Source organism: Equus quagga, chromosome 17 (assembly GCF_021613505.1).
Source record: "Equus quagga isolate Etosha38 chromosome 17, UCLA_HA_Equagga_1.0, whole genome shotgun sequence".
In the NCBI taxonomy this organism is placed as follows: domain Eukaryota; kingdom Metazoa; phylum Chordata; class Mammalia; order Perissodactyla; family Equidae; genus Equus; species Equus quagga.
In genome coordinates this window covers 12,400,721-12,472,809 of record NC_060283.1, presented here as the reverse complement: position 1 = coordinate 12,472,809, position 72,089 = coordinate 12,400,721, and the positions used below count along the sequence as shown (strand labels likewise).

Sequence of the window (72,089 nt, the reverse complement as noted above, 5' to 3'; positions counted from 1 at the left end):
AGCCCGCAGGTGTAGTGGTTTAAGTTTGTGTGCTCCACTTCACTTGTCGGGGGTTCATGGATTCAGTTCTACATACCACTTGTTAGCCATGCTGTGGTGGAAGCCCACATACAAAAATAGAGGAAGACTGGCACAGATGTTAGCTCAAGGTCAATCTTCCTCACCAAAAAAAAAAAAAAAAAAAAGAAAAAAGAAAAAGGAAAGAAATTTATCCTACCAGTGTGAGTGGTGGCCCCAAATTCTTGCTGGCATTAAAGTGCTTTTTTAATTTGATAGGTAAAAAAATATTTTTGATTACCAGTGGTGGTGTACTTATTCACTTGCACTTTCTTTTGTGAAAATTATTATTCCTAAGTCTGTTACCTATTACTTTTCAGGGTCTTCTTGTTCTTATACAAGGAAATTATACACATTGATGTTTGTTTTTAATTCTGTGCCATATGGTTGTAAATCACTGTAGTGCATCACCTAATTTGATTATTCCTGAGCTAACAACTGTTGCCAATCTTTTTTTTTTCCTCCCCAAATCCTCCCAGTACATAGTTGCATATTTCAGTTGTGGCTCCTTCCAGTTGTGGCATGTGGGACGCTGCCTCAGCATGGCCTGATGAGTGGAGCTGTGTCTGCACCCAGGATCCAAACCGGTGAAATCCTGGGTCGCTGAAGTGGAATGTGTGAACTTAACCACTCGGCCACGGGGCCGGCCCCTGCTCTGAGTCTTAAAAATGACTTTTTAAGCACCTAGAACAGTTTCTGGTATATACTACATGACTCAAGATGCAGTTGGTAGTTATTGTAAGCTATTGTTACATTCACAAAGTAGAAGCATTCACTTCTTAAACTCAGTCCTTTTCTCGTGAAAACATACTACTTACATTGTCTGGACTAGGACTAGTATTTCTCAAACTGTGGAGGAGAATTATAACCTAGACAAGCAGAGCGCATACAAACCCATTCCTTTCTTGGCCTTACCACCAGCTGTGGTACTTAGGCAAGTCACTGCCCTCTCAGAGCTTCAGACCCCTCACAACTTAGATGCGAGTGCTGGACCACTTCTGACATTCTGAACCTAGTCTTCTGGGAGTGTCAGGGCACCCCGGAGGCCAGTTCCACTCTAACAAGGCAGAGCTACCTAACGAGACCTTACGTTCTTTCACGTAAGAGGTCAGAATAAATCTTTTAGCAGAAGGTAGTTTTATCCTCTCATAGCAATAACATCCTGTATGAGTCCCTTGTTCTGCTGCTCTCTAGCATCACTTGTCACCTTGGACAAGCTATTTAACCTCCAGAAGCCTGTCCACTCACCAGGAAAAAATAAGCTTTATGTAAGGAGGCAGCCAACAATGTTAAATTATCTCCCTGTCTCTATCATTTTTAACTTTTCTTATTACCGGTTTTCATCTGAATGCACCGGGGAATGAGACATTCTGCTCCTGTTTCTTGGCCAAGAATCACCTGATCCTGAAGGTCTTGTGAGAAAACATGGGGAGGAAGAGTCAACCACATACACCACAATGGCAGAGAAAGAGACAGAGCCGACTCTTTTGAGAATTTTAGAGTAAAAATGACACTCAAGTCTGAAATAATTAACATGAATTTACTATGAAGAATGACCAACTTTTTCCCCTCTCCTTTGAAGAGATAAATTGTGAGATATAAGTCAGAGCTAAGGAAATACCAACCATGAGGGCAGCTTAAGGCCAAACTGGGCTATACGAAGTCTCTTAAAAAAGTCACATATGCCTAGAGATAGCTGGGATAGAGAAGATACACTGTAGTGTTTCTACTAAAACTTGTAATTCTTTTTTGTGGTTAAAATGGGGGTGGCTGAAAGGACCTTCGGTTTTTAAAGGAAGGTTACCATGTAACCTAAGATCTTATTGGTCTCCCTTATAACAAAATAAAAAAGTAAAAACATTAAGTAATAATATCCTTACCAATCTCCAACACCAAGAGGTTTGCCTGTCTATCTAAATATGCTAGAAACACACTAAAAATCATGTTCAGAAGTAACAAGAAAGTAGAAATGTAGGCATACACTTTTTCAAGTATACAATTTGTTTTTATTTACAATGCCCTATAAAAATGTAAATTTAGAAACTTTAATTTTTATTAATTAGAACCAAACAAAAAAGATAAAGCACAGAAAGGAAGAAATAATAATCAAGTATTCACTTGATCAGTTGTGAAGGGAAGGTAAGGAAGGCGCATGGTGGAAAAAGTCAGTAGGTAATGGCAGAGGGAAGCTAGGTAATGTCACTGGGGAACAGCTGGTGGAGCCTGGAGCTACAGAACAGGAAGAAATGGAGATGGAGAACAAGGACAGCTGGTTATAATGGAGGATTTTACTGTTGTACAATACATGTATGTGCAAAATGTTTATTCCGTTTAAATATTATAACCTGTCCCCCCCACTACATTCGAAAGGGTGAGAACAGTAAAGAGAGTGTCAGGACAGTCATGTAAAATTAATCCAGATTTAATTTTCTTGAGGGCTATAATCACCAGGGATCCAAACCCCGTATCCTGCTTGAATGCTGCATGGGAGAAGGATAAGTGAAAAGGATCACGGTGGGCCGTCCCTGCTAGGATTCAAACCCAGGTCCCAGGCTGCCTGGGAATGGGACTTGGGTCAGAGGAAGTAGCAAGGACAGCAGTTCTGCCCATGGTGTGGAGCAGACTGAAGAGCCAAGCAAACCAAACTTAGCTTCCATGGTTACATTTGGAGGTTTCTACCCAGGACACCAAACGAAAAGAGGGGAGAGAAGGAAAAGCATGGCTTACTGAAGTAGTCTCAGGAAGACAGAGCGAGTGTGCAAAGGCTACACTGTGGAAGCAGGCTCTAAGTTAGGATCGTCTTGAACAACCTTCCATGCACTTGAGGGGAAGGCTCAAGTACACTCTGGCTGTAGCACAGGAAAAGTTTTAACTGTGTGCTGTTTCCATTGAGGACAGAAACAAAGGAAATATGGGGAGGAGAGAAAGGACTTCTCAGCCTAGAGTTGGGCATCAGCCAATTAAGAGTTCTGATTTTATTAAATGTGCTGCATACCCTCTATTTATATTAAAATAAGTCGAACCCACCAAGTTAATTACAAGATGGACTAGAAACAGATTAAAAATACATCAGCTGGTTTGTGTTTAGAGGAAGGATGTGTCAACTAAATACTTCTCAATCTAAAACTCATTCTTTACGGATCCTCTGGAGACCACATCAACATATGTAGAGCGGTGTGTGTGCAGGCATACATGTATATTCGTTTCTACTTAATTGGCTCTCCTATAGTCATATTAATATGGGGCAATGAAAAAAGACTTCAATAGGATGAGGGAAGGAATCCTTTGGCAGACTACAATCTACTCTGAACTGGAATAGTGGTGGTGGGATAAAGGGAGAGATTATATTTGTGTCTCTAGGGCAAAGAAAATGCAAAATTGAGAATTGAGTAAAAGTAGGACATGCAGAATTGTAACACAGAAGGTAAGAAGAAACCAGCAGAAGTATCACCCAGCCAAATTTCACAGAGCAGTGGGGAAATACCTGGCATTTAGAGACAACCCCTGTGAACAGGAATCGGTCCCACAAGATGCTTTGGGGAATAAGCTACCTTCCCTCCCTCATTAAAAACACTCCATTGGTGATGGCAGCAGTGCAGGTGGCAGCCAAAAGTAGGTACAGGACACAATTGGAGATCTTTTATCGTATCCCCTGAACTAGCCTATGGGTATAAAGAAAGAGAGAAAGGAAACTTGTTTGTATAAATGAGTTAAAACAGAAGGCAATCTTTTGCATTAAAGTTACATTCTTGTAAGAATTCTCAGAACAAAACAATTACGATATGTCTACCCTTAGCATTTAGTCAACAATGAGGGCGCCACAGCAACCAGGACAGTGTTTTATATCTGGTAGATACTCATATATTTGATAGAAGTCTCTAATTTTTCCCACCAAAAACAGTTTTAAGCCCCCCGACCTCTTCCTCATAACTTGTAAAGTGCCAACTTCAGTGAGATGTGGAACTCTCCTGTTTTAAACTTACTGCAGTTTTGTCTCCAGCAAGTTCAGTTTCTGTCGGTCAACATAGCGAGAAAAGAGGGATACTAGGTTTGTGGGTATAGAGATTGGCTTGGCCAGGGCTGCCTGGGGGATGCGCAGAAGTTCTTGGGTTGCTGTGAACATCACCTCCGTCCTGACAGGGAAAACCAATAATAACAATATAAGGAAAGAATGAAAAGATTACCTAAAAGAACTTAAAATAAAAGAAGAAACACAGCCGAGACTGACCACTGGTTGTTTTGCGTTGATTCTGCAGCAGGGTCTGAACTCTGTAGGTCTTCCCCACGGCTCAGGACGACGAGGAGCAGTGACAGGCCAAACTACGAGAGGAGACAGAGGGAAGCAACTCAACACTGCACAGAATCCTCCTCCCCCACCGCTGAGGGGTCCCAGTGTTAGACGGGGAGCGGCACCAAATCAGAATGACCCCACTGCTGTGCTCTTCTGTGAAACTGAGCAAAGATGAAACCACCACGAGCTGGGAGGCTGTGCCTTTCTCCTGGCACAGCAGCAACAAGCATAATCAATGGCAACGGAAAGTGCCAGCGCCCAACAGTCCTCTCTGATCTCCACTCTACCCTGAGATGAAAAGCTAATTTTTCCCTGCCTTAGATAATGTGGGATTTAGCTTTTGTCCTATTTACTAGAACAGAAATGGATTAGAAAGGGAAGTTAAATGTAGATAAATTTTGATACAGAAAATTAAAGTTCATGGAGAAAATAAAACACATTAAACAGAGTAAGATACTTTGAATTAAGAAAAAAGGTCTTAAGACCTGTGGGAAAATGTACAAAGAAAGGTAACTGGAATGATCAGGGTATGAAGAGAAAATTTCCTTAACAAAGGATACACCTATCTGGAAATAGAAAGGCTGAGAGAGGATGTTAATAAGAGTCTACAAAATAAAAAGAAACGATAAACAGATATATTCACCATATCTAGGATTATACATCTTTTAGAAATTGAAATACGTAAAGATTTGTCTTATTAGATTTGTTTTATGCAGTGGGTAGTAAAAGCAGAAAACATGTAGTCTAAAGGGGCACAGAAAGCAAATACAAATAAGGATAAAAAGCACTCAGTTAAATGTATGAATCATAGCTTTAAAGGACCATAAAGGGAAGCTGGGGATAGTCTGGGATTCCCTGAGACTCCTTTCTCCCTCTATTATACCACATGGCCCTTCATGAGTGCCCACTATGTACCAAGCATTATGCTGAACCATCCACAGCTGTTCTCTCATCTGAGCAACAGGACAACTCGGAAGCCTACACCATCACCTCCACTTACATAGCAGCAAACTGCTCAGCAAAGTGAAGTAATCTGTTCAGGGTCACAAACCTAGAAAGCAGCAGGCAAGGAGTGGAAACCGGCTCTCTCTGGAAGCTCATGTTCTTTTTTCTATAGTACATTTCCCCTGAGTCTCTGGATCTTTAACCTGATGTAAATGAAATATGAAATGGGATGTTCTACTGTTTATAGTCTTACGACAGAGACCACTAATTACCTATCTAATATGCTTTCCTTTGCATATTAGCATTCTGATTTTATTTGTGGTGACAATGGCGTGAACTAAAGGATGTGTTCCAGCCTTCCCTGAAGTTAGGTGTGACGTAGACCTGGCCATGGAGATGAAGTAGAAGCTGCTGGTTAGAACTCCTGGAAAAGGTTCAAATAAGGAAGACAGACAGCTGATCCACACCTTTTGGCCCTCTTCGTGCACCTCTCTCCCTGATGCAAAGTGGAGCCTTGAATTCCACAACCATCATGGACCCTGAGAGGTCATGAGAATGGCAGCCACTGGTAAGGACGGCAGAGAAGGCAGAATGAGGAGCCTGCATCCCTGACGACACTGTGGAGCCACTGTACCAGATTTATTCCATATGAGATACATAAAATTCTACTTTGTGGAAACCACTGTTATTTCTAGCTTGCTACCAGGAGCTTTATGTAACCCCTGAATGAAAGAAGCCTTTTTTTTTTAACAAGTTGCCACAGCCACAGCAGCCATTATTTTTATCTAAAATGCAAGTTTAGGAGCCTTGCAAAGCTCAGGGACAAGCCCACCTTGTTCTGGAGCACAGCAGTGAGGTGGGGATTAGAGGGTGCTGGTGCAGCTGCGCTCTGAGGTAGGTTCATCAGCTGTTGCAGAAGGCTGGTGACAGTCACTGATGGAAGATGATAGACGAGGAGAGAGAAGGGACTCAGTAAGCATGGCAGCACCTACAAAAAATAAACAAAAGCATTACATTCTGGCAACTGTTACGTCAGTCACCCTCCATCAGTGGGTATGGACGGAAGGATGCTCAGCTGTATACTCAACTGCCTGAGGCAAGATTTAACAAAAAAGGGTGGACAAGTCCAGAAGGTACTATTAGAGTCCTAACAACAGATTTAAGGTATCTACCGAGAACTTTTTCAACTTAATTTGCATGGGAAACATCATGACTTGTGTGAACCATGGGTGTAAAAGCACTTCTCAAATACAGAGCAAGAGTCATGATAAAACATCAGTATTTTAATTCATTCCACCAATATTTAAATGCCTACAATGTGCCAGACACAGTGGGCTAAAAACAAATATAAACAGGACACAGAGCCCCAGGGATCTGAGGCACACTGGGGAAGACGTGAGTAAACTGGCAATTTCAATATACTGTGAGAAACACTCTAAGACAGGTAAATTCTGAGTGCTCCAGAATTACCGAGAAGTATTTTCAGACTTACTTGTATCTTGTTTTATTTTTATAAAAGCTCAGTGAGGGAATAGAGAAATGATAACCCAATTTTTATGGATTACTAGAGAAGCTCGGTTCAGAGTTATAACGCTCTAGCAGCTAGAACCAGAATCCAAGGCTGCTGAATTGTAGCCTGCCGGTCAACTCTTTCCTTTTGGCCATAGGGCCTAGACTGGGAAGTTAAAACACAGAGCTGCCAATGTAACTGGGTCTTACCACATGAGAGGAAAGCACGAGTGCTTCCAGGCACTCAGTGCCCACGGGTGAAAAGTGAGGGCTGGTTTTACTTGAAATTGCATCTGAGGAGGAGAGTAGACTACTTTTTGTGATCTATTTCTCTAAATAAACAAAGCTCTAAAAATTAAAGCATTTTAAAACATATACCAAAGTACAAAGAACAGTGCAATGAAGTCCATGCACTCATCACCTAACATCAACAATTAAATCATCAATATTTTGCCAGTCTTATTAAATCTTTGTCTCTCCTATATCCTATCATTCCATTCATAAATACTTCAGTTTGTATCTCTAACAAAATCTCTCAAATTACTGCATCTAGCAAAATTAACAGTAATTCCTTAGTATCATCTAATGTCTACTTCAAATTCAAATTTCTCCAATTGTCTCACAAATGTCTTTTAGCAGCTGATTTATTCTAATCATGATTCAAACAAGATCCACACATTGCATTTGGCTGGTAAGGCTTAATCTGTTAATAGGTCCTTTGTCACTGCTCATCTCCTTTTCTCATGCCATTTGTTGAAGAAACTGGGTCATTTGTCCCATTGTTTGGATCTGGCTAATTGTACCTCTGTGGTGTGACTTAACAGGCTGCACTAGCCTCTGTTTTTTCCATAAAAACTGATAGTTAGAATTTGATGTTTGATTAGATTCCAGTTCAATGGGGCAGGGTGGGGGAGGGGAACAAGAAAACGTCAAGGATAGAGCTGTGTGCTTTCGATGCATCGCGTCAAGCAGCACAGAGAGTCTGGTTGTTGTCCCCTTCTTAGTGAGGTTAAAAGTGATCAGTGGGTTCAGGCGTTGTCAGCCTGCTCCAACCATTAAGTTCCCCCATCCACCTTATACCTAATGCTTTTAGCACCAGTAATGAGTGCTGTCCAGACTGACTCACTGATTGCTTTTCCATTAGGGATTGTAAAGTTGTGATTTTTCTAATTTTATCATTTCTTTTACATTTATTAGCTGAAATTCTTCTATGACGAATTTTCTATTATCAACTCTCTGGTTCCCATGACATTTGGTTGTAATGGAAAGGCAGAATAAATGCTTGATTCTTTCCATTATTTACTAATTTCCAGAATAATGAGTTGATAGCCTAGCAATCTCTGAAGGTGATTAATGTATTTTTTGGTATCATTATGAACTCATTAAATATATCTGATACATTTTAATCCACTGTGTAATTTTTCTTTCTGATACAAATTATCCTATTTTTGACCAAAAGGAGCCCTTCAAGTTGGTTTGCACATCTTTTACACGGGACCCTAGTAATCTTTCAGACTCCTTGCCTTCTGGCACAAGATATTCCAGGATTATCACGTATGTTTTATGCCTCAGACTTGGAATCAGCTATTACTTCAAGGCATGGTAAGTAGAGATGTGGTCTATTACTCTTTAATGCATATAGGTAAAAACGCAGCCTCTATATATAACCAAGTTTTCCTCACTACTAGGGAAGTTCCACTAAGGCAGGCATCTTCGAATTCCTAGCTCCTAGCACCTATATCCAGGACCTAAAAGAGTGCCTGGTACAAAAGAGTCCCATAAATATTTGCTGAATGAGTAAGCTCTCCCAAACTTATTTCCACTGGTGAGTTCCTCTGAGACTGTGATGAGTGAGTGCCTGCCTCATTACCTACAACAATTTATATGCTGTAAAATAGCTGTTAAGTCTTGTCTTCTACTTTCCAGGATGACATCAGCTCTTTAAGCTTTCCTTCAACCCATTTTTCATTCTTGAAATGAATGAATACTTTAAAGTACACTTTAAAAAGTGTACTTGTCTCACCCCACTTCACTTTTTCCAATGATGAGACCTAAACTTCACATTCATTTCTTCTGCAGACACTAAAATTTTAAGAAGGAATTTTTTCAACTCATTACTTCAGAAGGAACAATTTCCAACTCTTTTGTGTCATATTACTTTAATTTCAGCATGACTTGTTTTCTGGGAACTATTATCAGATGGTTATTATTCAACTTGTAGTCTACTATATCAGGTTCACTCTCATGAATTCTTTTTTTTTTTGAGGAAGATTAGCCCTGAGCTAACATCTTCCGCCAATCCTCCTCTTTTTGCTGAGGGAGACTGGCCCTGAGCTGAACATCTGTGCCCATCTTTCTCTACTTTATATGTGGGACACCTACCACAACATGGCTGCTGAGCGGTGCCATGTCTGCACCCAGGATCTGAACTGGCGAACCCCGGGCTGCGGAAGCGGAACGTGCGCACTTAACCACTGAGCCACTGGGCTGGCCCCACTCTCATGAATTCTATTATCTGATTCTCACACTTAAAAATACTGGTCATTTGTTCTAGCCTTATCAATTTCTTGCTTTCAACTTCTAAGACTATTCTAAATTCTGCTAATCTTTCAAGCATTTTTTTGACAGGGATAAGCGGAGAGTAACTCTTACCAAGAGTTAATTTGTAAACTTGATAATCATGTTTCAAATTCTAGCCTTGTTTAGATGATGGTAAAAGTTATTTAAAAGCACTGGCCCAGTTCCTGTGGGACACCATTCAACTAAGTCTACAGGCAAATGTTAAGTTACTGGTAACAATCCAATTAGTGATACTTTATATCCAGTAAAGTAGCCAAGACCATAAATTTGCAAACTTTACTGAGCATCAGATTCAGGTGGGGACATTGTTACAGATTTCTGATCTTTCCTCTGTAAATTCTGATTCAGCATGTTTGGGGTAGGGCTGAATTATCTGCTTCCCAAGTAATTCTGATACAGAACACAGCTTCACAATTATGTCAAATAAGATGAAAATACTGCTTTTCTCATGTTTGGGAACATGGTCTGTTGTACCAAAAATGGGATTAAAAATATAGGCCCGAAGTAGTTAGAGTTTTGCTTTAAATAATCAAGTCATACTGCCAAGGGGTAGACAAAACAACACAGAAGGGAAGAGGGGAGGAAAAGAAATTCGGATTCTAGACTTTTCTCAACTATGAAGACCCAAAGGAGAGCCGTCCCACATGGTGGATCACCTCATCTTGTGCATCCTTCTTGATGAGAAAAGGGAGGCTCCTAGCTGTTGTCATGAGAATGTCAGCTGCTTGCTCTGTGGAGAGGAAAGGAAGAATGCGGGCAACCATTCTCTTCCCTTTTCGGATACACATGATCTGTACAAAGTGGTCATCACTTGGCCTGCAGGGGAAGAAAAATGCTAACTTCAGTCAGCAAGAACAATGTAAAAAATCCTTTTTTTCCCGCTTACGTGTTACTGAATGAATATACTGCATTCATTTTCACTCTACAATTATCTGTACTACAAAATAGTGAGAATTACTTCTCCAACTCTCAACCAAATAACAAAAAGTAATTTTTCAAGTTTCACAAATGTAGAAAACCATCATTTCACAAATTTTGCATTAAAAAAACCTGGTCAAACTCTATACATTAACTTCTTTTATTAAGTAACTACACAAATAACATGGTTAATACAGCAAAGTTTGAAAATACATATAAGCAAAAAGAAAAACAATAATCTCAGAGTTAATTGTATTAGTGTTAATGTTTTGAAGAACCCTTTTGCTGTATATTATATATTTTTTCTTTCATAAAACAAAACAGGCATGAAGAATTTATATGGTTTTGTTACTTGACTTTTTTCATTCAATAACTTCTTGTGAACACTTTTCCATGTCAAAATACTTGAACTATATACAGTTTATTGGCTGCATAACTTTCCAATCTATGGATAAACCCACATTTGATTCAACCAGTTGCCTGTCAGCCCAACTCCAGAAAAGGTGTGATGAAGGTGCTTACTCTTATGCTCTGTTTTGTGTATGTCCTGACTTAGAAGAACTGATTCCTTGAATGGGGAGAGAGAGTTACTAAGGGATAGAATCCTCTTCCATTCATCAAATAAATATTTGGGATTTATAGAACATTTACCATTAGCAAGATTCTGTTCCAGATAGTGGGTGGGAAACAGAGAGAGAGAAATACAGAGTAGAAGATATATTAAGCAGCTTAGCCTCCAGTGGAAGACTGCTTTCCATAGTGAGTATTCTACAGAAATTCCAAGGAAGTATAAATGTTTATACTTTCCATCTTACTAGGAAAGAGAATACATAAACATTACAATGTTGAACTCGCTGGTAAGCACAAACAGGTACACTCCATGAGCTCAAAAAGAGAAACCAAATAATATTACCACTGTATCTCCAGCACCTAGCCCACTGCCTACTAGAGACTGAACAGGCATTTGCTGAATAAATGAATTTAGGATAATGAGGTTTTTTCCTTGGCTGAGAAGGATTACGAAACGTTTTATATAAAATGACATTTGGGTTAGGACAGAAGCATAGACTCTGAGCTTGCTGAAATGGTAAGCAAGGGTATCCAAAACACAGAGTTGTGTAAACCTCAGTTTAGCAGAGGGAAGCCTGCTAGTCTCATGTTTTCCTCAAAATGCATAATTCTTACCTCTCTTGACCGGGCAATTTCCCCCTTAAGTTGTCATACATGCTGCAAATTTTGTGTTTTCTTTCTTCCATCAGGGCTGGTCGCTCTTCTTCTAGACTTAGGAGATACCGCCTTTCATAATCCTCCACATCCAGGAGTAAACTATAGGTCTAAGGGAGACACAGAGCAGGCCCCATCATGCTAGGTCAGGATCAGAGCATCAGACAAACAACTTTACAGTTCAGGACTACCAGATAAAGGCAAAACAGTGAAAACTCACTGTAATAAGAACGAGGGGGGGAAAAGTTGCTCTTTTAAATCCAGAAAAACACCATGAAATTACTTAAAAAATTCTTCAAACACCATTCTCTGACCCTCTTTGACCTCTAATCCAGAAGGCAATGATGGTGAAATGAGTACACACTTCTCAAATTTTCCAGCAGCAACAATAGCACTGTAATATAATGTGCCACTGCTCCAAATGATGCCTGATATTTATAAAAATGGTAATAGTTAATTTTACCACTGGGCGCCAGGCACTGTTCTAAGCACCTTGTATCATTCACTGAATGCTTGCCACAGCCCAGTGGGAAGGACACTATTATCACCTCCATTTTTAGACGAAGAAATTGAGGACAGCACAGAAGGGATCAATAACTGGCTTCAAGTCGCAGACTCAGTTAGAAATGGAAAAGGCCTGGTTCCAGAGTCTGTGCTCCTAACCACTACACTCTGGGGCCTTGCAAGATGGTATTTATGCTTTACAAATTAATTGCCTATCGGATATCTCATTTTTCTTAGCACCCAGCAGAGCGCCTAGCACCCAGGGAGTGCCCAATAAATATATGTGAACAGATTCACTGCATAGGCAGAATAATGTAACTTTTATTCTTATTCTCTTAGAAAGGTAACCTGCCCGCAAACACTTGGCTGTTAACTGAAAAAGCTCAGACAAAAACCTGGAACTTCTAACTGTAATTGCAGTATTCTTTCCATGAGGTCATAGGTGAGGTACCACATTCCTTTCTAGTATGCTCTCATGCATAAGAGGCACTTGACAAGAATATATTCATTAACTAAAAAATCACAGAACACTGATTGATTGCTTATTTTTCCACTTCTTGGGTACACACATATTTGACAGTTCCTTATTTGAAACTATAGCAACAAATTCTAAAACTTACTTTCTCAATTATGACAAGGGTTTTTCGTCTCTTGTCCCGAACCTGTTTTTCCTTTGTCTCCTAAAAAAAGAGACAAGACTATTCAAGTGAACTCTTTACTTCTGTTAAAAATAATTTACTAAGTGTGCATATGTAGTTGCATCGTGACAAATACTTGGAGATGAGAATCTTGACTCTCTGAAAGTTAATAATCTAAAACAATACTAATGTAGACGAAGGTCACAGAATTGATTTAATCAACCCACACACAAACAACTAAACTGAACTCAAAGATGGGCACAAGGTAATTGCAGAATACAGTACAAGATGAAGTTGGCAAAGGAAGATCTTAAAATACATAGAAAATGGCAATCTCCAAAACTGGAGTAAACAGCTGATGCTTTTTGCAGCCAGAGTTACCCAGTGCAAAGACTCCTGTCACCCCAGGTCCTGCGTGGCTGCCTTAGAGGCAAAAGTGTTAATATCTCAGCATATCTGCAGAAAACCAGAATGCCATGACACGCCAGCTGGGAGGCTCCAGATTAGACTACGAACAACTCCATCACACCTGATTCCATTCCACGGTGACCCCAAGAGCAGTAGTGATGACCCAGACGTTCTTAAACATACAGTTTTGTTGACACTTACATCATCTTCACTCCGAGATGTCACAACAGCATCAATCATTTTTCGGGGATTATTCACACTGGAGACAGTCAGCTTTCCCAAAGAGCCCTCAAACTGCACTGCAAGGCCAGAAAGTTTCCAATAAATAAAAACTCAGCAAGGCAGGGAGGCAGCTTTCAAAGAAGATCTTTACATTCTCTATTCTTTACTCACAGTCTAACAACTTACTATAAAAATCTATGTATTATCTAAAGCAATCTCTAAATCTATCCTTTCCCATTTTTTGTTGTTGCAAGAATAATCAAATAAAAAAATCTGAAGTATTTTCCTCTTATCTATTGTAGGGATACTAGAAATTACAACAGGTTTTAAAAAGTTATGGAGGGGGCTGCCCCGTGGCCAAGTGGTTAAGTTCATGTGCTCCGCTTCAGTGGCCCAGGGTTCACCAGTTCAGATCCTGGGCATGGACCTAGCACCGCTCATCGAGCCATGCTGTAGTGGTGTCCCACACAGAAGAATTAGAATGACTTCACAATTAGGACATATAACTATGCACTGGGGCTTTGGGGAGAGCAAAAAAGAGGAAGATTGGCAATAGAAGTTAGCTCAGGGCCAATCTTTAGAAAAGGATCTAAAAGGTCATCTGTCAAACCATTCACTTCATGCCTGAATAAAGTCTGACCTCTGCATTTATTAAGGACAATGGTACTTTATCAGTTTCAAACATCTCTATCCAATTATCTGTAAAGTTATTTATGTCTTATCCTATCAGCAGCATGTCAAGCTTCTCTTCTTATGGGCCTGGGGTTAAGGACCTTACCTGGCTTATAGGTGTGCTCCAGTTTGGCCACCTGAGGGGTAATGAGCTTGGTGCGCTCCTTTTTAGGGCCATCACCTTGCACTTCTTCAGCAGCTGACAGTTTCTCCAGTTTTTCAAAGTAATTCTACCACATGAAAAGATGATTTCAGTTGTAATACAAGCACAGAATACGGCTGCTCTTTATCATTAAATAATTTACACTAGTGGCAGTAACACAACTTAAACTCTACAAACTTTTGTTGGACTGCTATAAATTTACTTTACCAAAAGTCCAAGCTTTCAAAAAAGCTAATCACCAATGGAAATATCTTTAAAGTTAGACTGCCAATATTCTTAATCGAAAGAACCAGATTATTGATGCCAAACGGATTTGAAAACATTGGTCCGAGAGCCTCTATGTGTAAGAAATAAAAGACACATATGCAAACAGTGTGAGAGGTTCTCCCGCTTGAAAAGAGGACAGAATTTGCTGAGTCAATTCTTATCCACTTGACTACCTCAAAAGAAAAGTCTATCCATATTTAATTCTACCAATATTTAAATGAGTGCCTTCACCAGAGTAAGGGACTAACCTGTCATCCTCAAAACTAGCGACTATTTACCTGATAATAAAAATCATCCAGGTAGGGATCAGTGCTTTGCAGCTGCATCATCTGGATTTTAGAGACCCAATCCTTTTCTCGCTGCAACATGAGATTGGCATATGGATCCTTCCGGAGATGATCGTGATGACTGCTCCGGTGACTTCCTCTATCTCCCGCACCATTGAGGTTCCGATGCTGACTGAAAAACAAACAGGTGCCACATTCACTCTAGGGGGTACATTCTCTATGCTTGACACAATGTGACAATAAACCAGGCCAATTAAAAGAAAAAAGATTCTCTTTGCTTTCGTTCAAAGAGGAGTGAAAAAGAATTGAATCTTAACAGAATTTGAGAGGGAAGAGCTACGCAATACATAGTTAAGGAGATAAAACTGAGATCTGAGTGCCTTCTGAAGTGCTTTCACCTACGGACTTTTGTAAAGGCCTACAGTAACCCTATGAGGAAGGCAGTTTTATTTTCTCCACTTAAGACAACAAACTGAGGCTAAAAGAGAGCAAGTAATTTGTCCAAAGCTGTACACCTGGTGGAGAGCAGGAGCGTTGAACTTGGGCCAATTTGACTCAGTCCATATACTTTTTTTAACTTGTTGAAAAATCACAAAATACTTCAAATATAGAGAAAAGCCCAGCAAATTCTGTAACTAACATCCATTTACCCACCACCTAGACTTAATGAAAAAATTTTATTTGGCTAAATTTGCCTCAGATGTTTACAAAGTAACATTAAAGTAAAGCACCGTTACAGTCATAGCTGCAGGCCCTCTTACCCTCTGGATCCCAGTTTCCACCTTCCCTTAACTCCTAGAGGAACTACTATCCTGCCTTTGGCATGTGCTGTCCCTGAAATGTTCTTATACTTTTACTGCTTGTGTGTCCACCTTTAAATATTATACAGTATTAGTCTATGTGCCTTTAAGTTTAACATAAATGGCACTAGACATATAATTCTTTTCCTTGCTTCTTATTCAACATTACGTTCTTCATATTTATCGGTGTTGATAATACACCCCGGTATAGACCAAAAAGTAGAATTGCTAGGATGTGGTGTATCCACATTTTCAACCTTATCATTTACTGCCAAATTCTCTCTCAAGAAGCTGTATACACCATTCTTGCCAACAATGACAGTGTTCAGACACTTGAAGTTTTGCCTGTCTGATGATGTAAAATGGTGATCTAATTTTAATCCGCAATTCTCAGTTTATGAGTGAGCCTGAAAATCTTTTCATTTTTATGGGCCATGTAAGTTTTCTCTGCTGAGAATTGCATGTTTGCGTGTATCTTTTTTCTGTATAGAAGGTTAGTATATTTAAAAAAATTTTCTTAAACATGTTTTTAATAGCTTTATTGAGGTATAAATGATATACAAAGAACTGCCCCTATTTAATGTGTACAATTTGTTAAGTCTGGACATATGCAAACACTTGTAATACCATCACCACAAATAACAGACATATCCAACACCTGCCTGAGCTTCCCTGTATCATAAGAATACTTAACTTGAGGATCCACCTTCTTAACAAATTCTGAAGTACACACCACCATATTGTTAACCATAGGCACTGGAAGTTTCATATTTTAACACCATCAAATGTATTAATCTTTTCCTTTATGGTTTGTACTTTTTTTTTTGAGGAAGATTCACCCTGAGCTAACATCTGTTGCCAATTTTCCTCTTTTTTTTCCTCCCCAAAGGCCAAGTACACAGTCGTATATTCTAGTTGTAAGTAACTCTAGTTCTTCTATGTGGGACACCGCCACAGCATGGCTTGATGAGCAGTGTGTAGGTCCGTGCCCATGATCCGAACCAGCAAACCGCTGGCCGCCAATGCAGAGAGCACAAACTTAACCACTCAGCTGCAAGACTGGCCCCCTGTACTTTTTTGTGTCTTGTTTTAAGAGCCCATATATGTTTTTTCCCTGCAAAAAATATTCTAGAACTTCTTTGAAAGTGAGAAGAAATTACACACACAGAACCATAAAACTGAAGGTTGAAGGAACCTCAAAGTTCTGTTTTTCTTATTTTATTTATATATGAATGATATCAGCTCCATGAAGGCAGGGGTTTAACGTGTCTTATTCCTCTTTTACCCAAAACCTACCACAGTGCCTATTTCACAGCTGGGGCCACACATATAAATATATATATTTGTTGAACGATGATTAAATAATTAGAGGCAAAAATAAAGAGTGACTGTCGGCTTTACATAGAACCCAAATACAAGGCTAGCCAACATATTTCAAACAAAATATTGAAAAAAAAAATATTTAAAAAAAAATGTTGGTAAACAAAAGGTAGGTAGGCGTATGGTAAGAACTTGGTAAGGAGCATAAAATGCTGACCAAAAAAAGGAAGAAAAAAATCAGATGTAAACTGTATGTGTGATTTATGATCAACAGAATTTTAATTAACTTGGAAATTGATAAAATCTTGTCATTTAAAGCCTGTGTAACAAAAACGTGGCCAGCCTTGGTGTTCTAGTGTTTAAGGTTTGGTGCTTTTACTGCCACAGCCTGGGTTCATTTCCGGTCAGGGAACCACAGCACCAGTCTGTCAATTGTCAGACTGCAGGTGACTGCATGTTGCTGTGATGCTGAAAGCTGTACCACTGGTATTTCAAATACCATCAGGGTCACCCATGGTGGACGGGTTTCAGCAGAGCTTCCAGACTAAGACATATGTAGAAAGGAGGACCTGGCCACCCACTTCTGAAAAAACTGGCCATAAAAACCCTAAGAACAGCAGCAGAGCATTGTCTGATAGAGTGCCAGAAGGCGAGAGGGTGGCGCAGAAAGACCAGGCAGAGTTCCACTCTGTTGTACACAGGGGCGCTAGGAGTCAGAATCCACTCCACGGACCTAACACATATCAAAAACTTAACACCAACAATATCATATCAATAACAAATCAAAACAGCATAGATGATCTGACTTTACCAGTAAAATAAGCTCAATACTAATTATATTTACTAAAAAAGTAAACTAAATTAGTAGCACCTTGTTACACTATCAAAATTAAACGCTGAATTAAGAAACCACAAAGGAGTAGGATGGTACTTACTTTCTGTTCTGCTGTTGTCTCTGATGCAAGAGTCGACGGTGCTGTGGATGAAGGTGAGTTGTGTCTGGTCTAAACATTGGGGCCTGAGATCTAAGAAAAACAGGAAAAAGTTTTCACTTTTGCTGTCCTGATGATTTGAAGTTTTAAAGAATGCTGTCAGTAAAGGATAATTTCATACAGGTTCACCCATGGCAACGCTAAAGTGCATTCTAAGGAGATCTCTCAGAAGGAAAAGACATGCATATTTTTATGTGTCCCAAAGGGCAATTCTCAAATCCTAAGAGGAAGATCATAAAATTGGAATGAATTAACAGTAAAGCAACATAATTCTTTTCCTTTTTTGCTCCTAACTGTTAAACATAAGTCTCTAAACAAATTTAATATACTTAGTTTCAACTCTTGGGAATGACACTGAAAATACATATGTGATGGTTACTTTTATGTCAACTTGGCTAGGCTACAGTACCCAGTTGTTTGGTCAAATATTATTCTAGATGTTGCTGTGAAGTTATTTTGTAGATGTGATTAACTTTTACAATTGGTTGACTTTAAGAAAAAAGCCACGACCCTCAATAAGGTGGGTGGGCCTCACCCAATCAGTTGAAGGCCTTAAGAGCAAAAACAGGTTTCCAAGAGAAGGAATTTCGCCTCAAGACTGTAACATAAAAGCCCTGCCTGAGTTTCTAGCCTGCAGGCCTCCTCTATGGATTTCAGACTTGCCAGCCCGCACAACCACGTGAGCCAATTCTTTAATACAAATCTCTACTTACATATATATCCTATTGGTTCTGTTTGTCTGGAGAACCCTGACTGATACAATATGATATGTAATAAAACACAATTTTGCTGAAGCAGGAAATCGAACCTCCCTGTTATAAAACCAGGGTAGAAGCAAGCACTGAGATTAGCTGGCTACTCAGCATCTATATCTCTGTTCCTTGGCATATGGAAATTCTTGTCAACAGATAGGCACTCAGTGTATATGTGAGTAGATATGTGTTTGTAAAATGGATAGAAAGTGAGACACAGGAAACTTTAGAAAAAATAAAAGAGGTGATTAACTAGCGGTGTGCAAATGTACACAGGAAACACGTGACTCGAGGGAACTGTGATTCATAAGAAAGCCTGGAGACCATCAAATATTTCTCTGTTTGGCAACTTGAGGATCCAACAATATCTCAAAATAGCTCCCCTGCAACCCTCGAGAGACATAGTATAACACTAACCCTCAATGATCCAGAGACCGGGCTGACATTGAATACACAGTGGCGTCTGTTTGTGTACCTTAGGTTTTGCAGGTGAGGTCCTGGGCCAGGGGGGTGCTGCTGTGGAGGAGGTGGGGTAGCGGGGGGTGGAGCACTAAAGAAGGCACGGAAGCCTGGTGCGGGGGGAAGCATCTGCCCAACTCGCCCTTGCAGCAATTTGGGATTCATGGCAGCAGCAAGTGGACTGCCAACAAATCCAGGGACCCGTGCAAACTGGCTGGGAGACATCCGTCCAGGCTGCAGCTATAAAGAGGGACAAGATTTTAGATTTAGTTATCAGCAAGTCCCCCTGCTTTTATCCACAGAAAAGTGAATACTGATTCCATCAATAATTTTGTTTGAAAAACTAAAGGAAAAAATAAGGGGCAGTAGAGACTGCTTAACAGCAAAAAAAAAAGGGGGGTGGGTATCATCTAACAACTCTTCAGAAAGTGCGTGAGCTCTTCATAGGTCGGGCTTATCACAGGCTTACCTGTGCTCCTCCAAGAAGCTGTGCTCTCTGGAGGGGGCTGAGAACAGGAGGAACACTAGGAGGGAAAGGGTGACCCAGTAGGGAAGAGTTCTAAGGGAAAAAAAGAAAAAATTGTACTATGAAACAAATTAATATAGTAAGGGAATTCACTAGAAAGGCAGAATAAATTTGGATATAAAAACTCTCAAATCGTACAGTGAAGCTGTCCACTGAATCTAAAGAGAGTAATGCTAGAAATTATGAAGCACTATGATCATGTAACATGAAAAAGAAAGCACTAGAATGAGGGACTGAAATAGCAGGAAACCAGACGATGACACCAAGTTTAGATTTTTAAAGATAAGAAAAGAGTTGAGGTGAGAAACAACTAAACATGATGAACCACGTCTTCTGATCTGGGGACCAGAAGATCCAGAAATTCAAGTATGGAGATTATAAAATATGTATAAATCAGGAGATGTCTGCATACTTGCAGCGATCAGCAAAGACAATGCACATCTTCATTAGGTAGTAAAGTGACGCACCGGGACACTGCAGAGCTGGTTTGGAGACATCCTCTCACCATAGGGAGCAGGATAACGCGGTGGCATTGGGGGCCGAACATGGACAGGTTTCGGGCACAGAATCTATCAGGACAAACATATACACAACTACACTCAGTGAAGCCAGTTTTTCCTCTACCTACACTGCCTCCCCTCAAGTACTGGTAGAGACACTGAACTCAATGCAAAGCCCTACTTCTAAGCAAACGGCTACAGCTATGGGTTCACATCGAGCCTTTGGTCACTCCTCTCACAACAACGTGCCACCTTTAACTGACGAAGATTTAGCTAATTCTCCAGTTATCCCCACCCTTCCATGCTATCTGAGGGAGGTAGCAGTAGATATTCTGACTTGCGAATTCTCTCCAAAAGGATGTATTTTGGTAGCAGTGAGGGAGAAGGAATGATAAGAAAGCTGGAGGATTAACTAAGTCCTATTCTGAAGCCCCTGTGATATGGCCGCCATGCTCAGCTCTTTCGTGATACATTGTGACTCCACCATTTCGTAGGATGTTGAGCCTAACTAGGCCATACCAACACCACCCTCCCCCCATACCTTCCAAATTGGCCTTCCTTTGCAGCTGCTGGTTTCAGGTGGAGGAAAGTCTATGGAACAGGACTGCACAGGCTCTAGGGAAAGCAGGGATATCTTAAAGGTAAAAAGGGACGTGCACAATGCTGTGTGTTCCCACTCCCCCCAGCTTTCAGTTACCTCTCTGCCAAGGTTTTGGGCAGCCAGCAAAGCATTTTAAAAAGGATAAATACACTAAATGTGGTTAACTACCCTTTTTCTCCCCCAATTAAAAGGCAGCAGCAACAGGAGCAGCACCAGCAAAGGGCATTAGGGAATGTGTCTCTTATTTGTACTAACTTCTCCTCTAATTGGCTCTTTTTCTTTCTAATCTAATGCCTACCCGAAACTTCCACCCTCCTCCCAGCATCACCAATTTCCCAAGTAATTTTGCCCAGATTCCCAATATCCTGGGCTGAGTGCCTGTTAATGAAAGGTACCTGCTGGGTGAAGCTGGGTACAGCCATCTGCTTGGGTGGGGTGCCTATGGGGACAGCTCTAACAGGAGGACTCCCAATGACAGGTGACGTTGACCGCCGTGGTAATGCACGCTCAGAAAGGTCCCGATCGTCTTCGGGGGCCTGTGGGGTCCTCTGAGGCAAGGCATATTCTAATACAGACACTGCAGGCATTTCCTAATTGAGGAAGTAGTAAAAAAAAAAAAAAAAAAAAAAAAAGAGGAAAAAATTAGCTAACTTGTAATGTTTTAATAATCTCTACAGATGCCAAACTATCTTGAGAAATTATTTTTTATATTTTTATTTCATATCCAGTAGTATTTACCCTCTTTGGTATAGTTCTACGAGTTTTGATAAATGCATAGACCCATGGATCGACCACCACAATGGAGATACAGAACAGTTTCATCATTTCTCAAACTTCCTTTGTATTGTCCCTTTGGAGTTAAACCCCCCCCACCCCAAACACTGGCAAACATTGATCTGTTTTCTGTCCCTACAGTTTCGCCTAGAAATCACTTTTTAAGTAATTCAAATCGTAAGCTGACAAATCTGAGTTCCAATGGCTCCCTTTCAACCTTTTCAACATAAAGCACAGTCAAGTGAACAATATCCTGGAGGCTGAGGAAGTGTACAAACAACAGCTACAGCTTTGAGTGTGGGATGGAGTAATCAACATAATACTGGCAAATGAGAGACATCAACACACTGTTTCAGTAAGGAAAGGACAACAACAGGAACCAACATGAAATTTTTAGATACTAGGAATTTTTTATAAGGAGGGAAAGTTTAATACCTGAGCAAGCAGCGGTCCTCGGATTCGCCTCAGAACTTCAGATCCATCCCAGATGCTGGAATTGAGACTTCCTGGTTGGGGCTAAGGAAAAAGGAAAACACACACAGAAAGTCTGCAACAGTGTGGGGTCTCTGAGCGACTTATCTGCTTTTGGTAAACAAGGCTTTAAAAAGAGCCTCAAGTGCTCGAGAATAAGAAACGTAGTGTTCCAGAACATACATTATTCCCCAACTTCATCTCTAAAATTGCTATCATCAGGAATTTTATTAACAATTTTCTATGGCATATGTAATTCTCTCAGGATAGTAGATGAAATAAAGTGGCAAAGCTCAACACTTCACTTTAATGGTTTTATTTTTCCTTTTTCTCCCCCAATCCCCCAGGTACATAGCTGTGTATTTTTAGTTGTGGGTCCTTCTAGTTGTGGCATGTGGGATGCTGCCTCAGCATGGCTTGATGAGCGGTGCCATGTGCACGCCCAGGATCCGCACTGATGAAACGCTGCGCCATTGCAGGGGAGCACGTGAACTTAACCACTCGGTGACGGGGCCGGCCCTGACACTTCACTTTAATCATTAGTCTGCCATAGCTCTCAAATCAGAGTAACTTACTTGCAAAACTGGCCTGGTCTGCACAGCCGTCATGATAGCTGGATCTTCTAGTTCATTTTCAATCACCATCTTACTGAGCCTTTCTGCCAGATTCTCCTCATGGTCACCCAACAAGTCCATCTCATCCCTTTCTCCATTGCCTGTTTGTTCATTAACGGCCGCTGGGAGCTTCTCTTCCAGTTCAGCCAGGCGCTCATGTGCTTCCTGCCAATCATCATCTATCATAAAAGGAAATCATACAAAAAGAAATATGGCTCACATTGGAACTAAAAGGTTTTATAAAACTCTTCTGTTAACTAAATGAACAACTCCAATTCCAGAAAATAAGTGGAAAGTTAAATTTCCACTTGGAGATGAGATAAGAGGGATATTAAGTGGGCTTTTCACTATTGAGAACAAATAACATCACACCAGGAATAAAATTCAAGCATTTAGAGTAACAGCTTAATACATTACCAATGGTGTCCAAACTATATTCCGAAACCGATTTCTAAACTGGTGATAGAGATGTCCACTCCAACCTACTGGTTTTGAGATTCTGTGACATTTCACGCAAAAACGTAAAAGGAAACTTAAAACTCACTGCACTAGCAGACAACTTTCTCTTAGCTCATAATTGCCATCTTCTTTACAAGTCTTTAAATCCTTTCATTTCATTCAATTAATATTTGTTGAGCAACTGGTAGGTGATCAGCACTATTTTAGGTGCACGGGATACAAGAGTGTATAAAACAGACAAGGATCCTAGCCCTCCTGCAGCTTTCCTTTAAGCAGAGAAGAGACAGACAATAAACAATAAACATAATGAATAAGAAAATTAGGTACTATATTAAAAAATGAAATGCTACAAGAATATGGAGGGAGAGAGGCAAATTGACAAGTTTAAATAGGATGGTCAGAGGTATGTCTCACTGGGAGAGCGACATTTGAGCCAAGAGTCAGGAGTAAGTTAGCCACGTGGCTATCTGGGAGAAGCATGTTCCAGGCAGAGGGACAGTCAGTGGAAAGGCCTTAAGATGAGAGACAGACAATTTTCAGAAACAGCAAGGACTGTGTTTGGATTGGAATGATCAAGGGGGGAGAGCAGAAGAAAATGAGGTCAAAGTAGTAGGTAGGAGGGAGCTCGTTCAGGACCTTTAGAGCCACTCTGATTGAAGGGGGGGGCCACTGGAGGTTCTGATGTGGCTTGACTTTTTGAAAGAAATCTCTCTGCCTGCTGTGTTGAAACAGATTTGGGGAGAAGAAGGGGCAGCAAAACTGGAAGCATGGAGACCTGCCAGGCAGCTACTGCAATGTGCCAGGGCAAAGGTGACAGTGACTTGGACCCAGGTCACTTCCTCTTCTATTTTAACTATGTCTTTGCTATTCCCGCACCCTACTGTATAGTCTGTGGCACTGGCACGAGGTTGTTGGCTCGTTTTTTATGCTGACACAGCACTGTTTTTGAGTCCCGCTATAGCAGACGCAAGTCTTCAGGACCCTTTATCAGCTTCTCTAGAACTAGACCTTACTCCCATCACATCTCTCATTCTAGCGCTCTCCAATCTCTCCATTCCACTCTGCTTCCACCACAAAAGCTCTACTCATTACTTTGCTCCTTTTCATTCAAATTCAGACACCCTTCCCTCCTCACTGAAGCTTCCCCTAATAACCTTTTCATTTTAATTCAACCTTCACCTCATCTAACCATGTGCTACTTTTGAATCACCTGAAAAAACCTACGTACTTTTTTGTATACGTTATATATTTTACTCTTACTTTAGTTTTGTTTTCTATGTCCTATAAAATTCAACAGAGAGTGATAACAGGTAATTCCCATTATAACTAACATAGAAACACAGAATTCTGAAAACGTGTCCTCAATGACAATCCTCCTCATATAATTTTTCTATATATCTCATTAAAACAAAGAAGATGGAAGAACAGGAAGTACCAAGACAAGAAAAAAAAAAAAGCGCCTGTTACATAATAAGGTATAAAAAATGGTAGCCACTTAAAAAAAAAGTTTCAATTATTGACAATTTTCTGAGGGGCTCATGTGCAACTTGTTAAAATTATCTTTATTCTTTTTTCTGCTTACAAAGAAAATACAGATTTGTTAAAAAACTTAAACATCACAAAAATATGTAACTCAGAAAGTGAAAGTTTCTCATAATCCCACAGTTATGTTAAGTTTTTTAAAACACAAACTGTAACATTTAACTTCTTTTTATTTAAGCAATACGTCTCGGACATCTTTTCTTGCACAAACACAAACATATAACTACTGATAATATTATCTCATTCTTTTTAATACCTATGTAAGATTCTATTCTATTGAGAAACTAATTCAATCCATCCTTTACTGATGGAAATTTGGATTATCTGCAAATTTTCAATGTAACGATTAATAATGTAATGAATATGATATGTATCTTAACATCTTAAGCAAATATTTAAATAGGCTAAGTCTTTTAGGGTCAAATTATAAACAGTTAAAATTTGCTATTTTTATTATATAACATTGTGTCACATAACAGTAGAGATCCAAAAAGCAAGGAAAGTGGGACTCTAAAATTTATAATTTGGTATGATCAGAACCACTGTCTTGTCTTTGGGCACTGTGGTAGATCTGAATGTACTACTGCGGTAAAAGAAAAAATCCACTTTAGATGAAAATTACACTATTTATCAGTTATCTGAAAAAATAGTCTTAAAGAATAGTGTAATTAAAAATGAATTGTGACATTGATATTTGCATCATCTTTGCTAAGAAAGAGTAAGCTGAGCAAGTTTTTAAAGGACAAATCATTTTTTGCCATTTTACTAACTCAGCAATGCCAAAAAATGAGTCTACAATCCTGAATTAAGGGGTTGCTTTTACATTTATTTCCCCAGTTTAGGAAGTTAATTTGCTGATAGATCAATTCTAATGCAGCAGAGTTCCAACTTGTGTTGTTTTCATTCACCACTTCCTGTACTCATGTTTACTAACTTTACCAGATCCTACCACAGATGAACAGTCTATTTGTCCTTAATAATACATTTTAAAAAAAACACTGGTTAAACAGCCATATCCTGTGTGTATGGCTCTTTTGTGAATTGTTACTTTTTCAAACATGTAAGCAAAGGAATCTATGCCATGGAACACCACTATCATTTTAGATTTTTCTTGCGCTTGTGAAAAATCACCTGAAGCAGTATGTCAGAGATGGCATGCCCTTACTGTAAGAGGGTACTTCACTCTGTATCTTGTTCAAATGATATAAAAATACAGTTACTTAGATATGCCAACGCTTGACCTCAATCCACACTGGCCAAAATGATAAAGGGTAGGGAAAAGAATAACAGAGAAATGGAGGGAAAGAGCTAGCTGTTTCTTTCAACTAATTAATCTACACCCTGATGTGGGTTACTGAATACCTGGCTGCTCTTATAAACTTATACTTGTAGTAATTCCTCTGAAGTCTGTCTCAAGGATATTTCTGAATAAAAACAAAATGAAAAGGAAGTAGAGGTGATTTAGTTTTAAGGCAATTTCAGTCCCTAAAGATTATAGCAACTATTAATAAAAGGGAGTATCAAGAATGGGGAGCCCTTTCAAGTGGAGGCAGGAGATTCCCAAAGATTCCCCAAAGTCTGTTTAAACGTAACTGGTAGTCTATACTGATTGTATTTATAGTTACTTAACCTAGCTGGCACTTTCCTTCTTCATCTGTTACAATGAGGATAATAATAGTATCTACCTCACAAGCTTGCTGTGAAGACTAATAGTATATGTAAAACATTTAGAATAATAAGCACCTTGTAAGTGTCAGCTTTTATTTTTAGAGAATAAGTTGAGGTTACTATGGCCCATTTATTGTTCTAAGATGATACAAACACTTTTCCATGCAGAAGAACTAGTTTCTTAAGGAAGGGTGACATCAGGGCATTTGCAGCCAGTGACTTAAAATAACTACTGTACTAACAGGTATTATTCAAGTCACTTACTCTTTGAGTTAAAAACCATGAAACCAAAACATACGTCAAAGGTCTGACATTTTACCTCCTGGTTTAAATTCTCTACACCAGCTGTGTATCTACCTGTAGAAGTGTATTAAACAAGTCACAGGTTGATTTACAAAGCAATTTTCTTTTTATAAACCGGTATAGTATTCATATCAAGATGCTACGAGGAATTAAGATTTTAACTTTACACTTCTAGTATATTATACTCTCAAAGGAAAGGGTTCATATTTGGAAATCTCTTCTCCATTATAAACTTTGTTGACCAAGAAGTCCTTCTTAATCACCCTTATGCTCTGGCGTACAAAGTGGGCCAAACATAGGCTAATTCATCTCTTTACTTTTTACTACCTGTTCTTTGACTGTGTAACCCTAAGGGCTTTTTCAATGCGTGTGTATGTTTCTTTTTTTCCATCATGTATTTTTTTCCTGTGCACTTTAACATCCTTTTAAGGCAATATTTTCCCCATCTTGTGAGGAACATAGAAACTCAGAAAAAAAGACTGTCCACAGAGCTCTGGAAGTCAGTGAGAAGGCAGGCCTGTTCCTCTTCTGTCCAGGTTCAAAACTGAGAACTAGAACATTTCCTACGCTGCTTCATCTTAATATAATACCTATAAATCAATTCTATCAACTACTTTTTAATACTGAGGAATTTGCTAAAAAACGGTAACATTTAGCATAATATTTTAAGAGAGAAAAAGTTCCAGAAACAAGCACACCATGTTTGTAGCTTCCATTGTATTCTATAGGTTATTACCAAAGGAACTTCCGAATAAAATCTGCTGTTCACATCACGTGCCTGCTTTTGTAATTCTACTCTCCGTCCCTTTCCCTGTGATCTCCATGGAGAGAGAACAGCATCTTAGATCATATCATCCTCTTGGATGATCTCATCTCCTAAACCGTGGCTATGCTCCAAAAGGTCTTCGGTTCCCTTCTGCAAGGAGTCTAGCTTCTACCCTAAACACTTCTCCTGCTGCTCCCAATACTGGAAGTTTTAGATCTCTACTGAATTTTGTAAACCGTGACTGACAATAGTATACTCTTTCATTTTTGCCAATTCATTCAACTCAGTCTAAGCTTTAACAACTTTAAGCTGTTTAGATCACTGCAAAACCAGTAACTAATACAACACTTTTAAGACTCTTATTTGTTTTTGATATTCAACATCTTGCAATTTCCTCTTCTTCTTATTACTTAACTTTGATTATTTGTTGCATAGACAGAAGTGCTGTGATTCCAAAGACAGCATAAATATTTACACATTCCAATCTATATACTGTTATTGCTGCTTTTCTACACCAACAGTCAATGCAAAAATATTTGCACTGACTCTTACTTATTCATTTCTTTTAAAAGTACAGTTTAATTTTAACTTGGTCGTATACTTGTTCTAGGATCTCTAATTCTCAAACTTTACCATATAAGCTTGCTCCCTAAATTTCCCATCTCAGTAATTTTAAACTCTGTGCTAAGTTTAGTTTGTTTCTTTAACTTTTTAACCTTTTCCAAATCCTAGAATATTTATCTATATGGAGGGGTGGGGAAATTTCATCTATGAACAGCACTTTTCTAACTTATAGACTTTCTATCACCAAAATTCTAGGCATAAAAAGCTTTTTATTTTATTGAAGATATAAGACAATAGCAGGGTCATGCAACATACTATTAACTGAATTTTAAAACATACATATCTGAATGTGCGTTTTCTCCTAGTCCAGTAGTTTTCCTTAAGTTACATGTTCTACAAATAAAAATTTTCTTCTTCTAGGGTTATGTTAAACCCTTGTAAAATGTCTACTTCTCTAACCATCTGAATTTCTTATACTGTCAACGTAGAGCCATAGATCATATAGCCGGAAGGGTCAGGGTTAGAGAACACCTGGTTTTATAACTGAGGCAAAAAGAAACCAAGAGGGGGCAAAGTAGATGCTTCCAGTGAAGACTGGACTATTACTGATTGAGAACAGGAATAGAATGCCAAGTCAATGACTGAGGTTACTCCTCCTAAGACAAAGCACTTACAAAAGAGAGCATTTGAAAAGAGCAAGAGACCAAGATGACATTATAAAAGGAAGATACCACTTACCAACTGCACCTGACCCAAATGTATCATCATTAAATTGATCAATCTCTTCATCTTCCTCTCCCAGGCCCTGAAATGCATCTTCATCTTCATCCAGAGGACAATCCTCCAAAGACTAAAAAAAGAGAAAAGAGATTAGCTATTCATGAAGTTCACAACCTCATTTTAAGTGTTCTAAAAATGTTCATCTTACCTTCCCAATTAACAGAATAGCTTCATTATGACTTCTTGTAAAGATGGCATTTTTTCTATCCCCCAATTTCCCTGACATTGCAAGATTTCAAGATCTTCCTTCCTTCAGTTTCTCTTTCCTAGTCCTTATGGCATGTAACCTTTTCCCCCAAACGTTCCATTTCTCCATTTATCAAGAATCTAATAATGGCATTTCCTCATGCAACCAAGAAATTAGGGCTGCAACTTCCTTCAGTGGCTCCTTTCAGATCAGTGGTTAGAAGAGTAATGACAACTGAAAACGAACACTATTATTTTACACTAGTTTTATGTATGTTTTTCAACAAAATTCTCATCTTCCCCATATTCATGTCACCTTTTCAACCATTTTTTAATTCCCTTTTAAAGCTTTCTCTTTACTTTCCATCCTTCTCCCCTTCTGTTTCCTATAAGCCCCAAATTTGGTGACAAAACCAAAAGCTAAACTTTCAATCACAATTAAGTCAATTCTCCAAAAACTGTGACATGGCAAGTTCGAGTTCTAGCTCCACTTTTACAAGTGGTGCGAACTTGGGCAAGCCACATTCTTCCTGATTAATTAATTAAATACCTCTCGAGCGCCTATTGTGTCTCAGGCCCTGTGTTAGGCTCTAAGCCTCAGTCTCTTAAGTGGTAATGCAAGGACAGTACCACCTACCTCAGAGAGTTGTTGTGAGGATCAAATGAAGCAAAAATTTACGCAAAGATGGTGGCTTGCTGAACAATGATCAGATATCACTGTAACAACTTGGTGTGTTCTATTTTAAATATTTTCCCCTTCCACTTCAGTCAACTGATGTATTTCCCAAGTTTTCTTTGGCAACTCTGCCTACTGCGTCTCTTCTTCTCTCTCCATGTTTACATAAAGTCAGTTTGGTCCTGAAACATTCCTATCAAGTATGTGTCCCTAATTTTCACAGACTCAGCATAGGCATTCCACACTCTCTGGGCACACAGGTTTGCGATCTACCTTGCATGGCTACCTCTTAGCCAGGCAATTCCAAAAATTTAGGTCAAAGGGCCACTCTACCCATCTTAAGCCCTCGCAAACTTACACAAAGCAGGCATGCAACGGCCTCCAAATCAGAGGCAGCCGCCAGCAGCCACTCCCTTCCAAATCATAAAGATCCACTTAACCAAATCACTTTTTTAAGTTGGAAAGACTTTTAGGGATCATTTAGACCAGCCCTTTCATTCCACAAATCCAGAAACTTTATGTCCGGAGATTATGAGACGTTCAAGGTCAAACAGTGAACTAGTGACAGGGTCAGGACACTCGACTGTTGCTACATTCCCGGGACCGTCACCAAACCCACGTCTCCGTCCACTCGCCCAGAAGGAACTTGTGCCGGACACGCCCCTTCCCAACCCGGAGCCCTCTTCAGTAGACAGTCTCCGGCCCCAGTCAAAGGGCAAGTCCAGGCCCCCTTGACTCCGATGGCTGCCTGTTTGCATGGGTGTGTGTAAGCGGAGGGGAGGTGGTTCCGGGTCCAGGGCGGGAAACGTGTCTCTGGGCTTTCCCGGGTGACTCTTCCTCAAGAAGAACCCCAGGGTAGGTGCCATGCACTCCCCTCCACGTTCCCACCAGGGTAGGGGTTGGGGGGTGGTCTGGTTATGGCACTTAACGGGCCCTCCCCACCCCAAAACAGAGGCCAACTCTCCCCAGCAGCAACTGATAGGTCAGTCCCGCCCCCTGAAGGCAGCTCACAGCCCTCGGATTACCCCCGCGACCCCAGGCCCGACGCTCTCCTCTCGGTGGCGCGGGTCCCGGCGCCCGCCCCCTCCCCCCCAGGGGCGCGGGACGCACACGCCGGGGATGAGAGAAACAGAGGGGCGCGGGAGGGAGGGAGGGGTCACTTCCGGTCGCAACAGCTCACCTCGTAGCGGAACATTCTCGGGGAGGGGGGGGAGGGAGCGGGGAGGGGAATGGGGGAGGGAGGGAAGAAGCGTTGACTCTTCGGGCTCCTCCGCGCACGGGTCCTCCACCGGCTCGCGACCCCTGGCCGCCGCCGTACGCCTGAGCGTGCGTGGGGACGTGCGCAGGCGCGCCTCGGGGAGGGCGGCCGCCCCGCTCGGCGCCCGGCGGTGGCGGCTGCGCGGGGACTGATTTGGCGTCCGGCTTCCTAGTCTCAGCGGCGGGAAGGAGGTCCCGTGGCGAGAGACTGCGCACGCGCTGCCCGTCGGGGGCTTCCCTCGAGCTGGACTTGCGACAGCTCCGCCCCCCGCTTCTCTGCGCCCGCCCAGCGCTCAGGGCCGAGTCACGAGTTTTCCGTCACCGACGGGGCGGAGAAAACCCTTGTGATTGTCACAGGATAAGGCTTTGAAGAGTCCCAGGCTGAGCCTGGGCTGGGAGAAATGGAGATTCCTGGGTATTTATCCAACATCCACCGCAGCCTTCGGGCTGCTCGGCGGTCCTCACCGTGTACCATATGCGCCGAGTGGAGGGAAAAAAAAGAAAAGTTGGGGTCTTCGAAAGGGGCTGAATTTGTCGCCACTTTCAACTGCACGTCACCCCCTTAATCAGCGGCAGGTCAGGGCTGTGATTTACGTATTTCAAAGTGATGACGGCGCCCGTTCTTTTAAAAAGCCGAAGACGTTTCAACCAGGAGGTTGAATCCGGGAGGTTCAACCACGTGATATTTTTAGGCGCCAGGTGTTCCAGGCACGTGGAGCGGGAGAGCCCAAAAGGGCAGCAACAGGCGTGGGCAGCAGGTCATCGAGGCTGAGGAGCGCCAGCCTGGCTGCGCCCCTGGGTGACACCACTTCCTTAGAGGATCAAGCCCAGAAAAGAGTTTGTGCGGGTTATAAGCCTGTATACCCTGATTCCAGAAATCTGGTGGTTTGTTAGCTCGGCTAGCACCTCCCAGGCCGTTTCAGCCCGTTGAGCTCACGGAACTCTCTCTTTCCCCTTAAGGACTAAACTTGCGCCGTGTAGGATTAATTCTTGTGCATTTCGCAACTCCTTTCTCCTGGTGTCTTAGAATGCAGCCTCGCCTACGAATAGCACACAGTGAATTCCTTACGTGTTAGTGTGACTGGATTAATCAGAGCCCAAGTACTGGAAACTTTGGATTTGGCAGTAGAAGTTCTGGGTGGGAATCAGTGCTTTGTCACTGGCGATCAGATTTTGGGCAAGTTCTTTAAACATGTCTGAGCCTTAGTTTCTTTTGAGTTTCATCATACCTGCCTCAGAGTGGTGGTTCAATGGCATGATGATACTAATACTACTGATAATGATTGAAGTGGGCCTGGCACTCTCCTAGGTGCTTTATATGGATTATTTCGAATTTTTCTTCACACACCAACCCCGTGAGGTAGGTAGTGATATTTTCTCTATAGCCAGGAACCTGAGGATTAAAGACATTAAGTAATTTACCCCAAACCACCCCTTGGCAAGTGGCAAAGCTGGCAGCTGAGGTCTGTTTGATTCCAAAAATCCAGTCTCTTGATTACTGTGACAAGTTAACAAAAGCAGATGTTTACATGGGCCACGCCCGAATCTTAAAGAAGTGGAGCAGGCCAAGGGTAAGATGATAATTGGTTTTGAAGCATTCATGGAACATTACAAAACTTCATGTGCTAGGTAACAGCGAGTCTTAACAGTGACCAAAGAATGGGTGCCATATAGATAGACCAAGGGTTGGCAAACTATGGCCCACAGCCAAATCTGGCCATCCCCTGTTTTTGTAAGGAAAGTTTTTAGGAATACAGCTACTTTCATTTATTTACATATTGTGTTTGGTTGCTTTAGGGCAACAAAAGCAGAGTTGAGTACTTACAACAGAGACTGTTTGACCAGCAAAGCCTAAAATATTTACTATCTGGCCTTTTAGAGGAAGAGTGTGCTGATTTTTGATGAGGCAGATCATGTTTTCTGATCATTATGTTAGAAGTAAGAAATTAGAAAAAACCACCACACTTCTGATCCATGGACTGCTTAAGAAAACAATGGAAAGTAGAGAGTATTTAGAACTGAATGGTAAACATGTCAACATAAGACTTTTAGGATACAACTTTATATACAGTTTATATAAGAAAATAGGAAAGCCTGAAAACAAATGAACTATAGGATAAACTCAAAGAAAGTAGAAGGAAAGAAAGAATGAAGAACAGAAATTAAAGAAATAGAAAACAAGGTGTCCTAGAGAGGATCAACAAAATTACCCATTTTTTTTCTCACACAACGCCTGTCTGTGAGGGAGATTAATGAGGGTCACTTTGAGTGAATAATGTATTTTTTGGGGCTGTGTAATAGCCCCATTATTAAGATGGAGAGTGTACAAATTCTTTGCACAAGTGATTCTTTAGAAGTAAGGTATGGGCTGGCCTGATGGCATCACGGTTAAGTCTGTGTGCTCCGCTTTGGTGGCCTGAGGTTCTCGGGTTCAGATCCTGGGCACAGACCTATGCATCTCTCATCAAGCCACGTTGAGGAGGAGTCCCATATACGGAACAGAGGAAGATTGGCATAGATGTTAGCTCAGTGACAATCTTCCTCAAGCAAAAAGAGGAACACTGGCAACAGATATTAGCTCAGGGCCAGTCTTCCTCACCAAAAAAAAAGGTAAGGTATGATACCTCCAGAGAGTGTCCCTTGAGTAGGTGGAAGAAGAGTCAGTTCCTGCCTGCCAGGTAGGCGGGAGAGGATTTAGACAGCTGGGAGAGGACATCAAATAGAGAAAGCCACCAAGCTTTCTTTGGCATTGTCTTTTCTTTCTCCAGAAGCTGTAAATAATCCACTGTGGTATTTATAGACTATGTTCTTTTTAAAAAAAATCATGGTAAAGAAAAAACCCATAAAATGTATTTTCTTGCAAGACTGGTTTCAGATGGTATTAGAGTTTTACACTACTAATTTTCATTTAGTGGTGTAAAACGCTAAATCAGTGGTTCTCAGCATCATCAAGAGTGCTTGTTAAAACAGACTGCTGGGCCTGGTCCTCAGAGTTTCAGATTCAGTAGGTCTGAAGTGCGACGTGAGAATTAATTGCATTTATAACAAGTTCCCAGGTGATGCTGATGCTATTGGTTCTACTTTGAGAACCATTGGTTTAAGACATTGTCCTTGAGTGTTTGCAAAGGGATATGGGGGGGGGGGGAAAGAGTGGTGGGCTGCCCAGAAGGTCATTCCTCTTGTATTTAATAAAGTTGTTATAGAACTTTAAACAGAAAGTTTACAACAGAAAGTTATAGGAATGCTTGGTGCAACAGATCTTAGGACAAAAGGGCTAGCCATATAATGAAAATAAAAATTTACAAGGTAAAACTTGTGGTGGATTAAACAAGGCCACAAATTCTTTGGCAGTTCTCCCATCAAGAGGTGGCTTCTAGGGCCAGCCCTGTGGCCGAGTGGTTAAGTTTGCGTGCTCCGCTTTGGCGGCCCAGGGTTTCCTGGTTCAGATCCTGGGCACCAACATGGCACCACTCATTAAGCCATGTCGAGGCAGCATCCCACATGCCACAACTAGAAGGACCCACAACTAAAAATATACAACTATGTACTGGGGTGATTTGGGGAGAAAAAGGAAAAAAGAAGGAAGAAGATTGGCAACAGTTGTTAGCTCAGGTGCCAATCTTACAAAAAAAAAGAGGTGGGTTCTATTTCCACCTCTCCTTGAATATGGACTGGACTGCGACTACTTTGCTCAACGGAGTATGGGAGAGGTGATGTTACGCCAGTTCTGCATCTGATCTTTAAGAAGATTGCCATTACGAGTCCATATAAGATACCTAATTACCTCGCTGAAGAGATCACATGAAAAGGCCCTGAAACTCCTTGGAGAGAGAGAGGGTGGTCCAGCTGTATCTAACTTGCTAGCCGTCCCAGTCAAGACATCAGACTTGTGAATGAAGCTGTCTTGGATTCTTCAGATGAGCTCAACTATGAGCTGAATATCGTTGAGCAACCAACCCCATTCAGCACCATGTGGAGCAGAAGAATCACTCAGCTGACTCTTTCCCAAGATCCTGACTCGTAACATCATGACATATGATAAAATGGTTGTGGTTTTAAGCCACAAGTAGTTTATTACTCACTAATAGACAACTGGAGCAAGTCTGTTTAGAAAAATTATTCAAAATTTGGAAATAAGGAAAAAGGATTAGTGTGTCCCCTTTCAATGTTATGACAAGACCCTTATCTAAGAAGCTTGTTTAAGGTTCATTTGAAGTTCTAGGAGGAGGTAAATTTCAAGTAGTATTTACTGTTAATGAGGTCCCAGACTCTGTAAAGTTAGATATTAATTTGTAGAAGCTTGGTAAATTGCAAATTACTTTTGCCCAGTGGAGGTGATTTCATTTTGGGAAAAGATAATCCCAAAGGGAACGTTTGATTGCCCTGCCAGACATTAACTGGCTTTATATTTAACTTTTGAGTCTTATTCTGGAATTTTTTTTCCTCACTATGTATAGTTCATAGTTTCTCGTATGCTCTTGAACCAGCTTTACCATCCTGCTGGTTCTCTCATTAATGAGATAAATCTTTGACACATGCTCGTAATATATTTAAATGAGAGTCATGTTTTTAACTTTTTGAAAATTATACTTTGGCAAACTTATTTATATTGAATATTAACTTTTTCAGGGGATTCCATTCAGTACCTCTTTTTTGAGAATCCGTTATGTAAAAAGTTGAGACTGTGTCATGTAAAAAGTCATGAGCAAAGCCTGAGTAGTTTATTAAGGTATAAATTAAGTAGTATATTAGCTTCCTATTGCTACTGTCACAAATTACCACAAATTTAGTGGCTTAAAACAACACAAGTTTTTTCTGTTGTAGTTCTGGAGGTCAGAGTCTAAAATGGGTTACAGTACTATGTTCCTTCTGGAAGCTCTAGGAGAGAATTTGTTTTCTTACCTTTTTAGCTTCTAGAATTTGCTTGCATTCCTTAGCTTGTGGCCGCATCCCCCATCTTCAAGCCGGCAGCCTAGCATCTTCCAAACTCTGTTGTTACCTTTTTCTCTCCTACCCTCCTGCCTCCCTCTTATAAAGATTCTGTGATAACAGTGGGGGCACCTGGATAATCCAGGATAATCTCCCCATTTTAGGACCCTTAATCACATCTGCAAAATCCCTTATACCATATATGGTAACATATTCATGAGTTCTGGGGACTAGGACCCGGACACTTTTTGGGGGGGGGCGTTTTTCAGCCTACCACATGTGCTATGTATGAGCCATTGGTGTATCCAAAATCATTTTTGGTGGTAGTATAATGAGAAAACGTTTTAAAATTTAAGTATTTGTTTTGTATACTATTTAAAGATGAAAAATTGAAGGTTTCACTAGGTGAAATTATGAAGGATCATTAAAAGGAGTATAAAGAATGAGTGAGAGAACATGCAGGCCCACCCTCCTCCCATGGATCCCAAAAGGGGCAGCTAGTGCTGACCAGGCCTTGACATCAAGAATGGATTGTAGGGACCTCCCTCTTCTATTAGTTTCTGATTGGCTGTAATTTAGAAGTGAGGCAATATGTTAGTTTCCAGGGCAGATCATCACATTGGAAGATAAAATCAGAAAGCCAGTTTTGTACATTTTATGGGTTACTGAACTGGTAAGGGGGGGGTGTCTTACAGTACCATTGCTTCCATTATTCCTTTTGATTCTCTGAGTATGGCAGGGCAGGGATGGCGCATAGGGAACTATTCCCCTCATCATTTATCTCTATGAACAGGAAAGGGATGATGATGCCCTCCTTCCTGGGCTCTTCCCAGGGAGAATAAGTAATTGAGGGCAGAAACTGTATAGTTTTTACTGAGCATTTTATTCTCACCACATCATCTACTTCAGCACTTAGTAGTAATTGTTCAAACATTTCTGAGTTCTTCTTTTAATCACAAGCCATTATTTAGAAAAGAAATGGCAAAATAAAAAATTAACTCTACTTACGGATTCATAGGAAATGTCTTCAAACACTAAACTTTGTAGGCCTAGGTGCTCTTCAAGTATCCTTTGGTATCTCCTTGTTTTGGTTTCTTGTGGTTCCTTGTGTAGGATCACCACAATAGGATTGAGTGGCAGCATCTCATTCAAAATATATCCTTGCCCATTCTACTGACAATAGCTGATGCTAAAGAAATGGGGGTAGGATAGAGGGAGGACTAAGACGAAGGGTAGGGAGAAAAGGAGGAAATCCTACAAAAACTTAAACAGCCTCAGCTGCTAACTTCCTGTCCAGCTTGGCATCCCCTGTGCCTAAGGCTTGCGTTAGCGTGTTTCTTGCATTAGTCAGACTTCTGTATTTCCCCACACCTAAGTGGGGGAGGATAGGTCAGCTTCTAGTTTCTGGCCTTTTCCTGGGGCAATGGGGCAAAGCAAAGAGAGATTCAGACTGTTCCCTGAGACTGCTATATGGGGAGGACCTTGGCTGTGTCTATTTCTTTGGGAAAACTTTGCAAGAGGAAGACAGGCTTGTTCAGCAAAGTCTGAAGATTAGTCACAATGCCACGAACACTATTAAGTCTTAAGGCATTCTCTTAACAAACATACAGAAGCCTGATGTAAAGTGCAGCGATGTTTAAGAACTCAGGCACACTTGCTGCCCTCACCTATTAGCTGACATTTAAGACAGGAAAATTTTGATAGAGGAGATGCCTGCATTATGATTTTCTTTTGTTTCTTTCCTATTCAGTGAGTTAGGATACTTATACAATGTAAAACACAAGACATTTAGGACTGTGATGATTAACTTGGGATGTTGCAGGTACCTAATGCACATAAGAAACCATCCTGAATTTATTGGATTAAAGTAACAATAATGATTTATTTCACTAATGAATCTGCGATTTGGCTAAGACAGTGGGAACAGCTCATCCCTGCTCCAGGCGGCATCAGCTGGTACTGCTTGAAGGCTGGGAGTGACTCAATGGTTGGTTGCTGGAATCATCTCAAGTGTCACTCACTATCTGGCAGTTGATGCTAGTTGTCAGCTGAGACGTCAGTGGGGTTTTCAGCCAGAGCACTTACATGTGGACTTTCTTTGTGGTTTCTTATTTGCTTCACAACATGCTGGCTGGGTTCCAAGAGCAAATGTCCCAGAAGGGCCAGTTGGAGGTGTATCCTCTTTGATGACCTAAGCTCGAAAGTCACATAGCATCCCTTCTGCTGTAGTTACAGACTCACCCAGATTCAAGGGGAAGAAAGATGGACCCCACCTCTGGATGGGAAGAGTGTCACCATCACAATTTGAAGAGAGCACGTGGGAACAGATAGGTCATTGCAGGCATTTTTGGAAAATACGATCTGCCACAAGGGCCAAGCAACAGGAGACAAGGCTTTTTGGACAAGATAGGCTAAGAAACCTCTCAAAAGTCAAATCTTACAAGATAAATATTTTTCTCCCCTTAAGAAGTCACCACCACCAGCACTACCTGTGTTTATTATAATGGTGTATGAGGATGAGACAGAACTGGAGGAGACTTGGGAAATCGCTGTAATTTTGGAGCTTATAAAATCTTTGGTAAGGACGTGCCCTGATCTCCATGGTGAGGTATAGGCTATATGCATATAAAATCTCCTTAAAATTCAGCTTTTCAATGGTTGCTGTGTTCATTCCAATCACTCCCGAGACAATGAGGGGGTGTTCACTAACACCCCGTGTTAGTTATCTAAAAAATTACCTCAAAACATAGCAGCTTAAAACTAAAATCATTTATTATCTCACAAAGCATTTGAGGGTCAGGAATCTAGGAGCAGCTTAGCTGAGTGGTTCTGGCTCAGAGTGTTTCAGGAGGTTGCAGTCAAAATGTCAGCTGGGGCTCCAGTCATCCGAAGACTTGCCTGGGGTTGGAGGATCTGTGTCCAACATGGTTCACTTACATGGCTGTTGGCAAGAGCCATCAGTTCCTCCTTGACTGTTTATAGGCAGCCTCAGTTCCTCACCCTGTGGACCTCTCCATGGGGCTTCTTGATTGTCATCAGAACATGGCAGCTTCTCCCAGAGTGAGTAATCTGAAGAAGAGGCTGCAGCTGCAATAGCTTTTATGACCCAGTTTCAGAAGTCATATGTTATCACTTCTGCCACATTCTGTTTGCTAGAAATAAGTTACTAAGTACAGCCCACACTCAAAGGGAGGGGAATTAGTTTCCACCTTGCAAAGGGAGGAGTATCACAGAATTTGTGGACCTATTTTAAAACCACCACAGCCTATTTAAAGGCAAACTCCAGACCTTTTTACCATGGCAAATTTCTGGAAAGATAAATAGACTCTACTATTTAGACATAAATGATTAGAGAACATCAATGATGCAAATAAGGCGGTATTAGTGCAGGAATATACAGACTGATTTATGGAACACGGTAAGCAGCCAAGAAACAGAGCTTAGCATAAATGTGCCTTTAGTATGTATCAGAGGACATCTCAGTTCAATGGGAAAAGGAGACATGATATGAAAATTGTGCTGAAGCAATCGATAACTTATTTTGGGAGAAAAGTTAATGCCTTGTAACACAGCATACAACAGAATAAATTCCAGAACGATAAATGTTTCATGTGAAATTTTAAAGATAAAGCAGCAAGAACAAAATACACTTGAATATAGTGTCTGTTTGATTTCAGGATTTATTTATTATAAAAATGGAAAAATCACAAAGCAAAAATTTGAATACTGAATTCCATAATGGTAAATATATATGTATGTATATAAAATCATTAGGAAACTTTTGAAATATTTTCCACGTGTATTGTAGAGACAGCATTGACATAAAATACAAAGACTTAAAAATAAATCTTAAAATTCTTTAAGTATCTTAGAAAAATCAACAAAAAATTTAAATGGCTATAAAATATATAAAAGATCAATTTAATCAATAAATGTAAACAAGATAAATAATTGCCATTATAAAACCATCAAATTGACAAATAATAAGAAAGAAAGAAAAAAAAGAAAAGGAAAGGAAGGAAGAAAGAGAGAGAGAAGGAAGTGGGAGAGAGGGAAAAAGGAGGGAAAGAAGGAAGAAAGATAGGAAAGAAGGAAGGAAGCAAACCAGCCCAGTGTTGACCATGAAATTATACGGCAAGTACTTTTGTAAATAGTTTGTGGGAGTATAAATTAGTAGTCTTTCTGGAATGCGATTTGCTAATGTGTAAGTAGGGCTTTAAAATATTTTAACCCTAAGGAAGTAATGAGAGTTACACACAGTGAATTATATGTAAGGATGTTTATCACAGTGATACTTATAATAGTGAAAAATTGGTAGACACCTAAATGCTAATAAAGATAAATGGATATATTACGGCAATCATATTTTAGAAGGCTCCTTCAGCATGGCAGATGTTTGTGTCAGAAGTTAGAGAATGAAGCATGGTATAAAAGCTCCTCATAATATAATATACATAATGTGTATAGTACCCAAATATTGTCTGAGGTTTGTTTTAATTGGTAGAGTTAGAAGTGATTTTTCAACTTTCTTTCTACTTTGATGTTTTCCAACTTTTAAAAATGGACATTTACTATATTTATAACTGGAAAAGTGTTACTTTAAAAGTAGAACCATAACAAGATTGGTTGGCAAGAACAGAGAAAGGAAGTTCTCATACTAGTTCTGCCAAACAACCATTAGTCCCTTCACCCCTTCTTGAAATTTCCCATTTGGAATGAGAAGAAAATGGAAGGAAGATCCTGTTTCTAATTTTGAAGCACCACCAATTACACTTTTTAAAATAACAATACATGCCAGATATTTATGTATCATATTTTTACAACTTCTCAACACTGATTGGCCTCACAATAAACAATTCCCAAGACTCAGTCAATAGGAAAGAGAACAATAAGAGTGTATGAGTGGACACTTGAAGAATCACTCCTGCTCTTCGAGGGAAACTCAATTATTCTACAAATATTTATTGAATGCCCAGTAAATACAAATATCTGTATAGCATTGTGGGGAGATAACAAAGAAGTAGTAGGAACGTTCTTTGCCATCACATAATTCAATAAATATGTATTGAGTATCTACTTTAGTGAGGCACGGGGGATGGATCAGTGAACAAAACAGAAATACTTGCCCATCAGAAGTTTACTCTGTCTTATTTTAAATGACAATGTCTTCCTTTCAGGAGCTACACTATATTTGGAGCTAGAAATAGGAACTGGGGCATGAAGAAGAGGTAAATTCAATTCCCCAAACGTTTACGTCATCTGATCCCTGAGTTTATAATTTTCTGAAGAAGTATTTCCTGCCATTTACATGACCCCAGAAACTCTCACATTTTTTAGTTCAGTAAATGTCTTTTCATTATCTTATTTAGTGCATCTTTCAGCTCCTTGTTTCTGATACTGTAGATCAAGGGATTCAAGACAGGGGTGACAAAGGTGTAGACAACAGACACCACACGGCCCATTTCTGGGTTGTAACTAGAGCTGGGGCGTAAATAGATGAGGCTACAGCAGCCATATTGGAGGAGAACCACAGTCAGATGAGAAGAGCAGGTGGTGAACGCCTTGTGCCGTCCCTCTGCTGAGTGGATCTTCAAAATGGCAACCACAATGAAGAAATATGAGATGGAGATCAGGGAAAAGGGAATGGTAAGGATGATGACACTGGCGATGAAGATCATGGTTTCTTGCGTTCGAGTATCTCCACACGCCAACCGCAAGATAGGGAGTACATCACAGTAGAAGTGAGTGATTCTATTGTGGCCACAAAATGGCAGATGGAAAATCAGAACTGTCAGTTGTAAGGCTACAATGAAACCAAGGACAAGGGCTCCCACAGCCAGCTGGGCACACAGCCGCCGTCTCATGATGAGGGTGTAATGCAAAGGATCCCGGATAGCTACAAACCGATCATAAGCCATGATCCCTAAGAAGATACAGTCAGCACTGCCCAGAAAGACAAAGAAGAACATCTGTGTGCCACAGCCAGTGAAAGAGATGGGTATTCTCCCCATGGTCAGGAGGTTGACCAAAGCCAGAGGGGCAACAGTGGAAGAGTAAAAGATCTCCAGAACCGCCAGGTTGGCCAGAAAGAAATACATGGGAGTGTGAAGTGAACGCTCTGCCCAGACAGTGAGAAAGATTGTCGCATTACCAATGAGACTGCCGGTATACATTAGCAGGAAAGCCACAAAAATAAACATTTGTACCTCCAAGATGGGTGAAAATGGGTGAAAGTGGAACTGGATCTCTATGGTTTGGTTTTCATCCCCCATAAAGTGGCACATTGGGTTTTCTAGGACAGAAAAAAGAATGTGTTAGGAAAGAAAGTGCTGTGTGCTTTAGGATGAGGGTGATGATACTGTTTTAGCTCCTATAGCTTTAATAATTTTGAAGATGAGTTTATGCTGGGAAGGTCACTCTCTGTTCTTGCTTGTGTTTGTCAGCTCGTATTTTCAAGAGAGTTGGCTGGGATTAACTGTAAAGCCTAGCACTATGAATAAGAGCCAAGTTAATTTGCCCCGTGTGGCAGCTGAGCTCAGGACTTTGACTTCATTTTTGTCTTGCAAGAACCAGCTGAACTGATAACCCCTGAGCCTCTAAACTTATACATTGTGTAACAATAATATGCTGGCCATCAAGTATGAAGTCCTGATGGTCTTGATTCTAAGACCTATAGTATACATTGGGGTCATATTGTCCCATATAAAGGATGCTCCATTTTTCTTGGAAGGGTTGTCTTCCTCAAGAGGAAAAGAGGTCAGCTTGTGCCAGTTCAGCAGCCCTGAGCACAGTGACTCCATTACTGATCTATGGTTGCAGAGAAAGCTTTGAGCCTTCAAGTACATTGGCCCTTAGCTATAGGCACAACATCCCCATACCTCTTATAAACTTTCTCTATGCTTCTAACCAAGAGTCAAGAGAAGAACAGCAGTTTTAGAAACTGCATCAAAATAGACTTCTAGCTTTGGTGAGTTTATAAAGATTCTCCTCACCATCACAATTGGACAATGCTCACGTTCTTGTATGTGGTAAAGTATCAAGTACATATCTTGTACATCTTTCTAAAACAAACTTTTATTCTATTTTATGATAATTTGCTTTATATATGTCATTTCTTCATAGATATATAATCTCCTGCAGGATAAGGACTGTATTTTATTCCTCTCCCTCTAATGCCTAGTATGGTGGCCAAGAAATGTTTATTGAATGAATAAATAAGTGAATAAGTCTTTTACACAACCTGGGTATGTTTACATTTAGGCCAAGCACATGGTTTTGTAATGTGTAACTTAAGGGTTCGTGGAAGGAAAACACTCCTCTTACAAACCTGGTACAGCTTAACTCCTGTGTGTTTAGAAAACATTGTCACTGAAGATTTGCCCATCTTATCAGTACTTATAAGATTGACTTTAACTAATCCAGCGCTCAAATCTCAAACTGTTTTCCTCTATGAGGAAAATATCCTTTCTCCATCTCCCTGAATCTATGCTTAAAGGAGATCAGGCTAATGTGCGTTTCTGGTCTGGGCACTGCCCTGCTCGGGCCTCACCACTGAAAGGGACTGAACATTGAATATAGAGCTTTCTCTAGACTACTGGGAGTGAATTAGGCTAGAATAGACTCTCAAAGGAAGACTAGAGAATTTAAAACAACCAGGGTCTTGTTTCAGTTGCTTTGTAGCTGCTGTTACACCCATAAACATTCCCTTCAACCAACAATCATCACAAAGGAAGTCACCGAAACTCTCATGCGTTTTGTTAATTTCCGCTTGGATCTGGGTCAGGCTCATCCTTAGACATTCTAAGATGTGTTAGGATTTGAAGGACCTTGTAAAGACCCTCATTCATAAAATCAATTTTTTTCCCTGGTAAAATTTACCCAGCTAAAATGACAATGCGAGCTAAGATGGAGGGGGGTAGGGGCATAAATCAAGAGGGTCAGATATAGTACCATTTTATCTGTCAATAGCACCTTACCTGATTTTATTTGCCAGAATCAATTCAGCTTCTCTTTCAGGCCCTGGAAACAGGAAACATTTTAGAGCACTGTGCATGTGGGAGGAGGGAGTGACATAACCTGGGCATGAACCTTGGAGAATGACTAGATGTCTTATAGCAACTCAGGGACACTTTTTTTAGACCACTTTCTGTTTTTTCAATGTATTTATGTTCCACTATCTCATATAATTTTCTTAAAATGTGCAGGAGGTAGGAAGATAGCTATTAATAACTCCATCTTGTGGCTGAGGCACAGAAAGGGTAATTGACCCATTATCTTGCAGTGATTCAGAGGTAGAAGAGAGGTTAGCATTTAGATCTCCTTGAACTTATCAATGATTACGTAATTACATAAATATTGTACATAGAGAACTGAAAGCTAGCATTTAGATCTCCTTGTACTTATCAATGATTATGTAATTACATAAATATTGTACATAGAGAACTGAAAGCAGGAAAAATGATCCTCAGGGATTTTATATACTATTATATCAGAATAAGAACTCATGTTGTTTATGGTAAGACTCTCACAGGGTCATCAGTACAGCTTTTGAAAAATCAATGATGATAATAGCTAGCCTGTAATGACAACACCACGAGACACCATACAAATCACTTTCTAGTCATTACCTCATTTTTTCTTGACAACAACTTCACCAGATAGCTGTTAATATTATTTGTATATTGAAGGTGAAGAAACTGAAGTGCACAGAGATGACGTTGTCAAAGTCACACAGCTGGTAAATGGCAGAGCCAAGTGATGGTCCCAGGTCTACTTGATTCCAGTACTCAAGTTTTCAACCCCACTAAGCTTAACTGCCAATGTTGTGGACTAGTGAGAATGACTGTGTTTTCGGGAACCAGGGTTGGTGCTTTTGATGTCTGTAACAATAGCTTTAATTCTGAGTATATCTGAACTCCTCATAGGCTAAGCCGAGTCTCACCCATGTCATTTTTATTTGATTCAGTAGTATTTTTGGAGTAGCCCCAACCATAGAAACTTTGTAGATTCACAGAATTAGCTAGAAATTCTGGGTGGAATTCTCTTCATCTTTTCTTCTAGGATCATTAAGGCTGTTCTTTCAATATAAGAGCCTTGACCTGGGAAAAGCTATTTGCTGGTTTGTCCTGAGTTCACTGGGGGGTCAGTGACAAGATCATAGCTGGTTTATGGTCCTGTGACAAGAATCAAGCCAAGATTTATGCAATGATATAATAGTATATAAAATCCTTGATTATCATTTTTTGTTTGTTTTTTCAGTTCTTCATGTACAATACTGTCTTCCTGCCGCTGATTATCTCCACAGGACAAAGTGTATGTACGTTAGTGCAGCGTTGTGATTTCTCCAATTTGAGCCAGGACAGTCTAGTCCCGTGAGGGAATCCAGTGACCATAAAAGTATTCCTAACTCCATCAGGAGTCTCCTGTGTATCTTTCTCTTTCTGGATTTTAATTACTGTAATTGATGATTTAAGGTGTTTAAATTATATTTTCTCTTATTTCACGTTCTCCAAGAAGGAGGGGCTCACGTCTCTCATATCTTATGCATACAGTGGTACACTCAACAGCTGTCCTAGTCCCAGAATACATGAATGAAGGAAGGAAGGATGTCTTACTTATATGCTAGGGAGAGGGAGAATATGTAGCATAGTCTGGTAGATTTTGAGGTTTCTGTAAGGACTAGTTCAATGTAGGGTCTTATTACCATCCTCATAAGAAATAAAAAATAGCAGGGAACTTCTCTAGAACATCCTGAATCTTGGAGCCGGAGCCAGAGCCAGAGCCAAAAAGATCTCCACCTGATTCCTTCGGACCACTCAGATATATGTTTAATAATGGGATGTTAAGAAGTAAGCCGATTTACCCATGAAATGATCATTGCCATTCCTGTGACTAGACACATAGCCTCTCAATTGTCTTCATTCTGAGGTTATCAGATGTTTCTCTGCTGTGAACCCAAACTTGAAATCATTCAATGCACAGTAAAACCTTTCTGATCCCCTTTGTCTACCTTAACTTGGACTAAATTGTGAGACCAAGGTCCCATGATAAATGGCAGGTCTATAAGTCACTGATTATCTGGATAGAAAGCCAAAACTTAGATCAAAATTCTGTGGTGCTGCCAGTCTTCCAGATTTCTGCAGATGTTACAGAAACCAAAGACAGAGACAGAATTTTTAGGATTATTTTGGTATTATCAAGAACTCTGATGGTGTATCTCCTTTACTATAATCTGTATTTGTATCTGTATAGTTGGCTGTTGAGCACAGAGGTAAGGAATCTGACACCTTAAAAGGCAGCTAAGAGAGATGCTGGAGTTGGGTGAGAACTTACCTTGCTCTAGAAGGATGAACCTATCTTCTAATCCAAGTGTTATTTCTAAAGATTTCCCTCAGTCTTTGAGCCTTTAAAACTCTGGCAGGGATGCTTGGGATCAATCTCCTGGGTGTCGCTAGATCCCTGCCCACAAACAAGCGCCTGGTGGTGGCACACACCGTGTCACTGCTGCTCCTTCTCAGTAGTCAGACTCACCTTCAGGAGTTCCTGTCAAATCAAAGCATCCCTTCAGCAGTTTTGCATCTTGCTCTGTTTTGGTTGAAGTGAGTTCAGAGCTTGGTCCCTAGAAGTGTTCACAATCCACAAGGAAAGTTACATCATCTACAGTGGTTTATAGCTCTTAGAAATTCGAAGCAGCAAAAGCCAAAGACCTTTGTCAGCCACTGTTTAGCAGCTTTTAAAGAGCAGACGTACGTTTCATTGGTACTTTGCCTTGATGTCATCCCCTTTCTCTAATATTTTAAAAATTGTTCTTAGGGTGTTGTTTTCTATGATAGTGTCATTAAGCCAGAAAACAGCCAGAATAGTCTTTTTTCTGTAGTAAAAGCACTAGTGTCATTTTCATTAAAAAAATCAATAATATGATATCTAATTACCTGATAAGGAGTTAAGAGTTTGAGTCAAACACCTGATTATTTTGCTGCAAGCCCCTTGAAATTTTGAGTGATGAAGGCAAAATTTTGGATTAACAGACTCTTCTCATAGCTGTTCTGATATTCTGAAGTTGTGTAGACACACTCGAGGGCATGTCTATAAACTTCTGAACTCGTTATTATTTCTTCTCTCAAAAATTGATGCGATATTACCACCACCATAGGGGGATGCTGCCATCATTTTCAAGGAACTTAGAAATTTCCTTTATTATAGAAGGGGGAAGTTGGAGAAAAAAAGAGATGAACAAATTCTTGTGGATTTGAAAAAGTACTCACTTAAAAATAATGTGAAATATATGTAAAATATGCATATATCAAATAAGTGACATTTTCTAATGCCCTTGCATTACTTTTTTATTCTAACCCTATCTTGTAAGGTTGGGATTATCATTCTCATTTTACAGGTAAGTCAATAGAGAGGCTCACTCAAGCTAAGTAATGTACAGTGCTTGAGCCAGGGTTGATTTCTAGGTTTCATAACTTGAAGTCCTTTTTCTTTTGTTATATTAAGTTGCCTTTAATCTGCATGTTGTGGCTACAATAATTGCTACTACTTGTTATTGATATTAGGCTCTATAGGTTTAATTTTTTTTTTTTTTTGAGGAAGATTAGCCCTGAGCTAACTGCTGCCAATCCTCCTCTTTTTTCTGAGGAAGCCTGGCCCTGAGCTAACATCGGTGCCCATCTTCCTCTACTTTATATGTGGGATGCCTACCACAGCAATGGCTTGCCAAGCGGTGCCATGTCCACACCCGGGATCCAAACTGGCGAACCCCAGGCCACCGAAGTACAATATGCAAACTTAACCACTGAGCTACTGGGCCATCCCCCATAGGTTTAATTTTATTAAAACTTCTCTCTAGTAACCTTTTCCACTTCTACCTCTTTGTCTTTTTCACTACATATTTCTCTTCGTCATATAACCCCTAGAAGAGGATCATTTTCATGCTCATCTGGCTTATAAAGCATCTTTGAATTTGAAAAAGATGCTTCTTTTTCGACTTAAAAAATTAAACTCAACAAATCATTTATTTTTCAATAACAGAACAAACATGAATTCTTTCTATATAAGGTATACAGATCAAGTAATTGAACATGTCATAGAAAAATTGAATTTTTAATTGCAATAAATATGTACTCAAAGTTCCTAGGATATAATAATTTCTTATAAAATATTTGCACATCTTGCTTTCATGGAAATGAAGTTTTTATGAGTGTTTCAATGCTTACTAGTTCTAATATCTCATTTTTTATAGAAGTCATCACTAGATTTGACAGTCTTCTTTCTTACGCCATTCTAGACCTTAAGTTTTTAATAAATATTACATTCAAGAAGCTATGTTCTCCACTAGCAACTGATAATGGCAAAGTTAATAATAAGAGTTAAAAAATCTTGAGGGGCCGACCTCATGGCTGAGTGGTTAAGTTCACGTGCTCTGCTTCAGTGGCCCAGTGTTTCGTTGGTTCGAATCCTGGGCGCGGATATGGCACTGCTCATCAAACCACGCTGAGGTGGCATCCCACATGCCACAACTAGAGGGACCTACAACTAAAAATATACAACCATGTACTGGGAGGCTTTGGGGAGAAAAAGGAAACAAAAAACTGAAAAAAAAATTGGGGGAACTAGATAATATTTGAAAATGTGTCTAGTAAATTCTTACTAGAATTTAATAAATATAAATATAAATGTAATATAATAATATAAATATAATATAATATAAATATAAATAATATAAATATAAATAATATAAATAATATAAATAATATAAATATAAATATAAATGTAAATATATTGCAGTATTAAAACAGGAATTTCATAGTAGAGTTTAGAAAACTATTTAATGTTTTTAATTCCTTATACATTGACTTGACATCAACATTACGTTCCTTTTTGTGTTGATCACTCAATTTCAGTTATAAATTTTACATATGCCTACAGTAGTTCATAATTCCTTAGATTACACATGTCAACTAGGATACTGAAAAGACCACAAAATTCTCCTAATAGTTTAAACTTTTCTTCGTAAGATAGTATTGCCATATCCAATAGAGAAAAACAATAAATTGATTTGAAACTGCACTTTAGATAGGAGATGAGCTGATCGCGGGATTCACAATTCACTGTTGAAATGAATGTTGCTCCTTTTTTTTTCTTCTCTCAATTTTTTAGGTTGGAGAAGTTGCTATTTGGGTCAGAGACTCTGAAAAATTTATTTGGCGTCAATAATATACACATTTTGTAAATGTCACTGGTTGGTTTGTTTTTTGAACGAACTTACTGGTCCCTTTAAGTTCTTTCAAGGGCATTATGTATAATGAATTTTGGTGCCTGCATCTTATTGCTTAAAAGATTAATTTATGTAAAATTTTCTGCCAAACTATAACTTGGAAAAGTGAATTTAAAAGTAGATATTTTCTAAAGTATATCTTTGGCTTGCATTCTAGGAACTATATTCTTATTTCTAAAGAGTATTGCATACCACCTTTACTGTGTTTTTAGAGGCACGACAGCAAACTCAACTTTCATATTAAATAGTTGACAATAGCTCTAAATTTATGTTTGGTAAATGTGCCTTCAATACAATCTGGGATTTTGTTGGAATAGGAAAATGGCTATATAGCTCTTGGATGATATAAAAGTTCAGTGGTATCAAAAGAGAATTTTGCTACATTGTTCATTATAGAATAGTCTGGAATGTTTTTGAAGATCTTCTGTTTCAATCCATTATGTATTCCATACAAGTTTGTACCATTGTTATACATCACATCCACTCAAATTATTTTTGTCTGTCAGTAGTAGAGCATTTGACTGCAAATTATTTTTGTCTGGATTAAGATCTTTTTGGCAGACAAGAAAAAAAAAAAAAGCTAATGTCCGCTTAATGTATCCAGCATAACGTCTATTATATGGTAGATCCTCAAAAACTAGAATCTCTAATTATCCAACCATAAAATCTCTGCATATTGTGATTCATTATATGTTAAATATTAATTGTTCATGTTATTTTTCTGCTCTGTGGCTCACTTTTATCCCATTGTTTAAAAACAAAATCCCTACTTGCCTTTCTAGACACTCTACAAATTCTTTTCTTGCTTCTTGAATTCCATTCTATTTCCCTGCAGAATTTCACTTTTACTCTGTATTCTAATCAAGCCATTTCCTAAATAGGTCCTATGCTTTCCCACCTCCACGCCTTTGCTCACCTCAGTCCATCCTACTAGAACATGCCTCATGGTCTATTCCTGTCAAAATCTAACCTATCCTAAAATTCTTACTTAAAGAGGTATTTTCTCCATCAAATCTCCTCTAATAGCATAATTAGGCACAGGCTCTTCTTTAAACTTTCATAGTTCTTTATAGAAACCTTTCTTAGGGCATTCTGTCCTGTAGGTAATCATGTACTTAAAAAGTTATTAGACTACATATCTGATTAAGGGAAAATGCAATGGTGAGCTTATTTTATTTTATTCTACACAGTAGATCTTTGCTGAGTTAACTTAAATCAGTCTTCTTGGGCATATATGATGCCAAATCAAAAAAGGTCTGGGGATATGGGAAGAGCTACCTTAGACTGGAAAGGCTGGATCATTCATGGAACTCACAGTAGATTTTTGTTCAACAAATATTTGAGTGTTTTCTTTGTGCCAGATGGTGTGTTAGCATTTAAGTTTGCAACTGACCTGAGAAGTGGAGACAATAAGCAGGAACCTAGAGGAAGTGTCTCCCAAAGGAGCAGGACTTTGAAACTGAAAAGATTGGGGACTGCTCTTGGTGAGAGGAGAGATTTTAAAAGAAATAAACTTCACAGGAAAATGACATCAGTTAATGAGAGCTTAAGAGACAAAAGGAAAATCTAGAGAGACCAGGTATAGATGCTGTGGAACAGCCAAAGATGAACATGTCAGATTACAGTAAGAACTTGAACAACTTAAAAAAACAATGGGCCAGCCAGGTGGCTTAGTGGTTAAGTTCACGCACTCTGCTCTGGTGCCACAGGGTTCACCAGTTTGGATCCTGGGCAGAGACCTATGCACCATTTATCAAGCAATGCTGTGGCAGGCGTCCCACATATAAAACAGAGGAAGATGGGCACAGATGTTAGCTCAGGGCCAATCTTCCTCAAAAAAGAAAAAAAACAAAAAACCAGTTAGCAAATATGTTTCCTGGAGTGCAGAGCCATTGAAGCTTCTGGTGGAGATAAAAATCAGTACAAAGTCAATATAGAATTGCCAAAAGTCATCACCGATGCAAACTATCTTTTTCTCCGGGAGACCAGGAAGCAGGGACCAGAGCTGTTGCAGAACTTATGTGGAATAAGACTGAGACCACAGTGGATGATGCTGCAGTTCATCTCTAAATCAAGATAAGAAGCAGAGCTTGGAAGGGACTGAGATTATCTCTTAGTGTAGGAGTTCTGCTAATCCTAATACATCTCATACATCTCATGACAGAAAAGAAACTTCGTGCAATGTCTACTGTTCGACTTCAAAGGGAGATCAAAAAAGCAACTGAGGTTGGATCCTCCACAAGTTGTACCTACCAAGTCAATCTGTGGGTTGACTTTATTTACCATAAAATAAGAAATCTAAGATCTATAAAACCTCTACATTTTTAATTTTAGCTTTGAGAACAGGAAACTTGAAAATATAGGGACTTTCTGAGGCTGACCCCGTGACCAAGTGGTTAAGTTCATGTGCTCTGCTTTGGTGGCCTAGGGTTCACTGGTTCAGATCCTGGGTGCGGACCTATGCACTGCTCATCAAGCCATGCTGTGGTGGCATCCACATAAAGGAACTAGAATGACCTAAAACCAGGATATACAACTATGTACTGGGGCATTGGGGGGAAAAAGAAGAGGAAGATTGGCAACAGATGTTAGCTCAGGGCCAATCTTCCTCACACCCCCCAACCCCCGCCAAATAAAGCATACCTTTAAAAAAAAAGGAAATATAGGGACTTTCAGGAGGAAGAAAAATAGGTTTCATTTTGTGAGATCCCAAGATGTGAAACAAAAACAAATAAGAAGAAATTATAGAGAGAAGCCAGTCCTGGTGGTCTAATGGTTAAGATTCAGCACTCTTACCGCTGTTGTCTCCTGTTGTCTCCCACTCATAGAACCACACCACCCTCTGTTGGTTGTCATACTGTGATGGCTGTGTGCTGCTGTGATACTGAAAGCTATGCCACCGGTATTTCAAATACCAGCGGGGTCACCCATGGTGGACAGGTTTCAGTGGAGTTTCCAGACTAAGATACATGTAGAAAATAGGCCACCCATTTCTGAAGAAATTGGCCGTGAAAAGTCTGAATAGCAATGGAGCATTGTCTGAGAGAGTGCCAGAAGGTGAGAGGATGGTGCAAAAAGACTGGGCAGGGTTGGGCTCTGCTATATACAGGGTCACTGGGAGTTGGAATGGACTCAAGGGCACTAACAGCAACAGCAAAAACAGAGAAATAGCTTTCAGTTCAATAAAAAGGGAATATCTAGTTTGGTTCTGGGTAAAATGAAGTCAGCATACTCTACCCTGTCCCATCCACTGAATGCAGCTATAAACCTTGGGCAGAGCAGAGAGCAGCCATGTGAGGACTCTGAAAAGCGAATAATAGTAGGGAGTTTGGGACAGAAGACCAGAATTAGAAGTATAGCTGAACTGGTGGTTGGTTTGCCCCTCTTCGTTCCCTGTCCAGTATCCCCTGGTCTAGACTCAAGGCAGCCTGAAACCCAGAAGTTGGCATTGAAATGGATAGCGCTCAAGAGGTACCATCTGGTTCAGACTTGAAGAGTGAGAAAGGGACCTCCTGCTGGTGACAGTGGCAGCAGTGGGACCCACAGGCACCTAAAACTCTGAGGGAGGGCACCTTCTTCTCCAATCAAAGGACCTGTTGTCCCAGGAACGTAGGGTGAACCCCTGTTGAGTTTTTCTCTCCCCTGTCTTCTTGCTGCTTGGACTCAGACATGGGAACTCTCTTCAGAGTAGGGTAAATAAAGCTTCAGCCTTCTGACCATAGGAGAACCCCAGGAAACTGGAGAGTACCAGGGAAATTTTGGAGAGGGAGGAGCTTGAGAAAGTGACCCAATAAAGCTGTTTATAAACTCTTGGGCTCACACCTTAGCCACATATGGCTGGAAATTATTCCAAACAGCATAGTAAAGACTTTGAGAACTGAACCAAGAGATAAACCACTTTCTAAGTGTCAGACTGGCCACTGGATAGAACACTCGTGGAACATACCTGAATATCACATCAAAGGCTTTGAAAACAGAACTGGCATTGAAACCACAACATAAAGGGATGGTGCTGGTGGCAAAGGGATTTCCACTCTATGAATCTAATAACCAGGGAAATTACTGACACTAGTGATGGTAGTAACCATGCCATCTCTCATTTCCCGGAAGTGGTTGAGGATGGGGAACCAAAGTAAAGATTTGGCGGTAGCTGTGAATGTTGATCACTTCCCAACTGGACTATTTCCCAGAGCAGTGGATCTTAAACTTTATTATGTATCAGCATCACATGGAGGCTATGGAAGGCTTGTTAAAACTCATACAGCTGGACCTCACCTTCTCCGGGTTCTGATTAAGTAGGTCTGCGGTGGGGCCTGAGAACTTGCATTTGTAACAGGTTCCCAGGTGATGCAGACACTCCTGGTCCTAGGAACTATGCTTTGAGGATCACTGTTGTAAAGTAGCATTGGAGGGGAAACAACTTGCTTCCAGGTACATATCATTAATCGGAATAATTGAGAAGCCAGAGAGAATCATCTGTGATTTAAAGTTTTTGTCTAGCAATTCTGTGTTAGATAGTAAACACACACGTACATGCCATTTGGTGTTAATTCTAGCCTCCAGGAACAACTGCTTCCTCTACTTCCCCTTCTTTTGCTCCATCTCCTCCTCCTCCACCCCTCTCACCCTCACTCTTCATTGTCTGCTTTCTTCTTCTTTAGCAACTATGATATTAGGTATTGAAGAAAATGTATATAATTTCCTTGACCTCCAAGAACAACAACTCCTTCTCTTTATCTCCTTTCCCCTCACTCTTCCTCTTCCCTTCCCTCTTCTTCTTCCCCTCTCCCTACTCTACTTCCTCCTTACTCTGGATGCAATAACAAAACATACTTGGAATTTTCATCAGAACAATTAGAATTCTCATCAGAATGATGACTCAGAGGAGGCCACAGACTTTTTCTTCATATAAATATTCACATGTCTTTGTGACACTGGACACTGGATTCCATTGCCCACAGACACTGTAATGCGTTTTGGCCCACTTAGCAGTTGGCCACATATTCCTGAATTTTCCAGGTGAATAATGGATCTGTCGATAGGATTCACTGATTCATTTCCAATTTTTTATTTTTTTTATTTTTTTAAAGATTTTATTTTTTCCTTTTTTTTCCCCAAAGCCCCCCGGTACATAGTTGTGTATTCTTCGTTGTGGGTTCTTCTAGTTGTGGCATGTGGGACGCTGCCTCAGCGTGGTCTGATGAGCAATGCCATGTCCGCGCCCAGGATTCGAACCAACGAAACACTGGGCCGCCTGCTGCGGAGCGCGCGAACTTAACCACTCGGCCACGGGGCCAGCCCCTCATTTCCAATTTTTGTAAACTAAACATACAGGGTATATCCATAAAGACAGATCGATCTCTAGAAAATCAAACTAAAGAGGCCTTTTATTTGCGATGAAGCCCACCCACCTCAACCCTGGATGCCACTACTACATGGTGAGGTCCCTATACTTTTCTATCCTTGGGATTTGGGGAGAAAGAGACAGAACTTGAGAGAGTTAACAGAGGAGCTGGTTTTACCAAGCCCCATGAGAAACAGGAAAGAATCTTTTTGAGTGTTAAGACAACAAAAACTGTATTTACAGTTTTTCTGACAAGAAGAAACAGAGAATGTTTGTTCTAATTCTTTTCATAATTTTCCTTTTTAGAAGAGTATCCATAAATGAAACTTTCTCAGCTTACATATAAACAGCATTTTATAACATTGTATCTGAACTTAATGACCAGAAATAGTGGCGAAGTTTTATGTACAGAAAAATGTCTATTATTTGTATTATTGAAAAACTATGAATACCTAAAATGTTCAGTTTGGGGGAAATGGTTTGACTCTGTATTAATCAGCTATTGCTGCAAAAAATGTCATAGAAGAAACTAATCCCAAACTTAGTGACTTATAAGTATTTATTTATTTTACTTACTTATTTTTTCACTTGTTTGCGTAGGCGATTGTGTGTCAGCTGGGGCACCTCTCGTTCAGGTTTAGGCTTCAGGTTGGCTAGGCGTGGCTCCACCCTTCAGACTGTGTTCCAGTCTGCTGCACATGTCTTGTTTTGGGACCACACTGAGGGGTCAGCTGCTTCCTGGGGTATGCTTTTCCCGTTGTGATAGGGGAAGGTGAGAGGATTAGTCAGACTAAGAAAGCATGTCTGAAACCTGTCCTCCATCCTGTCTGCTAAGATTCCATTGGTCAGAGAGAGTCACATGACCAAGACCAACGTCAATGGAGTCAGCCAATTTACTCTGCCCCTTTTAGGGCCCTGCAAGTTTATATGGCAGAGGGAGAGAGTAAAGAATTGAGAACAACAATCTAGATCTACTGAGCACTTTTACAATCATAAGATGAGATTTTTTCTTTTTAAAAAAGCTTTTTATTGTGGATAACATCAAAATACCAAAGAAGCAGGGCCAGCCCAGTGGTGCAGTGGTTAAGTTTGCACGTTGCGCATTGGTGGCCCTGGGTCGCCAGTTCAGATCCCAGGTGCAGACCTATGCACCTCTTGACAAATCATGCTGTGGCAGGCATCCTGCATATAAAGTAGAGGAAGATGGGCACGGATGTTAGCTCAGGGCCAGTCTTCCTCAAAAAATACCTCCAAAAAACCAAAGCAGCAAGAAGAGTACAATGCACCTCCATGTTGCCATCACTCAGCTTTGACAATGACCAACTCCTGGCTACCCTTCTTTCATCTATATTTCCATTCACTCCGTTATTGGATTATTTTAATTCCTAGATATCACATATTTTAGAATCTATCTCTAAGAGATAATTTTTTAAAAAAGGATAGCCACGATCCCTTGAAAAAATAATTTCTTAAGCACATGATGGAATCTTAGCTATAAAAACCATGTCAACAATATGTTTGTAATGACATAGGAAATAAATATAACTTTGAATGAAAAAGGATACAGTATAATTGCAAGTCTGTTAAAAAACATGCTATACAAGAGATCAAATGCAAATTTAACAAAATGTTACTAACAGTTGTTCTTTATTCGTGGGAATAAAGGTGATGTTTAAGGACCTTTTATTTTTATCCATTTCAACACTTCCTTTAATAATTGTGGATTACTTTTATGATAAAAATAATGATGTCAAATTTAAATCTAAACATAAACTTAAATTCTTGGGCCAGTCAGGTTACTTAACATTCCTATTGCTAGTTTACTGAAAAGGAAGCATAAAAATTAGAAAGAGCAATATACTTGCCATCAGAGGACTTTGGGGAAGTCGCTCAAACTCAGAACCTACGTGTACCCCTCATTTGACAAATGAGGATAATACAATAGCAAATTAGGAACATTTTGGTCTCAAGGATCAAGTGCTTGTGAAAACATTTTGTAAATGGAAACTTGCTATACAAGTGTAAGATATTGTTATTTCTGAGATCAAATTCCTAGCTGGAACCTGAAGTTTGATACCTATAAGAGCATGTTCTAAACAGCAGGCTGTGGGAAGTTGTCTTGCTCTTTAGTTTCATGTGGTTAGTTAGAAACAGCACTGGATTAATGACCAAGCTGGCTTGGGTTCTGGGTCTGGTGTTGCCACGAACTAGCCTTATAACCTTCTGAGAGTCCTCCCTACTTTTTTTTTTGCAAAAATTAGGGGGTTGGTTTAGATGACCTTTAAGGGCCCTCTATCTATGACAAACAATGGATGGCAAAATGACTAATCCAAAATTTCGGAACCGTGAAAAGTAATTTTTCACATGAGGCATAATGCCAACATTTGCTGACAGTCACTAAGTCGATTTGTTTACTGTCTCCCTAGGTTGATACTCGTATACTGTGTGTGAATCTGGTGAGACGAAATGGGCCAATTAAAATGTGGGATCCAAGTTTTCATAAAGCAGATGACAAAGTAGTTTATGGAGTTTCATATTTAGAACCATGCAGGGGCTGGCCCAGTGGTGCAGCAGTTAAGTTCGCATGTTCTGCTTCGGCAGCCTGGGGTTCATTGGTTGGGATCCCGGCTGCGGACCTATGCACCGCTTGTCAAGCCATGCTATGGCAAGCATCCCACATATAAAGTAGAGGAAGATGGGTACAGATGTTAGCTCAGGGCCAGTCTTCCTTGGCAAAAAGAGGAGGATTGGCAGCAGATGTTAGCTCAGGGCAAATCTTCCTCAAAAAGAAAAAGAAAAAGAAAAAGAAAAAAGAGCCACGCAATATACCCAAACAGAATCATTTTGGGAACTTGTGTGCTGCCTTTAGTGTGATTTGGACTTAACCAGAACATTTAAGTTGAAGTTCTGCTTCTTTCCCTTACTAGCTGGGTGACCTTGGGTAAATCCCTTAGCTGTCTTGATGCTCCATTTCCCAACCTGACGAATGTGTATTATAATGCCAGTTTCATAGGGATTCTGTTGAAAGGGTAGAAATGATAATATTCTTGGAAGAGCTTTGTACACGGGAAAATATTGTACACACAAAGTCTCTGCTTTGATGTTCATAGGGCTGAGTCGTCTAGAAGTATAGCATTGCCTGTTTTCACACATCTTAATGAATGAAGTTGGTAAAGAGGATAATCAAGGGCCATGGGTATTAAAAAAGAAAGGAAACAGAAGAAATAATTGGTTTCAAAACCTGGACAAGAACCAGAAATGGAAGCTGGAGTTTTGAATGTTGACATTGGAGCAAGAGATTTGTCAGGAGACCAGGGCTTCAGCTTAATAATTATTCCCTCCTCAGAGCCATTACCCTGGGCCTTATTAAGTGAAGTTAGGACCTTTAGGGATCTATATGTGGGCATAATATAATAATTCTCAAATGACACTGTGTGACCTTAAGGCATAATCATCAGACTCGAGAATCAAGTAGAATTTTCATTAAACTAACTCTAACAAAGAGAACTCATAATAACTAGAAACAAAGACTCAGCACAAATCTAAATAAAGGATGCCACTTCCCAAATATTGAGGTCAATAGTTCAGAGATATTTTCTTGTTTCATGCATTGGCAAAACTCATTTTTAAGAGTCTGCACAATTTTATATTCTTTTCCCTCTTTCTCATGCCTTACAAAGCCATAGTATCTTGGTTATTTTATTCCTCGGATTCTCAATATCTTGGAAAAATAAATATATGTTTTTTCCTAGTGGTAAAATAAACAATTCTATTAGCTCCTTATGGCAGTCCAAATGTCAATCTCTGTCTACACTCTTCTCCAATTCTTATCCTAGGAAACTGAAACTTATCCTTCCTCACGTGCTCCAATGCCACGTCATCTGTGAAGGCTTGCTTGCTTACCCCACGCTGTAATTCACTCTCCCCATGCCTCTCACAGCACTTTATTCATATTTCAGCTTTAGCCTCTGTTGCATCAAATCATAGTTGTTCGTTAACGTGTTTGTTACTCCCTCTAGACTGTAAGCTCCTTAAAGAGAAAAGCATGTTTTTTTTTTCCATTTTTAGGTCTCAGGACCTCACAAAATATCTGATGTTGGGTATGAGATGAAATTAGAAGGGAGATGGGAAGAACTCAGTGCCTGAATACTTGGCCTCATTTTTGACCTGCATCTCTCCTCTGAACTGGATGTCTGTCCAAAAGACAGAGCCAAGAAAAAGGTAGTCTCTTGATTATCATTCATCTCTTTTGTTTGCCTACTTCCATCTTCCTTTATTGCTCCAGTCCCTCATTTCTTTGATCTTCCCTCTCTTCTCACCTGTAATAAACAAAAATGTTCACAGTGTAAACAAATAAAGCAATACATGGATTATAATATAAAGTATAAAATAAATATTCATGATTATATGCTGATATAAATACATAATTGAATAAAAATTTAAATGGGGAAGAATAGACAAATTTCTGATTCAGTAGAATTCCAAATAATTTATGTAGATACTTCCCCCTCAACTTAGGGAAGTGTAACTCCCTACTCCTTAAGTGTGGGCTGAATATGGTAATTTCCTTCCAAAGAATATAACATGGGAAGGGAGAAGAGAAAGTAAGTTTACACTGGAGAAACCTGACAAACACCACCTCTGCGAGATGATCAGTCAATATCAATAGTGACGTCATGTTTATGTTATATACCCTTGATATGATGTATGAAAATGACACTTTACTCTGTGATTTTCTTCCAAAAATTCATAACTTCTTGTCTAAGCATCAGACAAATTCAATTTGAAGGACGTTCTACAAAATACCTGACCAGGATTCGTCAAGAATGTCAAGGTTATCAAAACAAAGTCAGTCTAAAAAACTTGTAGCTGAGAAGAACCTATAGACACGTGATGACTAAATGTAATGTGGTATCCTGGATAGGATCCTTGAACAGAAAAAGAATATTAGGTAAAAAATAAGATAATCTGAATAAACTAGGAACTTTAGTTAATAATAATGTGTCAATATTGGTGAATTAATTATGATAAATGTCCTATAATAATGTTAATAATAGGGGAAACTGAGCACGGTGTATACACATTCAGTCTTATCTAAAGTAGATATCCCCCACTCAATTAATTCCTATTGAGTTACCATGTTTATTGCTTTCATAGCAATTATTGCAGTCTATAATTATCTTTTTATTTGTTTACTGTATGCCTCTCCCATCAGATTGTAAACTCCGCGAGGGCAAAGATCTTCTCTGTTCCTTCACTGCTGCGTTCTCAGTATGTTCCAGGTTGCCACACATAGGAGATATGCAATAAATAACTGTTGAAAGAAGGAAGGAATTATTGTTAGTTGTAACCAAGACTTGTAGGGTCATTGCAACTGGAGCAGAATTAACTCATTACATGACATTATAGATAGAACATGCTTCATGCTTTCTCTAAAAAGAGGTAGTGGAGAAATTGCCTTCGATCTGGTCTCCCTCTCTCTCTCCCTCCCTCCCTCCTTTCTTTCTTTCCTTCTTTCTTTCAATAATTAAAAGAATAATATCCCCAAGCACCTTGTGAAGTATGAATAACATGATGTTGCCTGGGGTTTCTTCTTGGAAGATGTGTAAATAAGGGTGCTAAGGTACATTTGTTCATCCTAGGAAATTTCTCACTTCTCTTAGTACCTTAATTAAGTCAACTGGAAAAAATACACATTACCACAGATGTACACCATAGGAGACACAGACTTTCTCCATGGAGAGGTTGTCACTGAAACAGAAGCATCTAGCTACTAAGGATAAAGATAGTCTCTCTCTGTGCACAGCTGGGGGTTTCCCCATCCTGGGATCACTAAAAGAAAGGTTGTGACAAAGAGGCTGGGAAACTGGAAAGACAGTCACAAAAAAATAGTTGAATGTTAGGCCCTGGGCATAGTGCATCTTTCTACATGTTTAATGAAGAACAGTAGTGGGCAACTAAGAAAGAATTTTATATGATCTGTTTCAGTCTTTGAAGTATTTCTGTACTTTGATTGGTGTGTTCAGTTTCTTCCATTAGGTTATTTAGCCTGAACTTCTCCAGATGATTTTTTTTTTTAGTGCCACCCGTTCATTGTTGGAAGTTTTATGAGATGTTCAAAGATATATTAGATATGGTCTCTGCCATCCATGAGATCAGCATCTGACTTGGGAGATAAAACACACAGGAATGAAATGTTGCCCTAATAATAAAGTCCAAGGTGAGACTGTCCCTTGAAAGGGATATTGTCATAGTTAGAGGAGGGAGGACAAGAAGAGTAAGGTAAGGCTTCACAGTGGAGGCAAAAACTGAGCTGGCCCTGAAAGGATAGCTGTGAATTAATGATTAATAAATTAATTCAATATTTTTGAAATTCTAGGCACCACACTAGCAGAAATAGCTTTTTCTTCCAAAAAGGTCACAGTGTACTGGAGGGAGATAAATATGACACTACAGCGTTACAGATGCTGTGATGGAGTTATATACAAGGTACAGAAGGAACACAGGGGGACAATGTAGTCACTTGTCCTGGATGGGGAGGGTGGTCAGGAAAGCCTTTTTAGATGAAGTGTGGCTGAGCTGAATAGCTCATTAAAAAACACATCTCCTTAAAAGATATGTAATAGGAAAGAATGGTGGTATATCACTTAGAGTTTAACCATTCTCCTTATTTTAAACAGAAAAGATTGAGTGCTGTGAGATAGGTGCTTACCGAATCATTGAAAGGGATGGAGAACTGGGGTCTAGGCTGGGACTCTAGGAAAGACTCTGCAGCACAGAACTGGCCACCCAGATGAAGCACCACATTTATCTGAAAGAGGCTGGGGATTCAAGGAGTCCCCACTGATGGAGTTTTTGGCTACAGAGCCATACTCCTTCTGTTAGACTCTCAGCAGTAAAATGGATGCCTCATTCTCAGGACACCTCTCTCTCCAGGTTACTCAGTTTTAAGTCATGTCTTGGAGTGCATCTGGTTGGTGGAAACTAGATTACATTCTAAATTTCTAGGAAGTCCAGGAGTTTTCAGCTTTTTAGGTTCTAAAGTGTGTGAAGACTCACCAGATGGTGGTTGGAACAGATGATGCACACACCAAGTTGACATGTCCTCCACAAGTTGCACACTGACCTCAAATGACAAAGACCATCTAGTACCATACTCTTGGGTAAGTAGGCTGTCTAACCGGACTGGCGAATTACAGATCAGAAAATTGTCTCACACCAGTTAAACACTTCGAGGATATTCAAGTGCGTAATGTTTAATTAACACACACACATACACACACACACAACATAGTTGGTTATCTGCTGTCCCCACTGATTTATTTGATCTTTTATTGAGATATAATTGACAAATGACATTATATTAATTTCAGGTGTACAACATAATGATTCACTATTTGCATATATTTCAAAATGATCATCACAAGTCTAGTTAACATGCATCACCACACGTATTTACAATTTTTTTCTTATGATGAGAGCTTTTAAGATCTACTGTCTTAACAACTTTCAAATATACAATACAGTATTATTAACTATAGTCACCATGCTGTACCTTACATCTCCATGACTTATTTATTTTATAACTGGAAGCTTGTACATTTTGACTCCCTTTACCCATTTCACCTACCCCCTACCCTCCACCTCTGGCAACCATTAATCTGTTCTCTGCATGTGTGAGTTCAGTTTTTTATTTTTAAAAATATGGAATGCTTCATGAATTTGAATGTCATCTTTGCACAGGGACCATGCTAATCTTCTCAGTGTCATTCCAATTTTAGTATATGTGCTGCAAAGTGAACACTCATTAATTTTAAATAATGAGAAAGTCACACGGCAACATCTGACTTTCAAAAGACCTCAGAATGAAACCGCTTTTGGGAGGGAGTGTTTCCCAAGTCAGATGCCCACAGAATCCTAGCACTTGGTCTTTCTGTCCTACTTAGGAGAAGAGAAGGGCAACAGCTATTTCATTTGTTCTTGCCCAGGTTGTTCTTTCACTTGCTGATTAGGAAGAAGCTAAGTATCTATTACCATCAGAGTTGGAGAACACTGCAGAAGCCTGTTGAATGTGAGGAGAATTGGCCAGAGCATTGATAGAAGTAAAGAGAACGTGGGAGAATTAATGAATCAAAGTCAGTTCTTGAAGATATCTTAAATATTAACAAGCTTAATCCTCTTATTTTGTAGATACTGAGACTGAGGCTTGAAGGATGACAGTGACTTTTCCAGTTTACAGCTCCTAGAAACCATGTCTCCTGAATCTCAGTCCAATGATATCCCTTCCAGAGAAGCAATGATAGATGCTTTGATGCCCGATGCACTCCTTGCTGCCTGTTGCAATAACCCAGAACTCTTCTCATCTTTTCACAGTCCCAGAGACTCCTCAAATATTCTGCTTTCCTCTGTCAGCCCTATCCCCATATCCTCATGTGATTTGTTTTTTCCAGTTTTTTTTGACTCACCTTTTCTTCATTATTTTCCACTCTGGATAACAGAACTCTTTCCTCTGCTTCTAAACACTGCAATACCACAAAAGGATGACAAGAAAAATTAGAGACTACTTTGGATTTTTTTTCTGGGTGTAATTGCAGAGTATGCCTGTCCATTTAGCTCTCTGTAACATTGGAATAAAATGGAGCAACATTAATAACATCAGTTCTACAGCAAGTGAAAGTTACAAATTCTCAAAATTTTCTACGAGTGATTGAAGTTTAAAGATATCCTTGCCCTCAACAAAATATTAGCAAATCAAATACAACAATACATTAGAAGGGATCACATACCACAATCAAATGGGATTTATTCCAGGGATTCAGGGATGGTTTAAAATCTGCAAATAAATCAATGTGATACACCACGTTAACAAAATGAAAAATAAAAGTCACATGATCATCTCAACAGATGCAGAGAAAGCATTTGACAAGCTCCAACATCCATTTATGATAAAAAAAAACTCTCAATAAAATGGGTACAGAAGGAAAGTACCTCAACATAATAAAGGCCCTATATGACAAACCCATAGCCGACATCATACTCAATGGTGGAAAACTGAAAGCCGTCCGTTTGAGAACAGGAACACGACAAGGATGCCCACTCTCACCACTCTTATTCAATGTTGTACTGGAAGTTTTGGTCAGAGCAATTAGGTAATAAAAATAAATAAAAGGCAGCCAAACTGGAAAGGAAGAAATAAAACTGTCACTATTTGCAGATGACATGATTCTATATATAGAAAACCCTAAAGAATCTACCAAAAAACTATTAGAAATAATAAAAAAATACAGTAAAGTTGCAGGGTACAAAATGAACATACAAAAATCAGTTGCATTTCTATGCACTAACAGCAAAATAGCAGAAAGAGAAATCAAGAATACAATCCCATTTATAATCACAACAAAAAGAACAAAATACCTAGGAACAAATTTACCCAAGGAAGTAAAAGATCTATACACTGAAAACTATAAGAGATTATTGAAAGAAATTGGAGAAAATATAAAGAAATGGAAAAATATTCCATGATCATGGATTGGAAGAATAAACATAGTTAAAATGTCCATATTACCTAAAGCAATCTACAGATTCAATGAAATCCCAATCAGAATCCCAAAGACATTCTTCATGGAAATAGAACAAAGAATCCTAAAATTTATATAGAACAATAAAAGATCCCAGATAGCCAAAACAATCTGAGAAAAAAGACCAAAGTTCGAGGTATCATACTCCCTGAATTCAAAATATACTACAAAATTATAGTAATCAAAACAGAATGGTACTGGCAGGAAAACAGACACACAGATTAATGGAACAGAGTTGAAAGTGCAAAAATAAAACCACACTTCTATGGACAGATAATCTTTGACAAAGGAGCAAAGAATATACAGTGGAGAAAGGAAAGTCTCTTCAATAAATGATGTTGGGAAAATTGGACAACCATGTGCAAAAGAATGAAAGTAGACCATTATTTTGCATGACACACAAAAATTAACTCAAAATGGATTAGACTTGAATGTAAGACCTGAAGCCATAAAACTCTCAGAAGAAAATATAGGCAGTACACTCTTTGACATTGGTATTAGCAGTATGTTTTCAAATACCATGTCTACTCAGGCAAGGGAAACAAAAGGAAAAATAAACAAATGGGACAACATCGGACTAAAAACCTTCTGCACTGCAAAGGAAACTATTGACAAAATGAAAAGACAACCTACCAATAGAGAGAAAATATTTGCAAATCATATATCTGACAGGGGGTTAAGTTCCTAAATATGTAAAGAACTCATACAACTCAACAACAGAAAAAACAAACAACCTGATCAAAAAATGGGCAGAGGATATGAGCAGACATTTTTTTTCCAAAGAAGATATATAGATGACCAACAGGCACATGAAAAAATGTTCAACATCGCTAATTATTAGGGAAATGCAAATTAAAACTACAAGGAGATATCACCTTACACCCATCAGAATGTTTATAATTAGCAAGACAAGAAATAATAAGTGTTTGAGAGGATGTGGAGAAAAGAGAACCCTCATACACTGCTCGTGGGAATGCAAACTGGTGCAGCCACTATGAAAAACAGTATGGATATTTCTCAAAAAATTAAAAATACAAATACCATATGATCCAGCTATTCCACTATTGGGTATTTATCCAAAAAACATGAAATCAGTAACTCAAAAATATTTATGTACCCCTATGTTCATTGCAGCATTGTTCCCCATAGCCAAGACACGGAAGCAACCCCAGTGCCCGAAAAATGATGAATAGATAAAGAAGATGTGGTATATATATATATATATACACAATGGAATACTACTCAGCCATAAAAATTTGTGACAACATGGATGGACCTTGACAGTATTATGCTAAGCAAAATAAGTCAGACAAAGTCAAATACCACATGATTTCACTCATATGTGGATAAGATAGACAAACAAATAGATAAGGAGAACAGATTAGTGGTTACCAGAGGAGAAGGAGATGGGGAGAGAGCGAAAGGGATAAAGGGGCACGTATGTACAGCGACAGATAAAAACTGGGCTGTTGGTGGTAAACACAATGTAGTCTATATAGAAACTGAAATATAGTAATGTATACCTGAAATTTACACAATCTTGTAAGCCAATATGACCTCAGTATAATAATTTTAAAAAACCCTTGCTATGGGGCTGGCCTAGTGGCGCAGTGGTTAAGTTCGCATGTCCCACTTCGGTGGCCTGGGGTTTGCCGGTTCAGATCCCTTGTGCAGACATGGCACCGCTTGGCAAGCCATGCTGTGGTAGGCATCCCACATATAAAGTAGAGGAGGATGGGCACGGATGTTAGCTCAGGGCCAGTCTTCCTCAGCAAACAGAGGAGGATTGGCAGCAGTTAGCTCAGGGCTAGTCTTCCTCAAAAAATAAATAAACAAAATAAAATAAAATAAAATAAATCCTTGCTAAAATTGGATCCAATATAGCAAAGTAGGTGATCTTCTTTTAATGCACAATAATAATAACTACCCACTTCCTTCAAATGGATATTTTATAGTCCTCATTTGTATTTTTCATTATCTGTAGTTCTTAGGGAACATAGGATTTACAGATATAGAATCAAATAAAACATTAAAAAATTAGTATTAGCAATAAATGTTTCAAAAAAGTTTTTAATAAAAACGCACACTTATTAGTAACATTTAAAAAATCTAAAAAAACAGGAAAAAGTTATCTCCAAAGAAAGTCCTCTTCAATTCCATAGATATTTATGGAGTACCAGCACTGTGAAAGGAGCAGTGAAGAATACAAAGAACAGAAAAAATGGTAAAGCACAATCTTTTTGTATAAAGAGCATACAATTTTTATGAAAGGCAAGACACCTTCCCCAGATGTAATTTATCTCTTGATATTGAATCAACCGGGTCTAATAAACGCTACCCACTGTACTTAGATACTGGGAATTCAAAGATGAATGCTACATTCTCCATTCCCAAGGAACTCACAACTATTGAAATATTTCTTTTCCCATTCAGATGGTATAAAAAAAAATTATGAACTACTAGTGGATTTCAAAAGAGCAAGATAGACAACTCAGTGCCAATCCATAGTAAAATTCTGGAAATGCATGATTAAACAGGTCATTTTTAAGCATTTTGAAAAGCCTGGCGATTACTAAGAGCCCGTATGAAGTGACCCAAGATAAATCCTGCCAAATGCACCTTATTTTTAAAATAAGGCTTCGAAATGGTTAGGGTTATACAAGTGCTGTATGAAAGGATTTGATATGCTTCCTGCGTTATCCTTCTTGGAGAGAGGGTTTATTATAGATTGGATGGTGAATTGGTTATTTTTTGCTGCAAAACAAACCATTCCAAACTTAATGGCTTAAAATATCAATGAGTTTATTTGCCCATGTTTCTGTGGGTCAGCATTTTGGGCTAGCTCAGCTGGGCAGTTCTTCTGGTCTTACTGGAGTCACTAATGTGGCTGCAGTCTTCTGGTGGGTTGACTGGGTTGCTTTAGGGAGCCTCAACTTGATGGCTTCTCTCTGCTCCACAGGTTCTCGTCCTAGCCTTGGCTTCTTCACGTGGCAGTCTCAGGGCAGCAAGAGAGGATAGTTCCCAAAGGGTAAGTGTGAGCCTCTGCTTGAAACACATTTGCCAATGTCCCATTGGCCAAAGCAAGTCACATAGCCATGAGGGGAGGGGACCATCTAAAGGTATGGATACAGGAAAGTGGGATTCACTATGGGGGTCATAATTGTGACAATGTACCACAGATGGTATTAATTGAGCATATTTCTATCTAGTTGGACAACAATTTCCAAAGAGGACTACCATAGATGCTGCATTCAGCCTGTCCTATTCTAGATATTTATTAATGATTTGGATGAAGGAAATAAAATATGATTGTAATTTTGACCAGGACGCAAAACTATGATGAATAAAATAAACTCTGAAGATAACTTTGGCGTTTTGGATCAGTTGGCCAAAACCAATAAAAACACAGTATATCAGTGTGAAATGAAAAGTCCTACATCTATGTTAGTAAAATAAATTATGGTCAGGCAGAATTAAAAGCTATATGAAAACTATGTGGAGGTTTTATTTGATACTAAATTTTTGAGGCTAACATGATCAAGATGAATTAATGAAAATATAGTTCACAGGTCATGAAAAGTAACAGTTCCCCAGAATGAAATATTCCCAGTGTATTGTGTTGATTTCTGGGTGAAATATTCCCAGTGTATTGTGTTTATTTCTCGGTGAAAATCTGTAGAAGGGTATGGAGCCAGAGAAAATCTAAAAAGTGGCTGGTATGATGAGAGGGTTCAAATATAATCTCCTGAAGAAAAGTTGATAGAGTGCTTGCTCTAGAGAAAAGGGACTGATGACTGTAGAAGATGCAAAATCTGTCCTAATACATGTGAAGAGCTGTCATGTAGAAGAAAGCTCTAGAGGCTAAAAACAGAATTCACGGGAGGAAGTAGTTTGTAGATAGATGTTAGCTCAAGATGAGGAGCTAACTTTAACAACTCGAGTTGTCCAACAAGAAATGAAGTGTCTTACAAGTTAATGGTCTGTCTCCTTGGAAGGTCATGCAGAGTCTGGAACACTGAGATGCTGCAGAAGAGATTCATGAGGAATCCAAGATTCAATGATGCCCGCTTTGTTCTTCTCCTATATTTCCACTTATTAAATTAAATAAGATTTTCCTCCATTTTTGTTATCCTTTTTATTACTGGAGTGCTCTTTAAAAGTTATGAAGAGAATCATGAGTTTTCATTTTGATTAACAAAACAAAAAACTTAAAAAAAAGTCACACTTCCTTTGGCTAACTTCAGTGCTTTTTCTGCCATTCAGGACCTGCTGGCCAATATTTAGAACATAATGTTATGATCTTGGAAGGAACACATGGAAACTTCTAGTTCAACTCTGCCATTTCAGAAATAACGAAGGTGAAGCCCAGAGAGACAGAGAGACTTGCCTGAGGTTACACGTACTCCTACTGGCAGAGCAAGCCTCGAACAAGGAGTGTGGCATTGTAAGAAGACAGTGTAGTCTCTAGATTTCTAAAAACTGTGTTTTCATTGTGGATATGTCTTTTATTAGCCATCTTAGTTTCTTGTCTAAAAAATGAAGACAGTGATACTTACCACAGGCTAAGTGAGATAACCCATATAAAGTGCCCAGTGTACAATAGGTGTCCAATAAATGTTGATGCTCCTTCTTTCATGCCCAGGACATCATGTTGCCCTACGTGATGTAGCTATATTTCAATTAGACAATAGTATTCATTTACTCTGGTGCTCCTAGAATAATGGGCCATGTCTCATTTTGATGAAGACATTCCCGGCTCACGCATGTCATCCCAGCATAACTATTAATAGCATCCCACTTCACTCTCAAAAGTGATCCAATTTTAAAAAGTCATAGGATCATCCTACCTAGAACTTTTTCAGGGCTTTTTTTAGGGCATCTTTTAGTTCCCTGTTCCTCATACTATAGATCAAGGGGTTTAAAATAGGAGTGATAAAAGTGTAGACCACGGACACCACCCGGCCCATCTCAGGAGAGTAACTGGAACTGGGGGACAAGTATATGAAGCTGGTGCAGCCGTACTGCAGGAGGACCACTAAGATGTGAGAGGAGCAGGTGGAGAAGGCTCGGCGGCGCCCTTCTGCTGACCGGATCCTCAAAATGGCTGCCACGATGAAGACATAGGAGATGGAGATCAGCGAGAGGGGGATGCTTAGGACGATGAAGCTGATAATATACAGGGCAGTCTTGTGAACACGTGTATCTGCACAAGCCAGGCGCATGACTGCAGGCATGTCACAGTAGAAGTGATAGATTTCATTGCTGTTGCAGAATGGAAGATGGAAGATTAAAATTGTCAGTGGCATCAACAGCAAAAACCCCAGCACCAGGGACCCTCCCATCAGCTCCACACACAAGGGCCAGCTCATGATGAGGGTGTATCTCAGAGGGTAACAGATTGCTGTAAACCGGTCATAAGCCATGACTGCAAGCAGGACACAGTCAGCCCCACCCAAGAAGACAAAGAAAAACATCTGGGTTCCACATCCAGTGATGGAAACAGGAGTTTTGCCCATTGAAATAAGGTTTGCCAAGGCCAGTGGGGCGAGGGAAGATGTATAGAAGATTTCCAGAACTGCCAAGTTAGCCAGGAAAAAGTACATGGGAGTGTGGAGGGAGTGGTTGATCTGGACAATGACTGCAATTGTGGCATTTCCACTGAGGCTGGTCAGGTACATCACCAGGAAAGCCACAAAAATCACCACCTGTACTGTAGGATCAGCCGAGAATGGACGAAAGAAGAATCGAACATTTGCAGTTTTGTTTATTTCTTCCATGGATAGTATATTGGACCTATGAAAAGGAAAGGTGACAGGAGACTATAGGCATCTCTCACTCAATATGAAGCTTTCTCAACTCCTCCATTCAGTGTTGGAGCACTTTCTGAGGTACCTCAGCAATTATGTGCACACTTTCATTTTAGAGCAGATTATGTAATATTATAATTTACACACTTGCCATCCCCTCATCTTTCCTCCTCTACCCTCAGGTACCAAAGACTGAGAAATCCTCAACTGATGATCTTTGTTTTGATTCTGGTGCCTAGTACAGTGCCTGATATAGAAAGCTTTCCAAGAAATGTGTGCTGAATGAATTAATGAACAAATTCAAAGTTAAAGTTAAAAGTTACCAAATGGATAAAACAGGGTATCAATTCAATGTGTGAAACTTGAAATAAAAAATTTTAGGAAAGTATAAGTAGATGCATGCCACAATTTAAATAAAATTATGCTACTGGTACAGTGTGATGTTGCATCACAAACTGTAATTTAGCTCAAAATCTAGAGACTTTATTGATTCATTCTGCTTACTCTCCTTTATCCAACTTGTTCCTGAATGTTGATAGTTTGTCCTTCAAAAGTTTCTCAGGGGCCAGCCCCATGGCTGAGTGGTTAAGTTGGCACACTCCACTTCGGCAGCCCAGGGTTTCTCCGGTTCAGATCCTGGCCATGGGCATGGCACCACTCATCAGGTCATGCTGGGACGGCATCCCACGTGCCACAACCAGAGGCACTCACAACTGGAATATACAACTATGTATTGGGGGGGGGGGCTTTGGGAGAAGAAGAAGAAGAAGAAAAAAAAGGAAGATTGGCCACAGATGTTAGCTCAGGTGCCAATCTTTAAAAAAAAATTCTCATATCTATTATTTTGTTTTTTTCCCACTGCCCCAATCCATTCTATCCATTGTTACTGTATATTTGGATTCCTGTGTTAGCCTCCTATCTAATCTCCCACTTCTCTTCCCTCTATAATTCATCTTGCTCTTCATCACCATATTATTCAACTGCTTAGAATTTTTCAGTGCCTTTCTATTGCTTAAATGACAACTTCACACTCCTCTGCTGATTATTCCAATCTCTCTCGGATCTGACATTTTTAGGCTAATCCCACTGATGCCCTAAATTACCCCTGTTCTGTGCCATATGGTCTACTCATTGACCTCTTATCCATCATTCTCCTTTCCGCTTTGCATACTTCTATTCTTCTTCCAGTTAGAAATCTTGTCTTCTCTCTTTTCCTAATCCAAATCCGGCCCAATTTTCAAATGTTAGATTATGTTTTTCTTTCATGAAGTCTTCTTAGGCTACTCTAGTTTAAATCTCTCCCTCCTTTCTCAATATTGCTCATAGTGCTATGATTTTAGTGCTAACACACTGTCTTTTACTGTATCTTTATGTCCTGTCCCAAATTATAGTCTAGGTTCCCTGAGGACAGCGGCTCTATCTTATGACAAATTATGATTTATGCCGTGTTAAGTGCTAGGCATGGGGAAAGTACTCTATATGCATTAGCTCACTTAATCCATAAAACCACTTTAGGAGGCCAGTACAATTATTATCCCATTTTACAGATGAAAACTTAGGCTTAAAGAAGTTAAGAGATGGTTTGAAGTCACATTGGTAGAAAATAGGAGAGCCAGGATTTGAATACAGTATATTTAACCGCAGAGCTCTTGTGCTTAATCTTAGTTTATACTGTGTTGCCTCCCTCTATACTTTATATCCCCTAGGTGGCTCTGTTATTTGATTGATTATATTTCAGCCATAGGTAGAACTGTAGATGGTCTATTGGAAAAAGAATACCAGAGATCTGAGACCAGAAATATTGGATTACAGTATTTCCAGACTTGAGGGGCATAGCTACAATCTAGATCCTGGTTAATCTAGTAAATGCTGCCCCTGCCAGTGCAACAAAAAGAATTTCCCTTCTTTCTCTCATAAGGAGCATGGGGGAAGTGGTTTAAAATTGTGACGTCTTGGGTGAAGATGCAGGGAGAGTGGCTTAATTCATCCTTCATGAGAGAGAGCATGGGAACAGAGAGAAGCCAGAATCCTCTGTGACCCAGGGCCTCAAGTCCTGAGTGATGCTCAAAGAGTTTTCATAGGTGCCTGCACTTTTAATCTCCTGCCTCTTGGTGGCTAAAAGTCTAGTCCCCAAACTAAGACAGTAGCTTTGGGTTGAGTCAAGCATATACAGGTGATGCAAATGAATTACTCAATTAATAAGGACGTTAGAGATAAAAAGTCCCAATGGTGCCTTCTGTTCATGTTCTCAGTTGCCACCTCCTTGGGCTCAGGAAGTCCACTCTACCTCTTGGGCATAAATCCACCTCATCTCTTCAAAGCACTTGTGTCTCAATGCATTGCGTAGCCTGCATTGGCTTCTTTTCATTCAATGTCTAGAAAAGGGAAGAGGAAATCAAACATGGAGAAATACTGTGAAATCCAGGGTACTGCATGAGAAATTCAAGTACCACATTA

The 72,089-nt window shown here is 39.7% G+C and overlaps 3 protein-coding genes, 1 long non-coding RNA gene and 1 other non-coding gene across 8 annotated transcripts; 1 reads left to right on the top strand and 4 right to left on the bottom strand.

Moving 5' to 3' along the window:
* Window positions 1–2,046: 2,046 nt before the first annotated feature.
* PATL1 (PAT1 homolog 1, processing body mRNA decay factor) lies at window positions 2,047–30,969 on the bottom strand. Of its 4 annotated transcripts, XM_046643977.1 has the most exons (20): window positions 30,619–30,969; window positions 28,535–28,646; window positions 22,456–22,673; window positions 21,845–21,925; window positions 21,031–21,225; window positions 20,576–20,647; window positions 20,002–20,103; window positions 19,478–19,567; window positions 19,025–19,248; window positions 17,741–17,830; window positions 14,677–14,857; window positions 14,075–14,198; window positions 13,276–13,373; window positions 12,649–12,708; window positions 11,486–11,634; window positions 10,039–10,198; window positions 6,126–6,281; window positions 4,286–4,377; window positions 4,041–4,190; window positions 2,047–3,719 (listed from the first exon to the last, which is right to left on the bottom strand). In XM_046643977.1, exons 1-20 carry the CDS (start codon window positions 30,631–30,633, stop codon window positions 3,698–3,700), a joined length of 2,391 nt encoding a protein of 796 aa, XP_046499933.1. In that variant the 5' UTR covers window positions 30,634–30,969; the 3' UTR covers window positions 2,047–3,697. The 4 variants fall into 4 exon arrangements, with proteins under 4 accessions (XP_046499933.1, XP_046499935.1, XP_046499934.1 ...); XM_046643979.1 differs by lacking the exon at window positions 19,478–19,567; XM_046643978.1 differs by lacking the exon at window positions 20,576–20,647 and having other exon boundaries at window positions 30,619–30,967.
* Window positions 30,970–40,957: 9,988 nt separating this feature from the next.
* On the bottom strand, window positions 40,958–41,908 carry LOC124228924 (olfactory receptor 10V1-like). The gene has a single exon (XM_046643981.1). The coding sequence runs from the start codon at window positions 41,906–41,908 to the stop codon at window positions 40,958–40,960; it is 951 nt and encodes a 316-aa protein (XP_046499937.1).
* Window positions 41,909–58,320: 16,412 nt separating this feature from the next.
* On the top strand, window positions 58,321–68,193 carry LOC124228926 (uncharacterized). The gene is made up of 3 exons (XR_006885813.1): window positions 58,321–58,468; window positions 66,785–66,853; window positions 68,089–68,193. It is a non-coding gene; the product is annotated as an uncharacterized LOC124228926 (long non-coding RNA).
* LOC124229663 (U6 spliceosomal RNA) lies at window positions 61,946–62,051 on the bottom strand. The gene has a single exon (XR_006885927.1). It is a non-coding gene; the product is annotated as a U6 spliceosomal RNA (small nuclear RNA).
* A 479-nt stretch (window positions 68,194–68,672) lies between the features above and the next one.
* LOC124228511 (olfactory receptor 10V1) lies at window positions 68,673–69,602 on the bottom strand. Its single transcript, XM_046643071.1, has one exon. It carries the CDS (start codon window positions 69,600–69,602, stop codon window positions 68,673–68,675), a length of 930 nt encoding a protein of 309 aa, XP_046499027.1.
* Window positions 69,603–72,089: the final 2,487 nt, after the last annotated feature.

Bases quoted from the DNA above. Each gene is read 5' to 3' on its own strand.
- PATL1 (XM_046643977.1), bottom strand. The intron at 19,568-20,001 runs GTGCGTCACTTT...TTTTTCCCTTAG, and splicing joins ACCAGCTCTGCAGTGTCCCG to AACTCTTCCCTACTGGGTCA. The intron at 4,191-4,285 runs GTCAGTCTCGGC...TTTCCCTGTCAG, and splicing joins TCAACGCAAAACAACCAGTG to GACGGAGGTGATGTTCACAG.
- LOC124228924 (XM_046643981.1), bottom strand. From the start codon at position 41,908: ATGTGCCACTTTATGGGGGATGAAAACCAAACCATAGAGATCCAGTTC.
- LOC124228511 (XM_046643071.1), bottom strand. From the start codon at position 69,602: ATGGAAGAAATAAACAAAACTGCAAATGTTCGATTCTTCTTTCGTCCA.